The 66,351-nt window shown below is 63.2% G+C and overlaps 4 protein-coding genes across 15 annotated transcripts in view; 2 read left to right on the top strand and 2 right to left on the bottom strand.

The window, feature by feature from the left end:
- Window positions 1–93, top strand: part of CDCA4 (cell division cycle associated 4) — an 8,455-nt gene extending 8,362 nt beyond the window's left edge. Inside the window, exon 2 of the mRNA XM_024982246.2 lies at window positions 1–93. This exon is cut by the window's left edge and continues 1,863 nt beyond it. The gene's annotated coding sequence lies outside the window, so the exon portion shown is untranslated.
- Window positions 94–3,863: 3,770 nt separating this feature from the next.
- Window positions 3,864–9,552, bottom strand: CLBA1 (clathrin binding box of aftiphilin containing 1). Of its 2 annotated transcripts, NM_001075573.1 has the most exon segments (6): window positions 3,867–4,582; window positions 5,408–5,512; window positions 5,875–6,004; window positions 7,141–7,286; window positions 8,453–9,094; window positions 9,532–9,541. In NM_001075573.1, coding segments are annotated over 5 exon segments (1,062 nt in total). In that variant the 5' UTR covers window positions 8,969–9,094; window positions 9,532–9,541; the 3' UTR covers window positions 3,867–4,417.
- A 14,198-nt stretch (window positions 9,553–23,750) lies between these two features.
- AHNAK2 (AHNAK nucleoprotein 2) lies at window positions 23,751–55,344 on the top strand. Of its 2 annotated transcripts, none has more exons than XM_024982212.2 (7): window positions 23,751–23,769; window positions 33,178–33,236; window positions 33,366–33,464; window positions 34,029–34,112; window positions 36,931–37,081; window positions 37,719–37,879; window positions 38,001–55,344. In XM_024982212.2, the coding sequence occupies exons 4-7, from the start codon at window positions 34,098–34,100 to the stop codon at window positions 54,765–54,767; spliced, it is 17,094 nt and encodes a 5,697-aa protein (XP_024837980.1). In that variant the 5' UTR covers window positions 23,751–23,769; window positions 33,178–33,236; window positions 33,366–33,464; window positions 34,029–34,097; the 3' UTR covers window positions 54,768–55,344. The 2 variants fall into 2 exon arrangements, with proteins under 2 accessions (XP_024837980.1, XP_059735381.1); XM_059879398.1 differs by lacking the exon at window positions 23,751–23,769 and adding an exon at window positions 30,589–30,807.
- A 2,149-nt stretch (window positions 55,345–57,493) lies between these two features.
- Window positions 57,494–64,542, bottom strand: PLD4 (phospholipase D family member 4). Of its 10 annotated transcripts, none has more exons than XM_024982216.1 (10): window positions 64,354–64,542; window positions 61,964–62,169; window positions 61,161–61,344; window positions 60,857–60,977; window positions 60,527–60,654; window positions 59,502–59,702; window positions 58,723–58,862; window positions 58,447–58,612; window positions 58,276–58,372; window positions 57,494–57,963 (listed from the first exon to the last, which is right to left on the bottom strand). In XM_024982216.1, exons 1-10 carry the CDS (start codon window positions 64,525–64,527, stop codon window positions 57,761–57,763), a joined length of 1,620 nt encoding a protein of 539 aa, XP_024837984.1. In that variant the 5' UTR covers window positions 64,528–64,542; the 3' UTR covers window positions 57,494–57,760. The 10 variants fall into 10 exon arrangements, with proteins under 10 accessions (XP_024837984.1, XP_024837985.1, XP_024837981.1 ...); XM_024982217.1 differs by having other exon boundaries at window positions 60,857–60,956; XM_024982213.1 differs by lacking the exon at window positions 58,723–58,862.
- Window positions 64,543–66,351: the final 1,809 nt, after the last annotated feature.

The raw sequence follows: 66,351 nt of genomic DNA, 5'->3' as shown, positions 1-66,351 counted from the left end.
TCCTGCTTTTTCTTCTCCAGCCTTTAGCCAAGAAGAGTTGTTTTCTTAGTGTCAGCGGTTACACCTCATTTTATTAAAAAGTTCTCTAACGGAGTGGAGAGTGTTGTCAGTTACCTGCCGGACGGTGTCCTTGGGCAGACGTTCTGCCTCGCTGAGCTTGGTCCGCTGATCCAGCGGGGCCTGTGGGTCGGGCGCGGGCATCACTTGGGTGTGCTTGCGGGTGGGCAGTGGGCCGTCTCCTTTCCAGGCCCATGGGCTCGGAGGCAGCTCTCCCGTCCCGCCTTCTGCGGCGGGTGGGGACGGCACCCAGGGGTTCGGGTTGGGAAGCTGCGGGTGAGAGGTGGGCTGTGGCTCTCGCTGTCCGAGGGGTGCTCCCTCCGGATTTTCAAAGTGTTCCCTGTGGAAAGGAGCTGAAGTGGGTGTGTGTGAGCAGCACACCCCACGCGGGGCTCTGCGTCTTCGTGGTGTTCTGTCTTCAGAGCACCGGCTCCGTGTGGGGGCGGCCGCAGTGTTTGTCCGGCAGCCTCTGCGGTGACTTGGGCTTTGGCTCTAGGTGCCTGTCTGCAGATGCAGCCGAGCCCCCAGTCTCCTCCTGCTCCTGCCAGTGGCCCACTTGCGTTTCGGGAGCCTGCTGATGGCCCAGTCGTCCTGGGCAGGGTGAGATGGGGCCCGTCTGGACACCGACTCCCCTGGCAGTGTCAGGCTCCCCAGGGAGGAACAGTGGTCAGTTGCTGGTGATGGATTTGAATGGAGGTGCAGGACTAGGGAGGAGAAGGTGACGGCACCCCACTCCAGTGCTCTTGTCTGGAAAATCCCATGGATGGAGGAGCCTGGTAGGCTGCAGGCCATGGGGTCGCTAAGAGTCAGACACAACTGAGCGACTTCACTTTCACTTTTCACTTTCATGCATTGGAGAAGGAAATGGCAACCCACTCCAGTGTTTTTGCCTGGAGAATCCCAGGGACGGGGGAGCCTGGTGGGCTGCCGTCTATGGGGTCGCACAGAGTCAGACACGACTGAAGCGACTTGGCAGCAGCAGCAACACTAGGGAGGGGGAGGGGGAAGCTTTAAGTTCCCACGTGCACGCGGTCACCTGTTTGTAAACTCTGTGAAAAAGGCGTGTTGGCTGCAGTCCTAAGGCTTCTGCCTTCACCCCACCATCTCGGGACCCACTCCCCCCAGGCCAGGCTGGCTCTGGGCTCCAGATAAGGAAACTGGGTTTTCAGGGAGAGGTTTCCAGTGCGTGTTTGCAGCTGCATCTGATCACAGCTGAGCTCTGCCAGCTCCTCGACAGGAAGGACGTGGAATTCACCTGCTTTTGCCCAGGTGCCCAAGGTCCAGAGAGTACATGCGAGGGGCAGTGGGGTTCTGTGGATGGAGTGCGGATGCGGTGGCCAGCTGTGGAGGGGAGATTCTGGAGGGGCCCAGCCCTGAGGGTGGTTCACACGTCTTGACCAATGGCTAGTCTAACGTTGAAAGAAGCTTCTGAACCGTCCATTGTAAGCACACACTGTCCTCTTTAAGGACAGTAAGTGGTACGAGACTGTCATCACATGAGAAGGTGACTCAGAACTTCACAGGGAACGCAGGGTGAAGCGTTGAGGCGTGTCAGGCAGTGATTAGTCTCAGCTCCTTCCCTTTTCTTGTGTGTGAATTTCACAGCAAGCGCTGATTTCCTTACCTCCCTCAGCTTTTGATGCTGTGTTTCATTGTCATCTGGTTTTGGAATAAACGTTCTCGCGTTGCATCCTGGCTGCTGCTGCCCCACAACCTGGCTGGCCCCCAGGCTGGCAGACTCCAGCGCTGGGTCCTCGGGCAGCTCTCGGCCTCTGTCTGTGGGGTCACTGCGCACTGCACACTGTCTCCAGCATCAAGGAAGCCAGGCTCCTCACGCCAGCCGAGGTCTCTGCAGGGCTGTGTGCGAACCCAGCTCCGTGAGGCTGATGGAGACTTGGCAGAAACCCCAGAGTGCTGGTCAGAGCAGTCTTCTCAATTTTACAGTCTTCCCGCCTGGGCTGGAGGCGGCGTCCAGGCCTGCCCCCACTGGGGCTGCTTGGCCCTGGGCTCGCTGGTCCCGCGTGGAGCTGGAAGTCCCTTCACTTGCCGCTGGGGTGACGAGAGTGGCTGTGGGCCTCTTCCGCTGCCTAGGTATTCTTTATAACCTCAACCCTTTTTATTTCTATTTTCAAATTTGGGGAAAGAAATGGCAACCTGATCCAGTATTCTTGCCTGGAAAATTCCATGGACGGAGGAGTCTGGTGGGCTACATACAGTCCATGGGGTCACAAAGAGTCAGACGCGACTGAGTGAGTAACACTTCCCCTTTCGTTTTTAAAGTCTTTATAGCGGCTTTATTTAAGCCCTGGTTTGGTAGCTGGTTGGGCTTGTTCTGGTCCAGGTGAGGGTGCTGGCCGCCCACACCCTGACCTCCGAGTCGGGTGGCCAGGCGGCACTTCCCCGTGAGCCTGCCAGTCTCTCCCAGCTCAGGAAGCCCCCTCCTGACGCGGCGGACATGAGGGTGCAGAATCAGGGCCGGACTGGACGTCCGATTAGACGGCGAGTGAGGGGGGCCCAGGCTCTGGTGAAGGAGCAGAGCGGGGTGGGGGTGGGGGAAAGTTCAGAGTCGGGACACGGGTGAGGAGCTGCCCGAGCCCTGGCTGGACCCTGGGCCAGTGGGGCAGGGAGGGCCGCTGTTGGAACGGGAACGCGGCAGTATCTGAGTTTCAGTCTGGGTGGGAGGCAGGAGGCAGATGGGCCCCTTAGGATGAAGTGATCGGACATATGCCCTGCGGGTGGGAACACCAAGAGGAGGCGGGGCCCCACCCCGACCACATGCTGCTTATGCTCTCGTCCAGGAGACCTCCCCAACCATGGGCAGAAAAGGCTCCTTGGAGGCCAAAGGGGAGTCAGGTCAAGGATGTTCTACCCAGACGCCCTTTCGGTAAAATCCACCTTGGCTGAGATGTGTGCGCGCACACGGGAGGATCCCGAGATACAGGGGAAGTGGGCTGGGAGCCAGGCACGCCAAGGTGACTGGCCGAAGGAAGAAACGCCCGCAGGAGTGACGAGCTGCCACAGGGCGACCCAGGGGCCGTCCCTCTGAGCTGCCTGCGCCTGCCTGTGCACGTCCGGCACTCTGGCCTCTCAGTAGGTGCTGCACTGCTTCCATCTTCGTGGGAACTCTCTCCTGTAGAGCCGGGGGCTGGGCCCCTCGTTACTGACCGCCGTCTAGTGACCTGTGCTCTCACCAGCGGGACCCAGCCTCCGTCTCTGGGAGCCCAGGCCACGGACACCAAGATTAGAGGGGGGGCGCAGGATGGCGGCACATGTTAGGTCGTCAAGTCTTTAACCAAAGGTCGGGATGAGATGGTACAGCCCAGGCCATCTCTGCTGGCGGGGCCCTGGGAGACCCCACGGAGACAGTCCTCTCCCTGTGATGGAAGCAGCATGGCAGAAAGCTGTTTCCAGATTCCCACCTTCCGGCTAGAAAAGAGAGGCAGATTTCTCAAACACACCGAATCAGTCACCCCTAAATAAGGCAGATGGTCTGTGGAGTGGCTGAGGGCGCTGGGGTGCGGGTGACCCCCCCCATCTCCCGTGTGATATGTGACAAGTGACAGCTGCTGGTCACTGTGTCCCCGCGGGGCCTCTGTTGGGGTCTGACACCCACGTCCATGGAGCTGGCGTCTGAGGCCGTCCCAGCTATGGTCTCCCCGCCTCGAGAGTGACCGTGGGGGAACACCGACGCGGGGGTCCCTGTGCCTGTGGGCCCCACTGGCCTTTGCTCCCCAAGGGCAGGCAGGGCTGCCGCTCAGGGTCCAGCATGGGTCCTCACAGAGCTGGCGATTTAGCAAGAACACAGCTTGTCCGGGCTGTTTGATTTAATAAAATTTTACAAAGGTCAGTGCCGCCTGCTGGGCTCTTTCGTCGGAGGGATCTCTTCCTTAGCTGATGACAGGCCGCCCGCCCACTGGCAGGCAGGTGTGGCTGCTGCAGGGAGCACGCTTGGTCCGGGTAAGTGGCACCCCCACCCCCGCCGCGCGCCCAGCCGCGTGGACACCCGGGCCGGGGGCCAGTGCAGGACCTTCCGAGGGCCCTGACGGCTGCTCCCAGTGACAGTCCCAGCCGCATGCCAGGCCAGCCTGGGGTCCCAGGCAGCGTGGTTCAGGCACAGGGCCTGGGGTCTCACAGGTGCCCCCGGAGCCACCTTCTTTTTCCCCCACCAGGCTGGGGGTGGTGCTCCTGGGGACCCGGGCGCACTCTTCCTGGCGGCTGGCCCTGCTGAGGGACGCACCTCCTCATCAGAGTGTCCGCCCTGATGTGGACCGCCTCCACAAAACAGTTCTGGTTTCCAGTACCAAAGCAGACTGGGAGGAAATGGTAGAATCCCGCATCAAGACACAAAAGCTCTCCCACTTTAGTAAATGTCACTATTAAACAATGTCAGTTTTAGGTTACGAGGACCGAAAGTCTTCTTTTTCCTTGGAGTTGTGATGTACTGCCCATTTCCATGTATGGGGGTCTTCAGGAAGAGGCTGTAGGTGATCAGGCTGCCCTGTCCACCAGTCGGCGTCCCCGAGAGCTGCCAAGAGAGGAGGCACCAGTCAGGGCGAGCACGCGTGCCCCCCGGGACACCCCGGCCACTGGCGCCTGGCCAGCTCGTCTTGTGGCTCTCCCACGCACTGTCAACACGAAGGAGCTCTGGACGAAGCCACAGCCTCTCCCCGAGGGGACGGGCCGGGACGGCGCCCGAGGGCAGCTCTGGCCTGGCCAGGTTGGCCTCCTGGTCTTCCTCCTGCCCAGCCGCGGCCTCTGGACATTCCTGTCAGGCCACCGCTGTGCTCCGATCCCCACTGGGGCTGCCACGGGAGAGGGGCTGCTGGGGACACTTAGGTCTTGCTGCTCTAAGACAGCCCAGCCACGTGCCTCTGGAAGGTTCCACCTCCTGCCCTGTGATGGTTCTGCAGAGCAGAGGGCTGGCCCATGGGCTGGACTGCCCCGCCCTGCTCTGCCTGTGGGCTCACTCCATGCCCTCCTCCCCAGCTCCACTCAGGCCCCTCCCCACATGACCCCCTCTCACCCACTATGTGTCAGGCCTTGTCCTTGGGGGTGGGATGCCCAGCACGCGGTGGGGGTCGGGGGGTGGACAGGCCCTTCCGGGTGGAGCTCAGGGCTCTGGAGGAGATCAGCTGGCTGGTCAGGGCATCCCCTGTCCCAACGCCTGCTCCAAGGGTGGTGGGCAGAAACCCCGTTCCTGGATAGGCTTTTCTGTGCGAGGGGCTGCGGGATGGAGCCCCTTCTTCCGCCTGGGCCCCACCGTGCTGTGGGGAGGACCTGCCGCCCTGACCCCGCAGCGCCCCCGGACTCTCAGAGCCACAGGTGAAGCAGTGAAGTGACTCACGCTCACCTTGGTCTGGATCAGGGCTCTGCAGCGCTGCAGGTGGAAGCCAAGCTCTTCGGGCTCATGGAGGCCGGGCTCCCCCAGAGTGCGGCCAGGGCTCCCCGAGAGGCTCTGAGAAAGCAAACCAGAGTCAGCCAGAGGGACAGAAGGTTAGAGGGTCTTCTCCCGGCTTCCCTTTCCACCTGGGCCTCGGGCACATCTCCCTGTAAAATGGCAACGTGGCTTCGATCTGGGCTCTGTGGGGGTCCGCCCTTTGTGAACCCCGGCCCAGCGGTCCCCCGCCCCCAAGCCCCACAGGCTCCTCCCAAGGAGCCACACTGGCCAGGCGGCCCGAGGAGGCTGTGCCCAGCCGCCGGTGCTCCCACCCCCTCCCCAGCCCCACACGGGCCCTGTGGTGCGCTGCATAGCATGGCTGGCAAAGACGTGTGGTGCTGCCGGCCTCCGGGAGCCCCTCTCTACCCAGGTCAGCCCACCTTCTGAGCGGCATCTACTCCGAGAACAGGAAGGAAGTTTTCCCGGCTGCGGGACTCGCTCCAGGTGCATCGGGAGATCGTCATGGTCCCGGTGTTGTGAAGAGCCCTCCAGAGTTTCCTAGATTCAGAACTGCAAAAGAGCTGCCTTAATTACAGGGCAGCCTGCAAGGCCTTCGGCAGGGAGGCACAGAGGCATCTGGCCCTCCAGCCTTCTGAAAGCATAGCCCCGGCTGCTGTTTCTTTGTTCATTTGCTCAAGCGTCTACTCGCCCAACACCGCTCCCTCCTGCTGGCTTTGTCTCCACAGAGCTCAGCCCTGGCCTGAATGACTGATTTCACCACCGTGTGTCTCCTCCTAGGGCAGAAGCTCCAGGGTGCTAGATATACTCTGCCGTCTTGCTCCCTGACGATCTCAGGTGCCTGGAACCATGCCAGGTGCCAGAGAGATGCCCACAGACTGAGAAGCAGATGCCAGAGTGTGTGCTGGAGCCCCACCTGGTGGACTGGCCCGGCCTCCAGAAGCGAGGGCCTCTGGGAGCTAGGGCCTCCGGGAGCGAGGGTGTGGCTGGTCCCCAAACAGCTCCAGGGTGACAGACATGCCCAGTGCTGAAGTGTGCCCTGGGCGCACTTCAGCCCTCGTCCCCGGGACCTCTGCTGGTGGGGGAGAGTGCCCGGCGCAGGCTGGCTCAGACCTCTGCCAGGGCCCAGGAGGGCCTGCCCGCCACCCTGTCTGCAGTGCCAGCCTGTGAGGCAGGCTTAGGTCCCAGAGGAGCCGGCTCCCAGACACCTCTACTGCCCTCTGGGGCCTGGGCCCACCTCACCGTTCACTTGAGCTAGTATGGGTTTCCACTACAGCCGTCTGACGAAATGGCCGTCGGCAGACAAGTGCCTCTGTGACCTGTGTTCCCAGGGACTTGGCCCTGGGGGTGGCAGCCCTGTGGTGGACTGAGCACCTCTCTAGGACCTGGGGGGTCACTTGCTCCCGTCCCCCAGGAACCCCTGAGCCCGCCACACTGGCCCGCTGGGCCCTCCGGAACCCGCAGCGCTCCCACCCAGACCCACTCTGCTCCGGACTGGCTGGAGGGGCCCTGAGGCGGGGCTGGACAGGGCTCTTTAGAGGAGGCCGCCCTGCGACCCTGTGACCTCAGGCGGCAGGAACTCGGGAGGGTCAGTGCTCTCCACAGAGGCAGAAGCAGAAGACCCGACGACCCCAGGACCACCAGCTCAGCCGCCGGACGACACGCGAGCGCCGGTTTAAGTTCATTACCACAGTTTCTGCGCGGATTCAAGGCCAGAGCTTTCTTCATTCCTTGCTTCTAAGAAGTGGTCTAAGGTGGAGATACCCTCGGTGGCCTGTGGGACTGGTACTTCTTGAAAAGCAGACCTGAAAACATCCTCACAGCTAACAACAAGCTGAAAAAGAAGAAAAACACAACAAAGTTAGGAGACATATACACATGTCACCTCATTCTAAATATATAATTGTGGCACAAGTGAAATTTGTAAATGATCATGTATCGTTGCCGCTACTGAAACATGACATGTTTGTTCCTAAAAGTCGCTGCACTGAGTCGTGCTGCGGAGACTGGGGTGTGTGGGAGAGTGTGATCACGGCACAACAGTCATAAACTTCATCAGTGACACATGGGAAGAAGACAGGCACCCAGTGGAAATGTGAGTGCTGTTCCACACGTGTGAATTGGTTGAGAAATCCGTCCCAACTGCAGTAAAAATGGCACTTCCCGGAAGAGAGGTTTGTGGGTTGTGACAAGTGTGAAGTCCTGGAAGGTGAGTTGTCTGAGGTCAGGGGGGTTGGGTGGGGGAGCCCCCAGGGGCGGGGGATGGGTGTGGCAGACCGAGGTGGCTGGGAGAGGTGGGCATGTGTGTGGTGTGTATTCACGTGGGCCTCGGTTCAGCACGTGTGGTTTTCTGCATTTACCCTGTGTTTCCGGCAAAGTTCACATTACGCTCAAATTGTTCCCCAATACAGTAACTGCATTGGAAGACAGTCCTGTCTTCAAAACAAGCGTTGGAGCAGAGCTAACTGAATGTGGAGTTGATCTCATCAGAGGTCCAGGGAAACAGTGCCGGGCTTAGAAAGCAAATGGTCCACCCTAGAACCAGCGGACCTTTTCCTCTCCTCCCTTCTCTGTTTCGCTTTTGGTGTTAGGGGCAGACCACGAGGGACGAGAAGGCAGAGAGAGAGGAGGGTGAGAGGCAGTCACAGTGAAGGGAAACGCTGGTGGTCAGGGCAGGACGGGAGGGACGAGGGGCGCGTGCTGGGCTGTCCAGGCCGCCTCCAGCGCCCCATCACTAACACACACTGACATGTGATCTGGCAAGGTTTTCTAAGTAAGGAGATTACGGACTCAAACAAAATGCTCTTCCCCCACATGCCCAGAACTGGGCCCAGGAAAACATAGCCCAGCTGATGGAGAGTGGGCAGACAGGAAGGTGGAGGGGACAGAGAGCAGGAGGGGCCAGGATGAAGGCCCAGAGACAAGCGGACCCCTCCCTGACCAGCCCACCACAGGGTAGGAGACACTTCCTGTGCAACATGGCCAAGACTTTAGAAATACCTCAGAAGCGGCGATGGCGCCGGTTCCTGTCACTCCACCCTGGTGAGGCTGGCTAGAACCATGCTGCTTTTGGGCAGAAGCGGTTCTCCATGGCTGAGAGGCTGCGGGCCTCTCCTGGAGCTCAAAAGACTGACAGAATTGTTCAGAGCTGGCTGAGGATTCTTGAAAGACTTCAAACTCCCCCCAGGCGCCGCTGTGTTCCCCTGGGTCTGGACCCCTGGCGGTGCTGGTAGACAAGCCCTCGCAGCTGCCCCCAGAGGTCCTGGCTTCCCCGTCCGGCGGGGGAAGGGCGCAGCGGAGCCTCGCCCACTCCACAGCGTCACCACTCTGCCTCCCAGGGGCACCGCTGTCTTTAGAAACCTGGCGGAGGGAAACCCCGCCTCCTTGCTCTGGGAGGTCACTCAGAAAGGCGCAGAGAGGGAGCCCCTGGCCAGCTGCGCCCCCCAGCTCCCGCTGGTCTTGCATGTTGGTGCCCCGGGCCCGCACAGACGCGATGGGAAGACGCTCAGGAGACATCCATACTGCTGCGCGGGAGCAGCCGCGAGTGGACAGCGCCGGAGGGGGTCACCTGCTCGCCCACGGCCCAGCAGCTGCCCACGGCTTCTTCAGGAGTACAGATGGCCTGGTGTGAGTCCACTGTCGCTGTGGAAGGGACACAGACTGCCTGGTCACCCAGGAGAAGTGACCGGAGCCGCTGCCCGCTTTCTTCCTCCGCGCGCCTGGGCGACCGGCCCAGCACAGGGGCGTGTTCTAGAGACCAGACAGGTCCTGGGGGTCAGCACAGCCTTGCAGGGTGGGCGAACTGCGGGGTCCTGCCTCTGTCGCCGTGGGCAAGGGTCTCCGAGGCCCAGTCCGGCAGAGGAGGGGAGAGTCGGGGCGCCCGCGGGAGGGCAGTGCCGAGGAAGCCCCGAGAGTTGGGCCGGGGGCTCGGGTAGTTCCCTCTCCGGGGCCGGGGGAGAGGGGGGCGGAGATCCGAGGCGGCCGCTGAGGACCCCGATCGGGCCTGGCCTAGGGCTTCTGAGGGTCGGGCTCAGGGCGCGCTGGGGCCCCGGCGGCTATCGGCCCCGGCCTGCACCCACCTCGGCTGCCTAGCCGTCTCCTCCAGCCGGCGCAGCAGGAATGCCGGGTGTCCCTAGGCGGGCGCCGGCCCGTTGCCCGGCAACGACGCGCGCCAGTCCCACTTCCGGCGTCTGTCGCCCTGACGTCAGCGCGCCGGCGCCGCGCGGGGCGTGGCAACTCCAGGCTCAGCCCCCTGTGTCGGCCGAGCCTCTTGGGCGGTGGAGCGGGCCCGGCCTGGGTGGGCGCTGTCACCTTGCGCCCCTAGGCCGCCGCGTGAAGGGGCTCTCCTTTCGTTAGATGCGCCCTTCGCTCAACCGCCCCCTTGCAGCGCGCCCTGCGCGGCCGGGAGGAGCAGGCTCCCGCTGCCCTCACCAGCAGTCCTCCCAAGCAGGCTGCCCGCTGCTGCCCCTCGCTCTGCGGCCCCGCCGCAACGGGCGTGTCTAGCTGTGTGATGCCCAATCCGAACCCCAGGGTCCCATGGAGTGCCCTGATTCTCAGCGTGGTCACCAGCCGGCCCCAAGGCAGAGCAGGGCCAGCCTGGGCCATGGGCCATCAGACCCTCCTGCAGCCGCCGGCCCAAGAGCAAGGTGGGCATTGACGGCCAGCCTCACCCTCCTGCCAACTCCCCTCCCAGTCATTCTGGGCCTTTCTCCATCTTACCCAGTCTCATGAAGTCAGCCTTCCGCAGACTCGACCATCATGCCCCCGCGGAAGCCCTGATCCACGCCGGGTCTCCCGGTCTACTAACATGCTCGGATTTCTCCACCCTGTGACCTAGGGATCTGCCTGGGCCCTGTCCAGTTTGCATCAATCACTCGTTCTCTCCCTGGTCCTCAGCCACGCTACAGAAAATTTCAATTTTAAAAGTGACTAGACGAGATCATTTTCTGAACCCTGGACCTTGACAGTCTGCCCCTCCCCTGCCTCCTGTGGGGCACGGTGGCCAGAGATGCAGTATTGGAGCGATGCAGGCAGACTGCCCAGTGCTGGGCAGTCACCGGGGTGACCTGCAGGAAGGTGACCAGACACCAGCCCTCTCCTGCCCCGACAGCACCCAGGGCTAACTGTCCCCTGTAGTCCACCCACTGCTTGGACCCCCTCATCCACTGTCCATGCCATCTGCACAGTCCAGGAGCTGGAAAGGGGTAGGAGAAATGTCCCCCCATCAGGTAAGGAAGCTGATGCTCAGGCACAAAAGCCCGAGTAGGAAGTTTTGTTGGAGTGGAACCAGCTCTTCTGACCCTCAGCAATTCCCCATGTGAAGAGTGAGGATGACCCTGTGACCCTCAGGGGACAGAAGGGGATGACCCAGGCATGACACAGAGCCAAGGGTAGGTTGTCCTACATTATGTGGTGTGGTAGGTGAATAATGCCTCCAGGATGAGCCCCTCCTGATCCCCAGAACCTGTGAATATGACCCCTTACAAAGCAGAAGGAACTTTTGTTCTTTAGTTGCTAAGTCGTGTCTGACTCTTTGCAACCCCGTGGACTGTTGCCCGCCAGGCTCCTCTGCCTATGGGATTTCCCCAGGCAAGAACACTGGGGTGGGTTGCCATTTCCTTCTCCAGTGGATCTTCCCGACCCAGGGATTGAACCCAAGTCTCCTGCATTGGCAGGTAGGTTCCTGACCATTGAGTCACCAGGGAAGCCCCAGAAGGAATTTTACAGACATGATTATGTTAGACCTCTTGTGATGGGGAGATGGTCCTAGGTTACAGCGTTGTAATGGACAAGGGTCCTTACAAGAGGGAGGGAGGAGGGTCAGAGTCTGAAAGAGAAGGTGGCAAGATGGAAGCAAAGATCAGAGTGATGCAGGGCTATGAACCAAGGAATGCAGATGGCCTTTGGAGCTGAAAAAAGCCAGGACATGGATCTGCCCCAGAACAGACCTCTAGAAGGAATACAAGTCTGCTGACACTTGGAACTGTAAGCAATAAATGAGAGTTGGTGTAAGCCACTAGAATTGATGCTTTTGAACTGTGGTGTTGGAGAAGACTCTTGAGAGTTCCTTGGACTGCAAGGAGATCCAACCAGTCCATCCTAAAGGAGATCAGTCCTGGGTGTTCATTGGAAGGACTGATGTTGAAGCTGAAACTCCAGTACTTTGGCCAGCTCTTTGGCGAAGAGCTGACTCATTTGAAAAGACCCTGATGCTGCGAGGGCAGGAGGAGAAGGGGACAACAGAGGATGAGATGGCTGGATGGCATCACTGACTCGATGGACATGGGTTTGGGTGAACTCCAGGAGTTGGTGATGGACAGGGAGGCCTGGTGTGCTGCGGTTCATGGGGTCGCAAAGAGTCGGACACGACTGAGCAACTGACCTGAACTGAACTAAACTGCATGTGTGTGTATTTGTTACAGCAGCCATAGGAAGCTAATACACCTGGCTGACCCCTGGCTACCCTGCTCAGGAGGTGCTGTGTTGGGGGAGCCAAAACTCAGAGAGGCAGCAGGCGTGACCTTGACATTGGTGCCTGGCGCTGGATGCAGGAATGGGTGGGGGAAGCCCAAGTAGCTGACAGGTGGCCCCCGACTCCTCAGGCCAGCATCTGGGGCTCTGGGCACGACCTGGGACAGGAGCTGAGGGCCAGCCCTCCAGGTGAGCAGACAGGGCAGGGCAGGCAGCTGTTGAAGTTTAAATGGCTTCATATGGAGGAAACTGGTCAGAGGGGCCAGGTCCCCACGAAAGTGGGAGTAATGGGGACACAAGCCAGGACGCCCCACGGTGCTGTGGAGGCCGGGTGCAGCGTGCAGGAGAAAGCCCACATGGGCTCCTGGGTCTGTCCCTGAGCCCCAGCCCTGTTGAATGGTGCAGACTAGGGTGGGGGGAGCTTCTCTTCTCCCATTGCCCAGCCAAGCCTCCCCTGACCCAGCCCCAGGAAGAAGGGCCTCTACTCTGCCTGGAGCCCCAGAGGATCCTAGCATCTCTGAGCATCACCTGATGAGCCATGGGGAAGGGTCTCTTGCTTCAGGAAGCACCCTGAGTCGTTGGGGTGAGTCGAGGAGGACACCCCTCCCCAGGCCTGGAGCAGGCACTCAGCCTGCAGTGAGAGGCCTGGAGCCCTCCCCAGCCTCCTCTGTGCGAGGACTGGGTGGGAGGGCAGACGGCAGTGGAGGAAGTCCCAGGGCTCACACCATGCAGTTATGCCCCTCCAGTTGGGCTAGGGCAGGGACACCAGCCAAGCTATTTTTGATTATGCTGCTGCAGTGGCTGCAAGGAGGCATCAATCATTGATGCTCTGGACATCAATGCCTGCCTGCCTGGAGAGGCACGAAAGCAGCCAGCCAGGCGGGTGGGGCAGGCTGCGGGCTCTGCTGAGGGCCTGGGACCTAGGGGGCTCTAGCCCTGGCTCCTCACCCTTGGCCCCCACATGCACTGTCTCGCCAGCCCCAGTGCCTTGAGACCCAGTCTGAGACCCCTGACCGGTGGCCCAAGGCTGGGGTGTGGCCCCAGCTCTCCAGTGTGGTGGTCCTAGGGAGGAGGTGAGCCTGTGAGTGCCGCATGACAGCCACTGCTGGCCCCCGTAGGGTGACCCTCAGAAGTGGTATGGGGCCCTTTGAGTGCCAGCACAGCTGTGGGTCAGCCCGTATCTCCATGCTCTGGGGGCTGGTGCAGGGGCAGCTATTCCTGAGCCATGCCTAGCTGCTGTGCCCTTCCCTGGCGGGGCGTCTGTGCCCAGAGGGGCACCGCAGGACGGGGCTGGAGTGGAGCCTGACGGCTGGAGCTCCTGGCTGCCAGGGCTCCACAGCAGGGGCCTGGCCAAGCTGTGGCTGGGCTGTAGGGAGGGCGGGAGTGGGGCTCGCGTAGGCCTCGTAGACCCCACCTGTCTGGCTCTGTAGCCCAGGGGCGAGGCTGGGGCATCCAAGGCCTCCACAGGTGGGAGGAGGGATGGATGTGGGGAGGCAGGGCTCAGCCTCCCTGCCCCGGGGCCGACTTGGGGGCCATCTCCCTCTATGCAGCTGCAGGCTGCCACCTGTGGGGTCCACTGCCCAAGGGGCCACACCCTTCCAGAAATGAAATGGGCGTGCAGGGACCGTGGTGGTACATGGGGATGAGCGCAGCAGGTGATGCCAGCCCTCTGCCTCAGAGCAGGCGGCAGAGCTGGGGCAGCCCCTCAGGCTGGGGGCCCTGCCTACCCTCATCCTGAATCCGGGGACTGAGCCAGTGCTCAGCCACGTCCCTGGCTGCAGCGCCAGCCAGGCACCAGCAGGACAATATAAGCTGGCTCAGCCCTCACCAAGGCCAAGGGCAGAAGTGGTCCCAGGGAGGGTCCCTGCTCCAGCTTCCCCCAGGCCCTGGCCAGCCAGGATTCCCAGTCAGTTCAGTCGCTCAGTTGTGTCCGACTCTTTGCGACCCCATGGGCTGCAGCACACCAGGCTTACCTGTCCATCACCAACTCCCAGAGCTTGCTCAAACTCGTGTCCATCAAATCGGTGATGCCATCCAACCACCTCATCCTCTGTCATCCCCTTCTCCTGCCTTCACTCTTTCCCAGCATCAGGGGCTTTTCCAATGAGTCAGTTCTTCACATCAGGTGGCCAAAGTATTGGAGTTTCAGCTTCAGCATCAGTCCTTCCAATGAATATTCAGGATTCCCAGGGGGCACCCAATTGCACAGGGGCTGTCCTGGCAGGGGCCAGCGGTGCCCACCTCCGCTCTCCTTCAGTGGCCACATGAGACCCCCTCCTGGCCTCTGCTGACGTGGGGAACCCCCTGGCACCCTACCCAAGGCTCCAACCTCCCCCTCCCACAGCTCTGTGTGCAGCATGCTGGACCACCAGGATGTGTCACACGGGGTGAGGCCACTGCAGCTGGACAGGGTCCCAGGATCATGACTTATCCGAGGGGCAGGGGGACAGAGAGCTCGCGCTGATTGCAGATGGCTGCTTGTTCCCAGGGCCCCGAGGCCAGAGTCAAACACACAGAGGATAGGCAGGCTGAGCCCCCCAGCAGGCCCAAGCAGGTGCCAAGCACACCCAGGAACACAGACAGCTCTCTCCCTGTGCCCACGAGTGACTGATTCCCATCTGGACACAGCAGGGCAGGGTCTCTGGCCCCTGGGGAGTGCTGCTGGCCCAAGAGAAGACATCAGGGCAGGAGGGGTGAGGCCCAAGCCTCAGTGTCCCCACCTGAAGGACACGGCAGTGCCCCATCGTGCCACAGGCTCGAGAGGCTGGAAGCTGCCAAGGCCTGTTCCCGGCAATGATGAGCTCGTCCATCTGACCCACCGCTGGAAGGCTGCCCAGCTGCAGCCTGGCTAACGGGAACACCAGGCATGAGTCATCCCATGAGGCATCTCACCTGGGCCTCGTGGGCTGTGTGCCCCCCGAGTGAGCCCAGGAGTGCATCGTGCGGTCTGTGTGTGCATGCCCCTGTGTGTGTCTGTTCCTGTTGTGCTCATCTGGGCAGGGGGTCCCGAGTGCGTGCATGCCTTTGAGCGCACTCTCAAGCATCTGTGTGTGTGCGGGGTGGGGTGGGCGGGTGGTGCCTGTCTTGGAGTGCATGAGGACAGATCCCAGTGGACCTGTGTCTGGGTGCTGCTGTGAGTACGTGTTGTCTCACCTACGAGGGTCTGTGTGTGTGGCATGTGTGCGTCTGTGTGTTTGTGTGTCTGCGTCAAGTCTGCATGTTTGTGCGGTTGGGTCTCCTGTTTCGGCCTCTTTCTGCCCCAGGAAAAGTTGCTGTGTGTCTCACCTGTCCCAGCCCCGCTGGCCCCAGGCCAGGGCAGCCCCTGGGAAGGTGGCCAGTGCTCTCCTGGGTCTGCTCAGGCCCAGGCTCCCCACCCCCACCCCAGGAGACCCGCATGCCCCAAGGGGCCTTTCCTCAGTCTGCACAAGGCTGAGCCTCAGCTAATCCCTACTTCCACAGAAACACACACTTCAGGGTCGCTTCTGTCCAGAACCCTCCGCCCTGCTCCTGAAGTCCGAGCTTAGGCTGTCCACGCAGAGCCTTCCAGGCCCGCTCCCCGCCCACTTCCACCGTTGCACCATGCTGCCTCTGGCAGCGCACACCTCCAGATCGGGAGCCCCCAGGGCAGGGCTAGTGGCGTCAGGTCGCAGGCCATGGCCTCCCTGGACCCCCACTACTCCTAGGCCCTCGTCCAGGATGCCCCGCTCCCCAGTGTGTGACTGCAATGTCAGTCCCCAGACTGGGAGACAAGACTGAGGCGAGCAGGTCAAGTCCAGGAGTCTGGCGCAGCGTCCCGGGACCCCTCGCTGGCAGAGGCCCAAAGTCAACATCTGAAAGGTCCTTTGAGGGCTCGGGGCGGGGCCAGGCTAAGGGCGGGGCTAGGCCGTAGCGTGGCTGGCGCGGGGTGTCTGCCTGGAGGTGGGAAACCCGCAAGGCTGGACTGTGGGGCGGGGCGGGGCGGGACCTTAGGGGGGCGGGGCCTGGCTCGGACTGGTTCCCCGCTGGACGGGGGCGGGGCGTGGCCGCCAGGAGGGCGGGGCCTTGAGGGCCGCAGCCAATGGGCTGAATGAGGACGGCGGCCCCACCCGCGCTTGCTCCGCAGCCGCTCCGCGCGGGCTGGGCGGGCCGGGGCGGGGTCCGGGCGGTGGCGGGGCTTGGGGAGCCTGCACAGCCCGCAGTCTGCTGCCGGCCGCCAGCTGCAGCGCAGGGCTGCGGAGGCAGAGTGCGGCCCTCGCCCGGCCTCCGGGCCGCCCGCGCGCCGGAGCCGGGACCTGCGACTGGACGCGACGGGCCGCCGCGGGCCCGCACCGCCCGGCCGCCAAGATGTGCGACTGCTTCCACGTGATGCTGCCCACCTGGCCCGGAGCCCCCGGCAGCGGTGCGCCTCCTCCCCGCCTGCAGCCCGCTCCCCTCGGGGCGGGTGGGCTCCCCGCTGGGCGCGCGCCGGGCGGGTCCTGGGGCGCGCAGTGCGGGCGGGCTGAGGCGCCGGTCGGGGTGGGGGCGCGTCTGGGACCCGCCCGCGGTCTCGAACGCGTCTCTGCGCCTCGGGGGCTGCTCGGACCTCTGCTTTCTGCTCCCGCGCTTCCCCTCTTACCTGTCCCTGTCCGTCGGCCTCCCCTCTCTGTCCCTGCTGCTCACTTTGTTCCCCGGGTCGCCGACTCTTCCCTACTCTTCTGTCGTTCCTCGCCTCTCGGAACCTCACTGTCCTGTTCGCACCTCCCTCTCTGCCACTGTGCCCCTACTGCAGCCCTCTGGGACTTCGTGCTGTCCCTGGAGGCAGCCGCCTGGGGAGGGCTGCACGTGTGCGTGGAGTGAGACTACCATGAATCACCAGACGGTGGGGAACGGCCTCCAGGACTGCCCTGTGATTTGGCGGTTTGGGGGCGACCAGCCTAGGTTGACCAGGAGTTAAGGTTCCTGGCTTCGGTCCAGAACTGTGGGGACAGGCTGGGCTGGGTCCACCGTGTGGCTCTGGTGTGCTGGGTCCTAGGTGGTGGCTGAGGTCTGGGACTTGGTGAGGGGCCTGAGTGAGATCAGAGCTCAGGCACAGGGTCCCCCAGTCTGCGCAAGGGAAGGGGCCGCCGTCTGTGCCTCTGGCCACAGAGGGAGAACCGGGTGTTCAGTCTGTCTGTCATCTGTCTGTCCCTGCACTGGGCCTAGTTTCAGGGCCTGGGTGTCTCAGCAGCATGGAGGGCAGGGTGGGGTGGGGCAGGGACAGTCCTTCCAGCTCAGGGTCAGTCATGCTGCAGCCTGGCCACACCCAGGACACCTGGCCAACCGCGGCAAGGGGGGCTGGGGCCGCACTGCATCGGCACAGGCGAAACCCACTCCCTGGGGAAGCCGGCTCGATGGTGATGATGATGGCAGTGCCAGAGCGGCGAGGGTGGGGTACCCCTCCAGCTGCAACAGGAGCCGCCGTGGTCCCTCCTAATGTCCATTGTCTGGCTGGCACCGAAGCCCAGCTCACCTCCTGTGTGGGCTTCCCTTGCCCAGGTGAGAATCCCACCCCAGTTCTCCCTGGACGGCCAGAGGGAGGATGACAGGCCCCAGCCCCCTCCTCCTGACTGCAGTGGGCCTGGCCCACACCTCTGGGACTCCGCTGCATCACAGGGACAGAAGGGCCCAAAGGTCATGGGACCATTGCTCTGCCTCCCACCTGGCCTCCTCCTCGCTCAAGACACCTAAGCTGCAGGGTCTCCGGCCATCTCATCCACCCTCCTGTCTCACAGAGCCCTGTGCTGAGAGCCCCTCCCCAGCTGAGGCCCCCATTCTCACTTTGACCTGTGCCTCTTTGGCCTCTGGGGAAGTTCCTCCTTGTGTCCAGCCAGAAAAACCAACCCCTCTTAGGGAACAAGACTTGCTGGGTCAGAGGCCCTGCAGGTCGTGTCCAACATGCGGATTCTCAACCCTCTCCATCCTTCGGAGGAGGCCAGAGAACATGCATGCTTAGGGCTTCAGTGCAGGCATCGTCCTGCTGCAGTTCCCTCCTAGCAGGCCAGCGGCGGGCAGACCCTCCCGGTCCCTTGGCTTTCTGCCCAGCCCAAAGCTTCCCTCCTGGACCATCTGCTCCAGGTTCTCTGAAGGCCTGTCTCAGAGCCTGTGCCCCAGCCAGGGGATGGGAGCTGTGTCAGGTCTAACCTGCACGCGGAGGCTGCCCTCTGGTGGCTGTGTTGGGAACACACCAGCGCAGGGATCCGCCCAGCTTTACTGTGGGCATGGCCAGTCTGAGTAGCACTCACCCACTCCAGTATCCTTGCCTGGCGAAGTCCATGGACAGGGGAGCCTGGCGGGCTACAGTCCATGGGGTGGCAAAGCGTTGGACATGGCTGAGCGACTGTCACTCACTCACACGCCCCTACCCCACTACTGTCTTCCTGGGGACTCCCCCTGCTCCCGGGGTGCTCCCCCCACCTCCCCGCCTTCCTCTTCCAGGGACAGCTGGTTCCTTCCTGAGGCAGAGCTGGGTCCTGGGCAGCTAGACCACTGACATGCATGCATGCTCAGTCGCTCAGTTGTGTCCCACTCTTTACCACCCCGTGGACTGTAGCCCACCAGGCTCCTCTGTCCATGGGATTCTCCAGGCCAGAATACTGGAGTGGATTGCCATTTCCTCCTCCAGGGAATCTTCCTGACCCAGGGATCGAACCTAGGTCTCCTACAGCTCCTGCGTTGTCGGGTGGACTCTTTACCAATGAGCCACCTGGGAAGCCCCAGCTCCCAGTCTGGGCCTCTGCCCTTCAACCCCTGGCTTGTTTGTGGCCCCTCCCCCAACCCCCCAGAAGCCCCCACAGGGCCAGAGAGCCCCAGATGCTGGTGACACCATGAGGGGTCTGGGTGGTCCCTCCCTGGCAGGGGCCACGGCAACCCCAGGGCCTTTGGGAGTGCCATGCGGTGTCAGGCGTCCCCTCTGATGGCCCCTGCACAGCCCTGGGCTCTGGGCTCCAGGCTGGGTCTCAGATCTGTGAATGGGAGTGACCACGGCTGCTCAGGCCCAGGTGGGGCAGAGAGGTGTGGCCAGGAAGGCCCAGGGCTGCCCCCATGAGTGGTCCAAATGGGCAGCTTTGCCTGGTTCTCTGTACTGGTGGAGACAGGGCCACAGAGTCTCAGAGCAGCAAGGCAGAGCCTGGAGCCAACGGGGAGCCTCTGTGGCCTCTAAGGGTCCAGAGCAGCTGTGCCCCAGGCTCTGGCGCTGCCCTGCGCTCCCAGGCAGGGGCACACAAGGGCAGGCACCGAGGAGACAGGGCGGTCATCCTGGGTGGGGGTCTGGACCCTCCTGGCACTTTAATGAGATTCTGAAAGCCACCCCTCGTGATGGCATGTGTGTGTGCCCCTGACGACACCCCCACTTCTTGTGGGGAGACAAGCTGGACAGCCTGGCTCCTGCCCCAAGGCCCCTTAGGAAGTGGGGCAGAGCCCAGGCGTGGAGGGTCCAGTGCCCCCAAACCACCTGCCTCCCACTATGCACCCGCTCCACCTGGGGCTCACCGTGGCTGGGCCTGTGGCAGGAATGTCGTGATGCCCTTCTTCCCTCTGGCTAAATGCTTCTATTCGGGCCCAGCCAGGAGCTGCCTCTTCCAGGAAGCCCCCTGGATTGTTCTCCTTCAGACTGGACTGTCTGTATCCTCTGTGACTGCCTTTGCAGATGGGCTCTGTTTCAGGTCCAGCCTGGGGCTGGTTTGCCTGGGGATGGGGAAGTGGAGGTGCCAGGGAGGAGAACCCCAGACAGGGGAGTGGGGCCTGGGCCATCTGGGGCCCCCACCGCCCACTTCAGGGGTGAAAAGCCCAGATATCCCTAGCTTGGTCCTCTGCCTGGACGGTAGCAGGAGGTGGTGATTTAGTCACTAAATCTTGTCCGGCTTTTGCAACTTCGTGGACTGTGGCCCCCCAGCCTCCTCTATCCATGAGATTCTCCAGGCAAGCCTACTGGAGTGGGTTGCCGTTTCCTCCTCCAGGGGATCTTCCCGACCCAGGGATGGAACCTGGGTCTCCTGCACTGCAGAGGGCAGGAGGAAGCAGACCCTATTCTTAGGACTGCTGTGAAGAGGGGTTTCCTGTCTGTCCGTCCGTCCGTCCATCTGTGCGTCCCAGGGGCCCTGGGCCTCAGGTGTGCACAGGTTGGGAAGCAGGGGCGTTTACTGAGCAAAGATGAGACAGGCAGGACTTCTGCAACCAGTGCACCCTCAGCCCACAGGGAAGTCAGGGAGGGCTTCCAGAAGGGCCGCCTGATGGGGAGAGCCTGGAGAGCATGTTGATGGGGAGCAGCGAGCAGCGTTACGGGGTGGGTCTGGGGTGGGGCAGGGATTAAGGCTGTTAGGAGGAAGGGCTGTGTTCCCAGGGCCGCTGGGAGCCCCAGAGTGTTTCAGGGCCGGTCCCATGGGAAGGGATGAGGCCCAGCAGGGTGCAGGAGGGGCGACGGGGGAGCTGAGGCAGAGGAGAGGCTGTGCACAGGAGCCCTCGCAGAGCCAGCCGCCCTCCCCGAGCCCCTCCCCACTCTTGGCCGGGCCGGTCACTCCAGGGCCTCAGGGGCATCGCCAGGCTCCCCTCCCTCCAGGCTTCCCTGGTGTTTCTTTTTTGGGGCACAGGCTGCCGGAGCTGAAGGTCCACCTCACTGGGGTAAATATTTAATAGTCAGAAGCACTTTCTAAAATGGAAAGATGGAGCTGGGCCCAGGAGGCCTGAGGGCCCGGGGCGGGGTGGGCAGTGGCACGCCGGAGCCCACTGCTTGCCTGGGGGGCTGGAGGGGCCCCCGTGTGTACACAGGACAGTGAGGGGCCGCGCTGGGCCCCCTCCCCCGAGAGCCCTGTGGGAGGGACTTGGCCGGTACATCACGCCCAGGGCAGGCCCCCCGCTGCCGCCGGCAGAGGCTGGCTCCCCACTGCCTTAGCTGGTGAACCACCAGGAGCCCTGGGAAGGATCCCAGTTGGGCTCCTGCCTGGACACAGCACCGGATGTGGGTGCCCACCGCCGAGAGGACGGCCAGGGTGCAGAGCGGGGAGGGCCAGGGCCGGACGCCTGCAGCGGGTATCTGCGTCTGGGCCCCTTCACGGCGGCTCAGCCCACCCTCCGTTCTCAGTGCGGGTGGGCGGCCTTGCAGGTCGGGCCCCGCTGGGCCAGGGCAAGACTTCTGTGTTTGCGGCTCTAGCCGAGTGGCCTCCCACCCCATGCTGATGGTGGGCCGCCTGCACTGGCTCCGGGTGGCCTCCTCCACACCGCCCTTGACCCTGGCTGATGCCCTTGTCCCCAGGAGCCACCAACCTTGCCGGGCCCAGCTCAGGTGGGAAGGAGATGGCCTCCCACTGGGTGCTTGGCTGCAGGACCCCATGGGGCGGCTCCCCCCAGGGCAGTCCTTGCTCCTGGGAGGCAGGCGCACCCGCGGGCTTCTCTGTGACACACCACCCGGAAGGGCACGCTCGACCCCAGCCTCCTTACCAGCTGACTAGCTCTCAGCTGACCCCGGGCCTGCCCCACCCCTTCCCACGAAGCCTCCGAGGAAAACCTAGGAGTCTGGGTGGCAGGGGTCGGCGGGCACATGCCTGGCAGCCTGCATGCCGGCCTGGAGATGCCCACAGGCCCTCCTGCTGGCCCTGCACCTGCCTGGCCACCTGGAGCCAGGGGACCGGCAGGCGGGGTCCCTGAGTGCTGGGGCGATGGCAGGTCCTCACTCAGCGTGCTTGTCTTCTGGGGGGGCCAGGCACACCCCTCAGAACGGATGCCAGCCCAGAGGTGGAGTGCGGGGCAGCCCCCGGACCCTCGCCCCAACTGGGTCACAGCAGTGCTGACCCAGGGCCTTGCCCCTTCAGCTGGCTCCCTCCCTTCTCTCCCAGCACTCCAGCCAGCGCCCACCTCCCAGGGGCGGTTGGTGCTGGCCTCTAGGGGACAGACCAGGCTCTGCGCCAGCAGGGGGCTGGGGCTGGGGCTGGGGCTGAGCAAGCAGCAAGTGTCCACGCTGGAGTCTGGGGAGGGCCTGTCGTGGGGTGGGGAGTGAGGCTGGAGGAGGTCCAGTCTGCAGATAGCACCGCACTGGGGTTCAGGCTGCTCGGGTGGGGAGGCTGGCCACACCTTTGCGAAGGTCCAGGGCAGGGCAGGTGGTGGGGCCAGCTTGACTGGCGCGGGGCACCCCGGCTCTGGCAGGGAGGCAGCGGGGTGCGCTGCTCTGCGCCAGCACCCGGCCCTCCTTCCAGCTGAGTCAGCCCGCCCGGAGGCGGCAGCCTGGTGGGGCGCCAGGCAGGAAAGAAAGAGCCCACAGGTGAGAGCCGTGTGGGCCGGCGGATGAGGCGTGCTCGCGGGCCAGCAGGCCGAGCTGCTTTTCGCACAGCCAGAGTCGTTTACGACCGTGAGGTTTTTGCGGGGTGGGTGGGGGGTGGCCAGGAGCGGCCTACATGCCAGCCTCCCTTGCGGCCTCTCACCCTTGTCCCGGGCAGTGCCAGCCTCCTCAAGCTGGCTGGAGCCTTCTGAGCGGCCGGGGCCGTCCCTGCCATCCCCCGCTCTTAAGGCTGCTCTCGGCTCCCCTGTTCTGGGGCAGCCTAGCCCTCCAGTGGCTTCTTCCGGTGACTGCTGCCCTCGGTTCCCCGAGGCCGCCCCAGCCCTGTGGCCACTGACACTGGTGGGTGTGTCTGGTGGGGGCGCGGGTGCAGGCTGACCCTTCCTAGGGCTGGGCCTGACCCCTCACTGCCCTTGCACCCCCACTGGGCCCCTCAGCGGTGCCGGCCTGCTCCAGCCTGCTTGTGGGGTGCAGGTGCCCGCAGCCAGTGGGCCCCGCCCCCGGGACTGTGGGGCGCAGGGCGGGGCGGCCCTGGGACCCAGCAGATAGTACAGTCTGCGGGCCTGCCGGGGCCTGCTGGGCCTGCCCCGGCTCAGGGCAGGGCCTGGCAGCCAGAGCCCCCGTCCTCCCGCCCCCTCAGGGGTCCCCGGGGGCAGGGAGTCCTGGGGGGCGGAAGGTGAGGCGACAGGAGCTGGCAGGCCGGGCAGGCGGGCTCCGGGGAGCAGGGGGCTTCCGCAGGTGCTGCTCAGCCTCTTATGTCCAACAACTGCGGGAGGCTGGGAACGATCGCTGGTTCCAGGGACCCCCACGCCCAGCTAGCTCATCAGGTGCCCTGGAACTTTGGGTGCCGGGTTTTGGCTGAAGGGGCTAGAGGGTGGCCGGGGTCAGGCTGCCCTCGAGGGGCTTGGCCGGGGGGCAGTGGCCAGGGCCACCGTCCCCAAGGTCACTGGCCCAGGCCATGGACGGGCTCCGTCTGCCCTGCTCTGGCCTTTGTGGCCCTGGCCGTGGAAGAGGCTGGCTGTGCCCTGGGCGGGGGTCTCAGCAGAGCCTGAGGGGCCGTGAGGCGCTGCCCTCCCAGAGGGAGCCATCCTAGTCTGTCCCGGAAGGGCCTCCGTCTCTCCCCGGCACCCCGGCCTGCCAGCCCCCCAGCCTCTGGCCCAGGCCGGTGCCCAGCCTGCCTGGATGGTCCTGTGTGACAGCGAGTCTTTCCACACAGCAGGAATGGACTGGGCCGGGCCAGGCCAGGGCAGGGCGGTGGCAATGACTCACTGCATCCCTGAGCGTGCTGGTGTTTCCTCCCCCAGTCAGCTGCTCTGACTGGGGGGGCACTCTGGGGGAGGGCGCGGGCCCCCCTGCTCCTGAAACTGAGCGGGAGGGGCCTGGCCCAGCTGTGGGGGCCTGTGAGGGGGCCCGCCCAGTCCCTCTGGGCGGGGAGAGGTGTTGGCTGACTCTGGGCTGGCTGGGAAGGGGGCATGAGGGCGGGGCCTGAGGGCGCTGTGTGGAGGGGAGGAGCCTGGAGGACAGACCCAGGGAGCTGGGAGTCTGGATCTTCACTTCGGGGCAAGTTGGGAGGACGTCTGCCTCGGTAAGCGGCTGAGCGGTCTTTGGTACCCACCCTCTGCCCCCTGCCCCCTGCCCCCTTCTGAGCTCAGCCCTGGCGGGCCCAGGCACCCCTGCAGGGTGGAGGGGGTGACTCTGGGAGGAGGGTGGCAGAGCTGGGCTGGGCATCTCCATCGCCATCTCCTTGAGTCTGCCTTCCTCCAGCCCAGCTGATGCTGGAGGGGCAGGCTGGTCAGGTCCTGGTGGCCAAGGGTCACCATGGTCAGCATGGCCGTTTCAGTCCCAGAAAAGGCAGACCCCCAGCTGGGCTGTGTGGCTGAGGGTGGGTCCTTCAGGTGATGCTTTGGTGCGCTGAGGGCCTGGGGAAGGGGAGGGGGCTTCAGCCAAACTTATCTGCAGGTGCCGGGCAGGCCGTGGGGGCCTGCGGCAGCATCCCAGGGTCACATGGCACTGGGCACCTGGGTGCTGGCCTTTCAGCCTGGATACAGTCAGACTTGGCCTGCTGGGCCTGCTGGGCTGGGTGGGAGGGTCCAGACACTGCTTTCTGCTGCCAGGCCCGTGCAGCTGCTGGTCCAGGAGCCGCCTTCAGGCCTCCGAGCGTCCAGGTGCAGAAGGAGATGCGCTGAGCTCACCTGCTGCCCCTCCTAGCCCTTGAGACCCCGCTGCACCCTCAGGCTGGGCGGGACTCGCCGTCCCTTCCTCTACCCACCTACTCCCGGCTCTAGCATTTAGTATGCACCTACTGCATGCCAGTGTTGGTGACAATGTTCCAGGAACCAGGGACTGGGCAGTGGCCAGAGATGATGACAAGGTGGCCAAGCTGGCCAGTGAGATGACAGTGAGATGGCAGAGGAAGCTGCATATGAGAAGGACAGAGGTCGGGAGAGAGGGCTGGTCTGGAGCCCAGCTCCAAAGGTCCAGGGAGGGCACCGGTGTTGGTGGGCCAGGCAGACAGCCAGGCTGGAGAGGGTGACCTGGAAGCTGGTGGCAGCCGGGGCTGCAGTGGAGGTGGCTGTGGGCCGGGGGGACCGAGGGCTTCCTGCAAGCAGAGCCGAAGCCCAGGCTGCCATCCCGGGCAGCAGACCTCTCTTGAGAAATTCCGGGGAGGCAGGGCGGGCCCTCAACTGCCTGTGGGCTTTGCTTCAGAAAGTCTGGCGGTCTCATGACAAGTCAGCTGCGCTCAGCCCTTTCCTCCTGACATTCCAGGGTGGGGTGAGGTGGGGTGTCCCAGGCACCCCTGTGGGCACTGGGCTCCCAGCCTGAGGGCAGCGTCCCCTGTGGAGGGAGCCTGGGCCAGCCAGGGGCTCCCCTGGGGCTGTGCATGTTGTCCACACACACACACCCGACATGGGCATGAAGACCCCATGAACACACGCCCTCAGGCTTGTGAACACACACACACGCACCCCAGGGGTGGACACTCAGCCCACTATCAAAGGCCCTGCTGCTGCCTCCCTCCTTCCCCTTGCACTGGCAGTCCCCGGCCCTACCGCTGTCCGAGTAAACTCGCCCCACACCTGGCCCACCTGGAGGCTGGAGCTGGGCTCCCGGGGCGGTCAGTCAGGGTTCTGTTTATGAAACCTGCTGCGCCCATGAATGGTCCTACGCTGGGCCCCCTAAGAACTGCCCCCTGGCTGGGGCTGGTGGGAGAGTCCCCAGGTCAGTCCGGGGCCCCAGGGACAAGGTGAGTGTGGGGAAGTCATCCAGGTGAACGCCCCCTTTCTGCAGCTGTCCCCCAGCCAGCATCGGGCTGCTCCTTGGCTCTGCCCACTCCACAGATGCTTCCTGGAGGCCCCACCCCAGAGGATTACCATTCTTGGAAGTGAAGCTTTTCTGATGATGTGTTGCCCACCCCCTACCCCCCAAGTCCCCCAGCAGGTAGCGTTTGAGGCCGTGGACTAGTTAGGGTGTGTATGTAGCCCAACCCGGGTGCCGGGGCCACGGCCGGGCCTGAGCCCTGGGGAGGAGGGGACAGGCATTGGGCGAGGCAGCAGGTGCCAGCAGCCAGACCGGCTGGGCCTGGCTCAGCGAGTCACCTCCACATCCTCCTCTGCAAAGTGGGCTTTGGTGACCTTATGTTATCAGTCTTTATTCCAGGCGAGTGCTGGGTCTGGGCTCTCCGCCGGGTCAGGCCGGCTGCCGGGACTCCTCGCGTGCACTCAGGGTGCAGGGGGCCACAGGACACAGGGACTGGCAGGACAGAGCTCGGGGCTACAAGGAGGCCTCCTCTCCCCTCCGTGGGGGCAGGTCCGAGGCTGGCAGGGCTGCTGGCCACTTGGCCCTGGGGCAGGCAGGATTTCCTCCTTCCTGTTTGTGCGTCTCTGGGTTGGGCTCCAGCCAGCCTGGGGTTCTGCCTTAAGGGGTGCACAGGGACCCAGAACTTACAGCCCTGCACCTTCCCACCCGCCTGACCTTGGGCTTGGCCTGTGCTTGCCTCCCTGAGCCTCCCTGAGCCCCCACTTTTGGTTCCTACCTCAGGTACAGGGCTCTTGCACCCGGGGTCGGGGCGGGGGGACGGATGGGGGCGGGGGTTATTGTGGGGGGTGGGGGTGGGGGTGGGGGCGGGGGGGCGGATGGGGGCGGGGTTACTGTGGGGGCGGGACTAGGCCAGCTGGGACCTCAACAGCAGGAGCAGCGCGGGTCCAGCCCAAGCTGGGCAGGCTGAGCCTGCCTGCCCCCAGGTTCCCGGACCCTCAGGTTCTCCCCCCGCCCCGCTCCGGCCTTTCCCTTCAGCCTCCAGCCTCCCCGGGAGCAGGTCCGGGGGTACAAATTCTCGGGGCCTGGGGGATCCCCACCTGACTTTGGGGCCGTGCACCGCAGCGCCCAGCCCAAGGCCCGGCTGCACACCGCCTGGGGTCCCCCGCCTCCCGTAGCCGTAGCCGCGATCCGGCTCTGGGCGGGCCGCCGCCCGCGCCCCCAGGGACACGCCTGCCAGCCCGGCGCGGAGGGCGGTCCCGGCCTTGTTTTGCTGTGACTCAGAGAAGGTTGCGGGCTGGGGGCGGCCTGGCTGCCTTCCTGGGCGGGTCCGCGCAGCTCCCCGCCCCTCTGCCGGCGCCCTAGCCCGGAGCGCGGGGCACAGGGAGCGGGAGGCCACCCAGAACGGGCCAGGCCAGGGACCCCGGGCCGGGGCGCGGCCACCCTTGGCCTTCCCCCGCCGCATCCGGTCCCGGAGCAGACCCAGCGCGCCCACTTTGGGAATGGGCAGGACGGGAAGGGAGACTACGGCTGGACGGTGCGGGGTCCGCTGCCCTCGCCCTTGGCTTCCGCAGGGCAGCGGGCTCGGCGGGGAGCAGACCTGGGTCTCCTCTTCCCGCGGGCGGCCTGGAATCCGCCGGGACCGGCTCCCACCTCCCCGCCGCGCCCCGACCTCTGCATCCCTCTGGTTCTCCGTGGGCATAGTAGCTCTCTAACATCCGGGGAAGTCAAGGCTCAGAGTGGGACGGGCTTGCTCGGGTGACACGGGCAAGTTGGCCAGAGAGGAAACGCCAGAGCTGCACTCCCCCCAGGCCTGGGCGTCCCCCGCGGGCTCCATGGGGACAGGGACGCGCTGGGGACCAACCCGTGGGACAGGGGTCCCCGCCTGCTCCAAGCCCTGCTGGCGGGGGTTGGTGGGAACTCCGCGGTTGGCAGGTGTCGCCTCCTCGCCAGCAGTGCGTGCTCACCCAGGGAGGGTTCTCTGAGCCCGGCTGGAGTCTGTAAGATCCAGAGCGCTTCTCCTGGAATCTTGAGTACAATTCAGGGAGTGCTGGGCCTGCAGGCGCTGGTAGACCGGTTTTAAGGAGGGGTTTTGATCGCTGAATCATCACAGGACTATTTGCATAGCCGGTTTCTCCTGAGCGATGCTGGCCCCGGTGTCTCTAGGAGTGTGTCCAATTCCTCTGCATTTTCAAGGTTGCTGCTGCTGCTACCGCCAGTAGCATTTCCAAGTTTATTGGCATACAGTTTATAATTTCCTCATTTCAATGTTATGTAGAATTGAAACATTTTTTGGGAAAAGGTACAAGTCATCGGTGTGTCAGTAGCTAAATGCCTTCTCCCAAGGGGGACGCGCTGGTGTACACCGCAACCCCCTCCTGAGGCCTCTCCCCAGCTGGTCTGCCCCCTCCCAGAGGAATCCATCCCTAGTGCCTGGCAGTTGTAAGTTTTACATTTAGCTCTGTGATTCATTTTGACTTAATTTTTCCACATGCTACGAAGTAAGCGTCCAGGTATTCCCCCCCCGCAAATGCATATCCACTTGTCCCAGCACTGCTGTTGAAAAGACTATTAATTTTCTATTGGAATATTTTGGCTGCTTTGTCAAAAATCAATTGATCTTACAAAGCATGGGACTATTGTAGACTTTCTATTCTTTTCCTTTGATATTTGTGTTTATATCCTACTGACTTGGTTCTGTTGGGGGTCAGAGTAAATACCTAGCTGACTGTAAATGGTTTAAATTATTTTTAATTTATTGAGATATTTAAACGGGCCGGCGCTTGGTCCATCTCAGTGAAGAGGAATGCGTGCCCTGCTCCCGCCAGGTGGCGTGATCTCCAGGGGTCAGTGTGGCCTGTGGGGTGACGGGTGGGCCAGTTCTCTTCTTCCCTATTTTGTTTCAGAAGGTTTTCGGGCACTGAGCGGAGTGTTAGAGTCTCTGTCTTCAATGTGAATTTGTTTATTTCTCCTTTCAGTTTTTCCAGTTTTCAGTGTTTTTTGCCCCTGTTATTAGGTGTATACAGACGTAGATTTTTTTTTTTGATGAATTGTGCCCTTTATTATTATTATGAAATGATTAGTTTTAAAATGATTATTATTTTGAAATGATGAGATATTTTTTTTCTTGCCTTGTGGCACTAGTGGTAAAGAGCCTGCCTGCCAATGCAGGAGACACGTGTTCGATCCCTGGGTTTGGAAGATCCCCTGGAGAAGGAAATGGTAACTCACTCCAGTGTTCTTGGCTGGAGGATCCCCATGGATAGAGACGCCTGGCGGGCTACAGTCCACGGGGTCTCAAAGAGCCAGAAACAACTGCGTGACTGAGCCTGCGTGCTGCACACCCCATGTTGTCTTGTCTTCTCCATTTAAGGGCTTCCCTGGTGGCTCAGCTGGTAAAGAATCCACCTGCGATGCGGGAGACCCCGGGTTGATTCCTGGTTGGAAAGATCAGCTGGAGAAGGGATAGGCTACCCACTCCAGTATAGCTGGCTTCCCTCATGGCCCAGCTGGTAAAGAATTAGCCTGCAATGCGGGAAACCTGGGTTGAATCCCTGGGTTTGGAAGATCCCCTGGAGAAGGGAAAGGCTACCCACTCCAGTGTTCTGGCCTGGAGAATTCCACGGACTGTACAGTCCATGGGGTGGCAAAGGGTCAGGCGCGACTGAGCGACTTTCACCTCACTTCTTCTTATTTATAGCCCATTTTGCCTAGATGGCATGTAATCAGGGTTGGTTTTTAAATTTCATCTGACAATCTCTACCTTTTTGATTGGAACTTTGAGTCCTTTTATATTTAATATATTGTCAATACGGGCGGCTTAAATCCTACCATCTTGCTAGTTGCTTCCTAATTTTACTCAGTCCATCCTTTGCTCCTCTTCCCCTCATCCCTTACCATGTTTTAGAGTTACTGAAGTATGTATACATAGCTTCCCAGGTGGCACTAGTGGTAAAGAGCCCCCCTGTCAGTGCAGGCTAGACCTAAGAGACGTGGGTTTCATCCCTGTGTCAGGAAGATCCCCTGGAGGAGGGCACAGCAATCCACTCTAGCATTCTTGCCTGGAGAATCTCATGGACAGAGGAGCCTGGTAGGCTGCGGTCCATAGGGTTTCACAGAGTCAGACAGGACTGAAGCAACTTGGCGTCACACACACACACATGTATATAATTGCTTAATAACATATATTGCATATATAAGTATAAAGTTCATATTTATAAGTTGATATGTATTATACATTAAATGTATATAATTATGTATTAGACAAATATTAATGTAAATTATACACATACGTGTATAATTATATTAATGTAATTAATGTAAATTATATACATTACACATATAATTATACATATAATTTGTATATATCCAAACTATATACATTCTTGTATATACAAATCATTCTATATGTATATATACAATGATACGCTCATAAGCATTGTATATGTGCATGTATGCATATTTTATTATTTTGCCATTTATATTAATGTATATTTTACAAACACACATTTTTAGTATTGTATTTTATTTCCGCCGTTGGCCTGTTAGCTACACATCTTCTTCATCTTGACGGCTGCTTCGTGGTTTACACCACGTATTTCTTATTATCTCAGTGTGTCTTCCAGTCACGTGACACTCGCTCGCGTGTGATGTGAGAGCTTTACAGAAGGAGCATCCGTCCCGCAGCCCCTCCCTTCATGGTGTAGTTGTCGTGAGCGTTACTCCTACAGACGCTGGATTCTCTGTTTTACTTTGTTTATGCAGTCACTTGCCTTTTCCTTTTACAGGTCTGCTCAGGTGTGATCTGCACACCGTGAGCCTCACCCCCTGTAAATGCGCGACTCAGTCGTTTCAGTAACTCTACAGAGCTGTGCAGCCAGCACCCTGTCCGGTTCTAGAACATTCCCAGCACCCCCAGTTCTCAGGAGCCCGTTTGTAGCCCGAGCCTACTCCCACTGGTAGTCCCTAGCAGTTACTTAATTCTGCTAAAATATAGAAACTGATCCAACATATATCCTTCTCCTTCTTTTTTGCTGTTATTGCCGCATATATTACATCTGTATGTATTATAATCCCAACAATATGACTGTATGATTACCACCTTTTATGGGATGTTGCCACATTATGGCCCGTGCACCGAATCCGTCACGCTGCTTGTTTTGAAGGTGGAGTTTTGTTGGGTCACAGTCGTGCTCGTTCATTTGCATGTTGTCTGCAACCGCTGCTGAGCGACAACCGTGGACCTGCGAGGAAGACCACACGGCCTGCAAAGCCTGAAATGCGTGCTGTCTGACCTGTCACGAGAGAAGTCTGCAAACCCCTGCTTTATACGGTCATATCTTTTAAAGCAGTTAAAAGATGGAATGAGGTATATTTATAGATATCTCATTGGAAAGATGTGTTTGCTGCGTCTTTTATATTTGCCCACATAGTGACCCTTTTCTGCATTCTTCGTTTCTTTCTGTGGAAACGGGCTAGTACCTAATACCGGTTCCTTTAGCATTTCTTCTAGGAAGACTGGCAGTGAATTCTCTGTCTTTGTTCTTTTGCAGATGTCTTTGTTTTGCCTTTATGTTTGAAGGGTACTTTACTAGATGTGCAATTCGTGTTTGACAACATTTCTCTCTCACGATTTGAGTCTGTCGTTCCACTTTTTCCCAGCTTCCATGGTCTTGGGTAGTAATTGCACTGTGCCACCGTCAAATATGACGGGCCACGTTTCCTTGTTGCTTTCAAAATTGTCTCTTTCTTGTGAACGTTCTGATGTGATTCTCTAGGTCTGGGTCCCTTTGTGTTTATCCTGCTCGGCTTTGTTGAGCTTCTGAGATCTGTAGATTGTTTTCAGCCATTATTCTCTCAAAAATTTTTTTCTGCCTCTCTCTTTTTCCTTCTGAGACTTCAGCTACACATAATTGGCATTCTTAATGTCATCCCATGGGTCTCCGAGGCTCTGTTCATTTTCCTTCAATCCTTTCCCCCTTGTTATTCACACTGGTTTTTGTTGCTCAGTTGCTATGTCCAGCACCTTGTGACCCCACGGGCAGCAGCGCCCCAGCTTTGCAGGCCATGTGATCCTCCTCGCAGCTCCGTGGCTGCAGCACAGCAGTGGTTGTGAACAACATGTAAATGGATGAGCAAATTGTGACCCAACAGAACTTCACCTTCAAAACAAGCAACAGGACAGATTTAGTGCACAGGCCATAATCCGTCCTCCACTATTTCTCAGTTTGTTCAAAATCATGTCCACTGAATCATTGATACTATCTAACCATCTTATCCTCTGTCGTCCCCTTATCCTTTTTGTCTTCAGTCTTTCGCAGCACCAGAGTCTTTTCCAATGAGTTGGCTCTTCGCATCAGGTGGCCAAAGTATTGGAGCTTCAGCCTTGGCATTAATCCTTCCAATGAATATTCAGGGTTGATTTTCTTTAGGGTGGTCTGGTTTGATCTCTTTGCTGTCCAAGGGACTCTTAACAGCCTTCTCCTGCATCACAATTCGAAAGCATCAATCCCTTGTACTCAGCCTTCTTTATGGTCCAACTCTCACATCTGTAAATGACTACTGGAAAAACCATAACTTTGACTGTACGGACCTTTGTCAGCAAAGTGATGTCTCTGCTTTTCAATACACTATTTAGGGTTGTCATAGTTCTTCTTTCAAGGAGCAAGCATCTTTTATTTCATGGATGTGCTCACCGTCTCCAGTGATTTTGAAGCCCAAGAAAATAAAATTTGTCACTGCTTACACTTTTTTCCCTTTTATTCGCCAGGCCATGGTACCAGATGCCATGACCTTAGTCTTTTTAACGTTGAGTTTTAAGCCAGTTTGACTCTCTGCTTTCACTCATATCACGAGCTTCTTTAGTTCTTCTTCGCTTTCTGCCATTAGAGCGGTTAAATTGACTAGTTTCTATTAATATACAAGTGTTTTTGTTGTGGTTTTTTTTTCTGACTGCACCACAGAGCTTGCAGGATCTAGTTCCCTGACCAGGGATTGAACCTGGGCCCTAGCAGTGGAAGTGCTGAGTCCTGATCACTGGGCCACCAGGGGATCCCCCTGATCTACCAGGTTTTCACTTCCTCTATCATCTCAGCTCTGCTGTGGAGTCTCTCCAGTAAACTTTCAACTCCAGAATTTCCAATTAAAAAAAAAAATTCTGTTTCTTTATGACTTTCTTCATCAAGCCATGGTCATCATGTTTTTCGTTAATTCTGCAAACATGTCCTGCTTTACTTTTTTGAACAAATGCGTGACTCTTGCTCTGGAGTCTGTGCCAAATGCAACTTCTGTGGACATTCAAAGACAGGCTCCATGAGCCGTTTTTCTTCCTCACTAAAGATCATGCTTTCTCGTTTCCCTGCACGGTATGTACTTTTGTGTTGGATACTGGACGTCATACTTTCCATATTATAGTAACTCTGGATTCTGATTCCTTGTCAGGACCGTAATTACTGTTTTCTTTGTGTGTTTGTTTAGTAACTTGCTTTGACCAAATCTGCGAAGTTTACCTCCTCGATCCGTGCACCTCCATCCCGGCTCACTGCTTTCAGACCCGGTCTCGATGCCTCCCCAGCTCAGTGACTGTGGGTCCTCCCCTGACCTTTGCTTGTGCTCCCAGACCCAGTGTCCAGGGCTACCCCACCTGTGTGTCCACAGCCTCTCCTGGGCCCCTGCCCCCAGCTCCACCATCCGCTCCACCTGCCGGCAAGGCTCCACTGACTCAGCCCTCCCTTTGCAGTGTCCGGTCGGCAGCTGCAGCCTGGAGAGCCAGATGCAGAATCCGAGGAGGAGCGCTCGGTAAGTGAGGTCCGGGAGGGTGTGTGCGCACTCCTGCCCACTCCCCCCACCCCCCCACCCCCGGTCCCTTCCTGGAATTGAGCAGAGCCGAGTGGCTGAGGGTAGCCTGAGCTTCTCTCCTCCTGCCAGGTGACTGCAGAGCCGGGGCCCGAGCTCATCCGTCCCCGGCCACAGGGCTCCTCGCCTGTCTACGAGTGCGTGACTGAGGGCGACGGCTTCAGACTCCCGGTAAGCCCCCTAGACGGACCCACACAGGCCGAGGGAGGGCTCAGCTGGGAGAGGCACAGGCGGCCACACCGCCTCTGGATCGCGCCACGTGGACAGCTGTGTCTGCTCAGCCATCTCCTCTGCCCTTTCCCTGGGGCCCTCCCTTCAGCCAGCCAAGACATGGTAGAGATGGCACACACGTGTGCAGGTGGGGAAGAGATCTCATGCCCCCGTGTGCGATGGGGCACAGGACATGTGCACACACGGCTCTCTGGCGAGGAGACACAGAGAGGGTCTTTGCAGCCACCTCTGGAGGTGACTGCGTTAAGCCAGCAATGGTGGGCTCCCTAAAAGGACTCACTCTGGCGCTGCTTCGTCTCTGTCCCCTCTACCTGTGGACGTGGGGGCTGGGCCCCCTGGGAAGCGTCAAGGCCCAGAGCTTCCTTCCCCCGGAGGAGCCTGGCTCCGCTTGCACACGGCTGCACCCTGCAGGTTCTGGGCAGGTTCGGGCATCTGGGCCCTCCGCACGCCTCCTGTCCCCTGGGCTGGGGCAGGTCGGTCACCTGCTGTTTGTTGCTGCTGCAGGAAGACGCGCCGAGGAGGCGGAGGTCCTGGTGGAAGCGGGACTCAGGGGACTCGCGGACGCTTTCCAGGATGAGCCGCCTGGAGGTGGGCATGTGGCGAGTGGACGTTGGGGTGGGCACTGGCCAGCACCTGACAGGGGCTCCAGCCAAGGAATCCAGGGCCAGAGTGAGGTGTCGAGAAGCAGGAAGCTGGCACGGTGCCCTAGTGCTTTGGGGAAGGGTGTGCCACCTCCTTCATCAGGCCAGGGGGCGGGGCTCCGGAACGCTGGTCCAGGCCTCCCAAGACTCAGAAGGAAAGGTCCAGACCACTGACCAGGTGGACCCAGGTGCCCAGACCTCAGTGTTCCCACCTGTGCGGTGGGTCTGGCCACTGCCTGTTACATCCAAGACCACAGGAGGAGCTGGGTTCTCTGGGCTCCTGGGGAGCCAGGCAAACCACTGCCTGGCAGCCTGTTCTGTCACTGACAGTGTCTTCCCCAAGGCCAGCAACTCCAGGGCTCTCCCAGACCCCGAGGATCCGTCATGTCTGAGCTCAGGCCCGTCATGCCGTTCTTGGCATTCTCCCAGGCATTGTACAGGAGGTGGTGATCAAAACCATCCCCAAAAAAGAAATGCAAAAAGGCAAAATGGTTGTCTGAGGAGGTCTTACAAATAGCTGAGAAAAGAAGAGAAGCTAAAGGCAAAGGAGAAAAGGAAAGATATACCCATCCGAATGCAGAGTTCTAAGAATAGCAAGGAGAGATAAGAAAGCCTTTTTAAGCGAACAATGCAAAAAAATAGATGAAAGCAATAGAATGGGAAAGACTAGAGATCTCTTCAAGAAAATTAGAGATACCAAGGGAACATTTCATGCCAAGATAGGCACAATGAAGGACAAAAACGGTATGGACCTAACAGAAGCAGAGGATATTAAGAGGAGGTGGCAAGAATACACAGAAGAACTGTACAAAAAAGATCTTAAAGACCCAGATAATGACTGTGGTGTGATCACTCACCTAGAGCCAGACATCCTGGAGTGTGAAGTCAAGTGGACCTTAGGAAGCATCACTATGAGCAAACTAGTGGAGGTGATGGTATTCCAGTTGAGTTATTTCAAATCCTGAAAGATGATGCTGCACTCAGTATGCCAGCAAATTCGGAAAACTCGGCACTGGCCACAGGAGTGGAAAAGGTCAGTTTTCATTCCAGTCCCAAACAAGGGCAATGCCAAAGAATGCTCAAACTACCGCACAATTGCACTCATCTCACACGCTAGCAAAGTAATGCTCAAAGTTCTCCAAGCCAAGCTTCAACAATATGTGAACTGAGAAATTCCAGATGTTCAAGCTGGATTTAGAAAAGGCAGAGGAACCAGAGTTCAAATTGTCAACATCCGCTGGATCATCGAAAAAGCAAGAGAGTTCCAGAAAACTATCTCCTTCTGCTTTATTGACTATGCCAAAACCTTTGACCATGTGGCACAACAAACTGTGGAAAATTTTTAAAGAGATGGGAATACCAGACCATCTTATGTGCCTCCTGAGAAACCTGTATGCAGGTCAAGAAGCAACAGTTAGAACCAGGCATGGAATTATGAACTGGTTTCAAATTGGGAAAGGAGTACATCAAGGCTGTATATTGTCGCCCTGCTTATTTAACTTATATGCAGAGTACATCATGCGAAATGCCGGGCTGGATGAAGCACAAGTTGGAATCTAGATTATAGGGAGAAATATCGATAACCTCAGATATGAAAATGATATGGCAGATTCTGCCCTAACGGCAGAAAGCGAAGAAGAACTGAAGAGCCTCTTGATGAAAGTGAAAGAGGAGAGTGAAAAAGCTGGCTTAAAACCCAACGTTCTAAAAACAAAGATCATGACATCCAGTCCCATCACTTCATGACAAATAGATGGGGAAATAATGGAAACTGAGAAATTTTATTTTGGGGGGCTCTAAAATCACTGCAGATGGTGACTGCAGCTGTGAAATTAAAAGACGCTTGCTCCTTGGAAGAAAAGCTATGACCAACCTAGACAGCATATTAAAAAGCAGAGACATTACTTTGCCGACAAAGTCTGTCTAGTCAAAGCTATGGTTTTTCCAATAGTTGTGTATGGGTGTGTGAGCTGGACAGTGAAAAAGGCTGACCACTGAAGAATTGATGCCTTTGAACTGTGGTGTTGGAGAATACTCTTGAGAGTCCCTTGGACTTCGAGGAGATCAAACCAGTCCATCCTAAAGGAAATCAGTCCTGAATATTCACTGGAAGGACTGATGCTGAAGCTGAAACTCTAATAATTTGGCCAGCTGATGCGAAGAATTGACTCATTAGAAAAGACCTGATGCTGGAAGCGATAAAAGGCAGGAGAAGAAAGGGATGACAGAGGATGATCTGGCTGGCTGGCATCACCGACTCGATGGACATGGGTTTGAGCAAGCTCTGGGAAATGGTGAAGGACAGGGAGGCCTGGCATGCTGCAGTCCATGGAGTCGCAGAGTCGAACATGACTGAGTGATTAAACAGCAACAACAAACGGCCCTCCTTGGTCTGAGCGCCACATGAGTATCACCTTGTAAGTGATCAGCACTGGCAATGAGGTGATGATGAACGGGGAGCCCCTGCAGGAAGCCTTGGCCAAGTGCGGGCAAAGACTCTTCCTCTGCTCAGCAAGCCCTGCTGGGCCTGGACGGTGGGGCAGGGTGCTCCTGAGCCCTGGCAAGCAGGGACACGGACCAGGGGAGGCTGCTGTCAGCAGAGGTGGCAGCCGCCGGCCTCCCCCAGAGCCGGACACAGTGGCCCAGGTGTGCTCTGGGGTCGCAGAGGGCTCTGGGGTCCCCGGGCTTCAGAGGAGGCAGCCCCCAGCACCTACCCCCGTGGTGGGGAGAGGCCCATGCTCACCAAGGCCCTGCTGTGCTTTCAGTCCACGCAGGATGGGACAGAAGTGACACTGAAGACGGATGTGGAGGCTGGAGCCAGCGGCTACAGTGTCACGGGCGGTGGGGACCAGGGCATCTTTGTCAAGCAAGTGCTGAAGGACTCGTCAGCTGCCAAGCTCTTCAGCCTGAGAGAAGGTGCCACGGGCCCATCCCCAGTTCCCCACGGTCCCATCGGGGGAGGGGGATGGGCCCCAGTGGACACAGGGTGGCCCCTGGGAGTGTCCCTTTGGTCCCATCGGGGGAGGCGGATGGGCCCCAGTGGACACAGGGTGACCCCGGAGAGTGTCCCCACGGCCCCATCAGGAGACAGGAACTGGCCCCAGTGGACGCAGGGTGGTCCCTGGGAGTGTCCCCACGGTCCCATCGGGGGACAGGCCCCAGTGGACACAGGGTGACCCCTGGGGGTGTCCCCATGGTCCCATTGGGGGAGGGGCCCCACTGGACGCAGGGTGGCCCCTGGGAGTGCCCCATGGTCCCATTGGGGGACGGGCCCCAGTGGATGCAGGGTGACCCCTGGGGGTGTCCCCATGGTCCCATTGGGGGAGGGGCCCCAGTGGACGCAGGGTGGCCCCTGGAGACCTCTCAGCCATGTCAAGGCTGGGGCCAGTCTCTGTGCTGAGCTCTCTGCCTGAAAATGAGGGGCTCCTATCCACTGGGGGCTTAGTAAACGGGAGGGGCGGGCAGCCTTCCACTCACACCCCCTGTGGGCCCCTCCTGTGAGGCCCTGGAGGGCGGGGGCACTAAAGCGCCAGGCCACTCTGTCTTTGTCCAGGGGATCAACTACTCAGCACAACAATATTCTTCGACAACATTAAATATGAAGATGCTCTCAAAATCCTTCAGTACTCAGAGCCCTACAAGGTTCAGTTCAAAATCAGACGGAAGCTTCCTGCCGGAGTGGCCGAGCCTGGCCCGAAGGTCGGCGAGGAGCAGGTGAGCGCCCCGGCCCTCAGGGCTTGGCCCCTGCTGGCTCCTCCCCACCCCTTCCAGTCCCCGGAGCCCAGGGCCTCCGCCTCCCTGTTTGGGGCCAACAGGTTCGCTCTCCCTGTTCCAGGACCAGGATGTCGCTGACGGGTGCACGGAGACCCCCACGAAGACGCTGCAGGGTGACGGAGACCAGCAGAGGCTCCTCCCCACACCCAGGGAGGGCAGGGGCCGGCGAGCCCAGCGGGAGCGGCTTTCCTGGCCCAAGTTCCAAGCACTGAAGGGCAAACGAGGGCCCCGGAGGTCGCACAGCTCCTCGGAGGCCTACGAGCGGGGGCAGGGGCCCGACCTGTCGCCCACAAGCACCGACACAGAGGCCCGGCTCCCTGCGGAGGAGCAGGCCCAGGAGGAGGAGCCGGGCAGCCAGCGGAGGAGACGGTTCCCCAGCCTGAGGCTCAGGGTGGGCTCAGGGAAGGGCCCGTCGGGCAGGGGCGACCAGGGCGGAGCAGGCCCAGCTGAGCTGCTGGAGGAGGCAGGGCCCTCGGAGGCCGAACAAGAGGCCATCGGGGTGGCTGAGGAGGCTGAGGGGCCCAAGGAGCCTGCACTGCCTGGCCAGGGACCCACAGGCGAAGGGGCGGGCCCCGCACCCAGACTGCGAAGGAAGAAAACACAGGCCAGGGGCCCGCAGGAGACTCTTGCGGAGGAACAAACAGAGGCGGGGACAGCCCCAGGCGAGACCAGGGAGGGAGCCGCGGAGGACACTCAGGGGCCACAGCTGGGCACTGCCAGGCTGTCTCTGAAGGGCTCCGCAGACCAGGGCACCTACCAGAACGGCCAGCCAGAATTCCGCATCCGCATAACCAGCTTAAAGACACCCAAGTTCAAGGTGGCCAGAGAAGGAGTACCGGAGGAGGCAGAGGGCACAGCCCCGGTGCGCTGGGGAAGCTGGTGGACACGGGTCTCTACCGACGACTCCAGGGCCGCGGGCGACGACGAAGGGGACACAGAGTCACAGACGATGACAAGACCACAAGAAACACAGCGGACAAAACGAGAGGGAGGAGGAGAGGAGGACGCGGAGCAGAAGCAGGGAGATGACAGCAGGGAAGGGGAACAGAAAACGGAGGAGACGGAAGGAAGGACAAGAATCCTGAAGTTCAAGCTGCCGTCATTCGGGTGGTCACCAGCCAAGGAGGGAAAAGGAGAAAAAACGACACAAATTCAGGAAACAGATAAACAAAAACAAACCAGCGTCACAGGAGGGACTATAGACGTCGAGGAAAAGGGTAAAGACGGTCACGGCAGAGACAGCAGGTTCAAGTTCAAGATGCCGTCCTTTGGCGTGTCGGCGCCCAGCAAGGCCGTCGAGGCCGCCGTGGACGTGTCCCTGCCCAAGGCCCAGGCCGAGGCGACCCTGCCCTCGGTGCAGGCCGACGTCAAGCCCAGTGAGGTCCGCGTGGAGCTGCCCGCGGCCGAGCTGGAGGTCAAGGCCGCCGAGGTGGGCGTCAAGCTGCCGGAGGGCCACCTGCCCGAAGCCGAGCTCAAGGAAGGGGCGGCGGGAGTCGGAATCAAGGCCCACCTGCCCAAGGTGCAGATGCCCAGCGTCAAGCTGCCCAAGGTGGACATCAAGGCCCCGCAGGTGGACATCAAGGGGCCCAAGCTGGACCTGAAGGGCGCCAAGGCCGAGGTGGCCGCCCCCGACGTGGAGGTGTCGCTGCCCAGCGTGGAGGTGGACACCCTGGCCCCCGGCGCCAAGCTGGAGGGCGACCTGTCCCTGGGGGACAAGGAGGTGGCCGCCAGAGACAGCAAGTTCAAAATGCCCAAGTTCAAGATGCCGTCCTTCGGCGTGTCGGCGCCCAGCAAGGCCGTCGAGGCCGCCGTGGACGTGTCCCTGCCCAAGGCCCAGGCCGAGGCGACCCTGCCCTCGGTGCAGGCCGACGTCAAGCCCAGTGAGGTCCGCGTGGAGCTGCCCGCGGCCGAGCTGGAGGTCAAGGCCGCCGAGGTGGGCGTCAAGCTGCCGGAGGGCCACCTGCCCGAAGCCGAGCTCAAGGAAGGGGCGGCGGGAGTCGGAATCAAGGCCCACCTGCCCAAGGTGCAGATGCCCAGCGTCAAGCTGCCCAAGGTGGACATCAAGGCCCCGCAGGTGGACATCAAGGGGCCCAAGCTGGACCTGAAGGGCGCCAAGGCCGAGGTGGCCGCCCCCGACGTGGAGGTGTCGCTGCCCAGCGTGGAGGTGGACACCCTGGCCCCCGGCGCCAAGCTGGAGGGCGACCTGTCCCTGGGGGACAAGGAGGTGGCCGCCAGAGACAGCAAGTTCAAAATGCCCAAGTTCAAGATGCCGTCCTTCGGCGTGTCGGCGCCCAGCAAGGCCGTCGAGGCCGCCGTGGACGTGTCCCTGCCCAAGGCCCAGGCCGAGGCGACCCTGCCCTCGGTGCAGGCCGACGTCAAGCCCAGTGAGGTCCGCGTGGAGCTGCCCGCGGCCCAGCTGGAGGTCAAGGCCGCCGAGGTGGGCGTCAAGCTGCCGGAGGGCCACCTGCCCGAAGCCGAGCTCAAGGAAGGGGCGGCGGGAGTCGGAATCAAGGCCCACCTGCCCAAGGTGCAGATGCCCAGCGTCAAGCTGCCCAAGGTGGACATCAAGGCCCCGCAGGTGGACATCAAGGGGCCCAAGCTGGACCTGAAGGGCGCCAAGGCCGAGGTGGCCGCCCCCGACGTGGAGGTGTCGCTGCCCAGCGTGGAGGTGGACACCCAGGCCCCCGGCGCCAAGCTGGAGGGCGACCTGTCCCTGGGGGACAAGGAGGTGGCCGCCAGAGACAGCAAGTTCAAAATGCCCAAGTTCAAGATGCCGTCCTTCGGCGTGTCGGCGCCCAGCAAGGCCGTCGAGGCCGCCGTGGACGTGTCCCTGCCCAAGGCCCAGGCCGAGGCGACCCTGCCCTCGGTGCAGGCCGACGTCAAGCCCAGTGAGGTCCGCGTGGAGCTGCCCGCGGCCGAGCTGGAGGTCAAGGCCGCCGAGGTGGGCGTCAAGCTGCCGGAGGGCCACCTGCCCGAAGCCGAGCTCAAGGAAGGGGCGGCGGGAGTCGGAATCAAGGCCCACCTGCCCAAGGTGCAGATGCCCAGCGTCAAGCTGCCCAAGGTGGACATCAAGGCCCCGCAGGTGGACATCAAGGGGCCCAAGCTGGACCTGAAGGGCGCCAAGGCCGAGGTGGCCGCCCCCGACGTGGAGGTGTCGCTGCCCAGCGTGGAGGTGGACACCCAGGCCCCGGGCGCCAAGCTGGAGGGCGACCTGTCCCTGGGGGACAAGGAGGTGGCCGCCAGAGACAGCAAGTTCAAAATGCCCAAGTTCAAGATGCCGTCCTTCGGTGTGTCGGCGCCCAGCAAGGCCGTCGAGGCCGCCGTGGACGTGTCCCTGCCCAAGGCCCAGGCCGAGGCGACCCTGCCCTCGGTGCAGGCCGACGTCAAGCCCAGTGAGGTCCGCGTGGAGCTGCCCGCGGCCCAGCTGGAGGTCAAGGCCGCCGAGGTGGGCGTCAAGCTGCCGGAGGGCCACCTGCCCGAAGCCGAGCTCAAGGAAGGGGCGGCGGGAGTCGGAATCAAGGCCCACCTGCCCAAGGTGCAGATGCCCAGCGTCAAGCTGCCCAAGGTGGACATCAAGGCCCCGCAGGTGGACATCAAGGGGCCCAAGCTGGACCTGAAGGGCGCCAAGGCCGAGGTGGCCGCCCCCGACGTGGAGGTGTCGCTGCCCAGCGTGGAGGTGGACACCCAGGCCCCGGGCGCCAAGCTGGAGGGCGACCTGTCCCTGGGGGACAAGGAGGTGGCCGCCAGAGACAGCAAGTTCAAAATGCCCAAGTTCAAGATGCCGTCCTTCGGCGTGTCGGCGCCCAGCAAGGCCGTCGAGGCCGCCGTGGACGTGTCCCTGCCCAAGGCCCAGGCCGAGGCGACCCTGCCCTCGGTGCAGGCCGACGTCAAGCCCAGTGAGGTCCGCGTGGAGCTGCCCGCGGCCGAGCTGGAGGTCAAGGCCGCCGAGGTGGGCGTCAAGCTGCCGGAGGGCCACCTGCCCGAAGCCGAGCTCAAGGAAGGGGCGGCGGGAGTCGGAATCAAGGCCCACCTGCCCAAGGTGCAGATGCCCAGCGTCAAGCTGCCCAAGGTGGACATCAAGGCCCCGCAGGTGGACATCAAGGGGCCCAAGCTGGACCTGAAGGGCGCCAAGGCCGAGGTGGCCGCCCCCGACGTGGAGGTGTCGCTGCCCAGCGTGGAGGTGGACACCCAGGCCCCGGGCGCCAAGCTGGAGGGCGACCTGTCCCTGGGGGACAAGGAGGTGGCCGCCAGAGACAGCAAGTTCAAAATGCCCAAGTTCAAGATGCCGTCCTTCGGCGTGTCGGCGCCCAGCAAGGCCGTCGAGGCCGCCGTGGACGTGTCCCTGCCCAAGGCCCAGGCCGAGGCGACCCTGCCCTCGGTGCAGGCCGACGTCAAGCCCAGTGAGGTCCGCGTGGAGCTGCCCGCGGCCCAGCTGGAGGTCAAGGCCGCCGAGGTGGGCGTCAAGCTGCCGGAGGGCCACCTGCCCGAAGCCGAGCTCAAGGAAGGGGCGGCGGGAGTCGGAATCAAGGCCCACCTGCCCAAGGTGCAGATGCCCAGCGTCAAGCTGCCCAAGGTGGACATCAAGGCCCCGCAGGTGGACATCAAGGGGCCCAAGCTGGACCTGAAGGGCGCCAAGGCCGAGGTGGCCGCCCCCGACGTGGAGGTGTCGCTGCCCAGCGTGGAGGTGGACACCCTGGCCCCCGGCGCCAAGCTGGAGGGCGACCTGTCCCTGGGGGACAAGGAGGTGGCCGCCAGAGACAGCAAGTTCAAAATGCCCAAGTTCAAGATGCCGTCCTTCGGCGTGTCGGCGCCCAGCAAGGCCGTCGAGGCCGCCGTGGACGTGTCCCTGCCCAAGGCCCAGGCCGAGGCGACCCTGCCCTCGGTGCAGGCCGACGTCAAGCCCAGTGAGGTCCGCGTGGAGCTGCCCGCGGCCCAGCTGGAGGTCAAGGCCGCCGAGGTGGGCGTCAAGCTGCCGGAGGGCCACCTGCCCGAAGCCGAGCTCAAGGAAGGGGCGGCGGGAGTCAGAATCAAGGCCCACCTGCCCAAGGTGCAGATGCCCAGCGTCAAGCTGCCCAAGGTGGACATCAAGGCCCCGCAGGTGGACATCAAGGGGCCCAAGCTGGACCTGAAGGGCGCCAAGGCCGAGGTGGCCGCCCCCGACGTGGAGGTGTCGCTGCCCAGCGTGGAGGTGGACACCCAGGCCCCCGGCGCCAAGCTGGAGGGCGACCTGTCCCTGGGGGACAAGGAGGTGGCCGCCAGAGACAGCAAGTTCAAAATGCCCAAGTTCAAGATGCCGTCCTTCGGCGTGTCGGCGCCCAGCAAGGCCGTCGAGGCCGCCGTGGACGTGTCCCTGCCCAAGGCCCAGGCCGAGGCGACCCTGCCCTCGGTGCAGGCCGACGTCAAGCCCAGTGAGGTCCGCGTGGAGCTGCCCGCGGCCGAGCTGGAGGTCAAGGCCGCCGAGGTGGGCGTCAAGCTGCCGGAGGGCCACCTGCCCGAAGCCGAGCTCAAGGAAGGGGCGGCGGGAGTCGGAATCAAGGCCCACCTGCCCAAGGTGCAGATGCCCAGCGTCAAGCTGCCCAAGGTGGACATCAAGGCCCCGCAGGTGGACATCAAGGGGCCCAAGCTGGACCTGAAGGGCGCCAAGGCCGAGGTGGCCGCCCCCGACGTGGAGGTGTCGCTGCCCAGCGTGGAGGTGGACACCCAGGCCCCGGGCGCCAAGCTGGAGGGCGACCTGTCCCTGGGGGACAAGGAGGTGGCCGCCAGAGACAGCAAGTTCAAAATGCCCAAGTTCAAGATGCCGTCCTTCGGTGTGTCGGCGCCCAGCAAGGCCGTCGAGGCCGCCGTGGACGTGTCCCTGCCCAAGGCCCAGGCCGAGGCGACCCTGCCCTCGGTGCAGGCCGACGTCAAGCCCAGTGAGGTCCGCGTGGAGCTGCCCGCGGCCCAGCTGGAGGTCAAGGCCGCCGAGGTGGGCGTCAAGCTGCCGGAGGGCCACCTGCCCGAAGCCGAGCTCAAGGAAGGGGCGGCGGGAGTCGGAATCAAGGCCCACCTGCCCAAGGTGCAGATGCCCAGCGTCAAGCTGCCCAAGGTGGACATCAAGGCCCCGCAGGTGGACATCAAGGGGCCCAAGCTGGACCTGAAGGGCGCCAAGGCCGAGGTGGCCGCCCCCGACGTGGAGGTGTCGCTGCCCAGCGTGGAGGTGGACACCCAGGCCCCGGGCGCCAAGCTGGAGGGCGACCTGTCCCTGGGGGACAAGGAGGTGGCCGCCAGAGACAGCAAGTTCAAAATGCCCAAGTTCAAGATGCCGTCCTTCGGCGTGTCGGCGCCCAGCAAGGCCGTCGAGGCCGCCGTGGACGTGTCCCTGCCCAAGGCCCAGGCCGAGGCGACCCTGCCCTCGGTGCAGGCCGACGTCAAGCCCAGTGAGGTCCGCGTGGAGCTGCCCGCGGCCGAGCTGGAGGTCAAGGCCGCCGAGGTGGGCGTCAAGCTGCCGGAGGGCCACCTGCCCGAAGCCGAGCTCAAGGAAGGGGCGGCGGGAGTCGGAATCAAGGCCCACCTGCCCAAGGTGCAGATGCCCAGCGTCAAGCTGCCCAAGGTGGACATCAAGGCCCCGCAGGTGGACATCAAGGGGCCCAAGCTGGACCTGAAGGGCGCCAAGGCCGAGGTGGCCGCCCCCGACGTGGAGGTGTCGCTGCCCAGCGTGGAGGTGGACACCCAGGCCCCGGGCGCCAAGCTGGAGGGCGACCTGTCCCTGGGGGACAAGGAGGTGGCCGCCAGAGACAGCAAGTTCAAAATGCCCAAGTTCAAGATGCCGTCCTTCGGCGTGTCGGCGCCCAGCAAGGCCGTCGAGGCCGCCGTGGACGTGTCCCTGCCCAAGGCCCAGGCCGAGGCGACCCTGCCCTCGGTGCAGGCCGACGTCAAGCCCAGTGAGGTCCGCGTGGAGCTGCCCGCGGCCCAGCTGGAGGTCAAGGCCGCCGAGGTGGGCGTCAAGCTGCCGGAGGGCCACCTGCCCGAAGCCGAGCTCAAGGAAGGGGCGGCGGGAGTCGGAATCAAGGCCCACCTGCCCAAGGTGCAGATGCCCAGCGTCAAGCTGCCCAAGGTGGACATCAAGGCCCCGCAGGTGGACATCAAGGGGCCCAAGCTGGACCTGAAGGGCGCCAAGGCCGAGGTGGCCGCCCCCGACGTGGAGGTGTCGCTGCCCAGCGTGGAGGTGGACACCCAGGCCCCGGGCGCCAAGCTGGAGGGCGACCTGTCCCTGGGGGACAAGGAGGTGGCCGCCAGAGACAGCAAGTTCAAAATGCCCAAGTTCAAGATGCCGTCCTTCGGCGTGTCGGCGCCCAGCAAGGCCGTCGAGGCCGCCGTGGACGTGTCCCTGCCCAAGGCCCAGGCCGAGGCGACCCTGCCCTCGGTGCAGGCCGACGTCAAGCCCAGTGAGGTCCGCGTGGAGCTGCCCGCGGCCCAGCTGGAGGTCAAGGCCGCCGAGGTGGGCGTCAAGCTGCCGGAGGGCCACCTGCCCGAAGCCGAGCTCAAGGAAGGGGCGGCGGGAGTCGGAATCAAGGCCCACCTGCCCAAGGTGCAGATGCCCAGCGTCAAGCTGCCCAAGGTGGACATCAAGGCCCCGCAGGTGGACATCAAGGGGCCCAAGCTGGACCTGAAGGGCGCCAAGGCCGAGGTGGCCGCCCCCGACGTGGAGGTGTCGCTGCCCAGCGTGGAGGTGGACACCCAGGCCCCGGGCGCCAAGCTGGAGGGCGACCTGTCCCTGGGGGACAAGGAGGTGGCCGCCAGAGACAGCAAGTTCAAAATGCCCAAGTTCAAGATGCCGTCCTTCGGCGTGTCGGCGCCCAGCAAGGCCGTCGAGGCCGCCGTGGACGTGTCCCTGCCCAAGGCCCAGGCCGAGGCGACCCTGCCCTCGGTGCAGGCCGACGTCAAGCCCAGTGAGGTCCGCGTGGAGCTGCCCGCGGCCCAGCTGGAGGTCAAGGCCGCCGAGGTGGGCGTCAAGCTGCCGGAGGGCCACCTGCCCGAAGCCGAGCTCAAGGAAGGGGCGGCGGGAGTCGGAATCAAGGCCCACCTGCCCAAGGTGCAGATGCCCAGCGTCAAGCTGCCCAAGGTGGACATCAAGGCCCCGCAGGTGGACATCAAGGGGCCCAAGCTGGACCTGAAGGGCGCCAAGGCCGAGGTGGCCGCCCCCGACGTGGAGGTGTCGCTGCCCAGCGTGGAGGTGGACACCCAGGCCCCGGGCGCCAAGCTGGAGGGCGACCTGTCCCTGGGGGACAAGGAGGTGGCCGCCAGAGACAGCAAGTTCAAAATGCCCAAGTTCAAGATGCCGTCCTTCGGCGTGTCGGCGCCCAGCAAGGCCGTCGAGGCCGCCGTGGACGTGTCCCTGCCCAAGGCCCAGGCCGAGGCGACCCTGCCCTCGGTGCAGGCCGACGTCAAGCCCAGTGAGGTCCGCGTGGAGCTGCCCGCGGCCGAGCTGGAGGTCAAGGCCGCCGAGGTGGGCGTCAAGCTGCCGGAGGGCCACCTGCCCGAAGCCGAGCTCAAGGAAGGGGCGGCGGGAGTCGGAATCAAGGCCCACCTGCCCAAGGTGCAGATGCCCAGCGTCAAGCTGCCCAAGGTGGACATCAAGGCCCCGCAGGTGGACATCAAGGGGCCCAAGCTGGACCTGAAGGGCGCCAAGGCCGAGGTGGCCGCCCCCGACGTGGAGGTGTCGCTGCCCAGCGTGGAGGTGGACACCCAGGCCCCGGGCGCCAAGCTGGAGGGCGACCTGTCCCTGGGGGACAAGGAGGTGGCCGCCAGAGACAGCAAGTTCAAAATGCCCAAGTTCAAGATGCCGTCCTTCGGCGTGTCGGCGCCCAGCAAGGCCGTCGAGGCCGCCGTGGACGTGTCCCTGCCCAAGGCCCAGGCCGAGGCGACCCTGCCCTCGGTGCAGGCCGACGTCAAGCCCAGTGAGGTCCGCGTGGAGCTGCCCGCGGCCGAGCTGGAGGTCAAGGCCGCCGAGGTGGGCGTCAAGCTGCCGGAGGGCCACCTGCCCGAAGCCGAGCTCAAGGAAGGGGCGGCGGGAGTCGGAATCAAGGCCCACCTGCCCAAGGTGCAGATGCCCAGCGTCAAGCTGCCCAAGGTGGACATCAAGGCCCCGCAGGTGGACATCAAGGGGCCCAAGCTGGACCTGAAGGGCGCCAAGGCCGAGGTGGCCGCCCCCGACGTGGAGGTGTCGCTGCCCAGCGTGGAGGTGGACACCCAGGCCCCGGGCGCCAAGCTGGAGGGCGACCTGTCCCTGGGGGACAAGGAGGTGGCCGCCAGAGACAGCAAGTTCAAAATGCCCAAGTTCAAGATGCCGTCCTTCGGCGTGTCGGCGCCCAGCAAGGCCGTCGAGGCCGCCGTGGACGTGTCCCTGCCCAAGGCCCAGGCCGAGGCGACCCTGCCCTCGGTGCAGGCCGACGTCAAGCCCAGTGAGGTCCGCGTGGAGCTGCCCGCGGCCGAGCTGGAGGTCAAGGCCGCCGAGGTGGGCGTCAAGCTGCCGGAGGGCCACCTGCCCGAAGCCGAGCTCAAGGAAGGGGCGGCGGGAGTCGGAATCAAGGCCCACCTGCCCAAGGTGCAGATGCCCAGCGTCAAGCTGCCCAAGGTGGACATCAAGGCCCCGCAGGTGGACATCAAGGGGCCCAAGCTGGACCTGAAGGGCGCCAAGGCCGAGGTGGCCGCCCCCGACGTGGAGGTGTCGCTGCCCAGCGTGGAGGTGGACACCCAGGCCCCGGGCGCCAAGCTGGAGGGCGACCTGTCCCTGGGGGACAAGGAGGTGGCCGCCAGAGACAGCAAGTTCAAAATGCCCAAGTTCAAGATGCCGTCCTTCGGCGTGTCGGCGCCCAGCAAGGCCGTCGAGGCCGCCGTGGACGTGTCCCTGCCCAAGGCCCAGGCCGAGGCGACCCTGCCCTCGGTGCAGGCCGACGTCAAGCCCAGTGAGGTCCGCGTGGAGCTGCCCGCGGCCGAGCTGGAGGTCAAGGCCGCCGAGGTGGGCGTCAAGCTGCCGGAGGGCCACCTGCCCGAAGCCGAGCTCAAGGAAGGGGCGGCGGGAGTCGGAATCAAGGCCCACCTGCCCAAGGTGCAGATGCCCAGCGTCAAGCTGCCCAAGGTGGACATCAAGGCCCCGCAGGTGGACATCAAGGGGCCCAAGCTGGACCTGAAGGGCGCCAAGGCCGAGGTGGCCGCCCCCGACGTGGAGGTGTCGCTGCCCAGCGTGGAGGTGGACACCCAGGCCCCGGGCGCCAAGCTGGAGGGCGACCTGTCCCTGGGGGACAAGGAGGTGGCCGCCAGAGACAGCAAGTTCAAAATGCCCAAGTTCAAGATGCCGTCCTTCGGCGTGTCGGCGCCCAGCAAGGCCGTCGAGGCCGCCGTGGACGTGTCCCTGCCCAAGGCCCAGGCCGAGGCGACCCTGCCCTCGGTGCAGGCCGACGTCAAGCCCAGTGAGGTCCGCGTGGAGCTGCCCGCGGCCGAGCTGGAGGTCAAGGCCGCCGAGGTGGGCGTCAAGCTGCCGGAGGGCCACCTGCCCGAAGCCGAGCTCAAGGAAGGGGCGGCGGGAGTCGGAATCAAGGCCCACCTGCCCAAGGTGCAGATGCCCAGCGTCAAGCTGCCCAAGGTGGACATCAAGGCCCCGCAGGTGGACATCAAGGGGCCCAAGCTGGACCTGAAGGGCGCCAAGGCCGAGGTGGCCGCCCCCGACGTGGAGGTGTCGCTGCCCAGCGTGGAGGTGGACACCCAGGCCCCGGGCGCCAAGCTGGAGGGCGACCTGTCCCTGGGGGACAAGGAGGTGGCCGCCAGAGACAGCAAGTTCAAAATGCCCAAGTTCAAGATGCCGTCCTTCGGCGTGTCGGCGCCCAGCAAGGCCGTCGAGGCCGCCGTGGACGTGTCCCTGCCCAAGACCCAGGCCGAGGCGACCCTGCCCTCGGTGCAGGCCGACGTCAAGCCCAGTGAGGTCCGCGTGGAGCTGCCCGCGGCCGAGCTGGAGGTCAAGGCCGCCGAGGTGGGCGTCAAGCTGCCGGAGGGCCACCTGCCCGAAGCCGAGCTCAAGGAAGGGGCGGCGGGAGTCGGAATCAAGGCCCACCTGCCCAAGGTGCAGATGCCCAGCGTCAAGCTGCCCAAGGTGGACATCAAGGCCCCGCAGGTGGACATCAAGGGGCCCAAGCTGGACCTGAAGGGCGCCAAGGCCGAGGTGGCCGCCCCCGACGTGGAGGTGTCGCTGCCCAGCGTGGAGGTGGACACCCTGGCCCCCGGCGCCAAGCTGGAGGGCGACCTGTCCCTGGGGGACAAGGAGGTGGCCGCCAGAGACAGCAAGTTCAAAATGCCCAAGTTCAAGATGCCGTCCTTCGGCGTGTCGGCGCCCAGCAAGGCCGTCGAGGCCGCCGTGGACGTGTCCCTGCCCAAGGCCCAGGCCGAGGCGACCCTGCCCTCGGTGCAGGCCAACGTCAAGCCCAGTGAGGTCCGCGTGGAGCTGCCCGCGGCCCAGCTGGAGGTCAAGGCCGCCGAGGTGGGCGTCAAGCTGCCGGAGGGCCACCTGCCCGAAGCCGAGCTCAAGGAAGGGGCGGCGGGAGTCGGAATCAAGGCCCACCTGCCCAAGGTGCAGATGCCCAGCGTCAAGCTGCCCAAGGTGGACATCAAGGCCCCGCAGGTGGACATCAAGGGGCCCAAGCTGGACCTGAAGGGCGCCAAGGCCGAGGTGGCCGCCCCCGACGTGGAGGTGTCGCTGCCCAGCGTGGAGGTGGACACCCAGGCCCCGGGCGCCAAGCTGGAGGGCGACCTGTCCCTGGGGGACAAGGAGGTGGCCGCCAGAGACAGCAAGTTCAAAATGCCCAAGTTCAAGATGCCGTCCTTCGGCGTGTCGGCGCCCAGCAAGGCCGTCGAGGCCGCCGTGGACGTGTCCCTGCCCAAGGCCCAGGCCGAGGCGACCCTGCCCTCGGTGCAGGCCGACGTCAAGCCCAGTGAGGTCCGCGTGGAGCTGCCCGCGGCCGAGCTGGAGGTCAAGGCCGCCGAGGTGGGCGTCAAGCTGCCGGAGGGCCACCTGCCCGAAGCCGAGCTCAAGGAAGGGGCGGCGGGAGTCGGAATCAAGGCCCACCTGCCCAAGGTGCAGATGCCCAGCGTCAAGCTGCCCAAGGTGGACATCAAGGCCCCGCAGGTGGACATCAAGGGGCCCAAGCTGGACCTGAAGGGCGCCAAGGCCGAGGTGGCCGCCCCCGACGTGGAGGTGTCGCTGCCCAGCGTGGAGGTGGACACCCAGGCCCCGGGCGCCAAGCTGGAGGGCGACCTGTCCCTGGGGGACAAGGAGGTGGCCGCCAGAGACAGCAAGTTCAAAATGCCCAAGTTCAAGATGCCGTCCTTCGGCGTGTCGGCGCCCAGCAAGGCCGTCGAGGCCGCCGTGGACGTGTCCCTGCCCAAGGCCCAGGCCGAGGCGACCCTGCCCTCGGTGCAGGCCGACGTCAAGCCCAGTGAGGTCCGCGTGGAGCTGCCCGCGGCCCAGCTGGAGGTCAAGGCCGCCGAGGTGGGCGTCAAGCTGCCGGAGGGCCACCTGCCCGAAGCCGAGCTCAAGGAAGGGGCGGCGGGAGTCGGAATCAAGGCCCACCTGCCCAAGGTGCAGATGCCCAGCGTCAAGCTGCCCAAGGTGGACATCAAGGCCCCGCAGGTGGACATCAAGGGGCCCAAGCTGGACCTGAAGGGCGCCAAGGCCGAGGTGGCCGCCCCCGACGTGGAGGTGTCGCTGCCCAGCGTGGAGGTGGACACCCAGGCCCCGGGCGCCAAGCTGGAGGGCGACCTGTCCCTGGGGGACAAGGAGGTGGCCGCCAGAGACAGCAAGTTCAAAATGCCCAAGTTCAAGATGCCGTCCTTCGGCGTGTCGGCGCCCAGCAAGGCCGTCGAGGCCGCCGTGGACGTGTCCCTGCCCAAGGCCCAGGCCGAGGCGACCCTGCCCTCGGTGCAGGCCGACGTCAAGCCCAGTGAGGTCCGCGTGGAGCTGCCCGCGGCCGAGCTGGAGGTCAAGGCCGCCGAGGTGGGCGTCAAGCTGCCGGAGGGCCACCTGCCCGAAGCCGAGCTCAAGGAAGGGGCGGCGGGAGTCGGAATCAAGGCCCACCTGCCCAAGGTGCAGATGCCCAGCGTCAAGCTGCCCAAGGTGGACATCAAGGCCCCGCAGGTGGACATCAAGGGGCCCAAGCTGGACCTGAAGGGCGCCAAGGCCGAGGTGGCCGCCCCCGACGTGGAGGTGTCGCTGCTCAGCGTGGAGGTGGACACCCAGGCCCCGGGCGCCAAGCTGGAGGGCGACCTGTCCCTGGGGGACAAGGAGGTGGCCGCCAGAGACAGCAAGTTCAAAATGCCCAAGTTCAAGATGCCGTCCTTCAGCGTGTCGGCGCCCAGCAAGGCCGTCGAGGCCGCCGTGGACGTGTCCCTGCCCAAGGCCCAGGCCGAGGCGACCCTGCCCTCGGTGCAGGCCGACGTCAAGCCCAGTGAGGTCCGCGTGGAGCTGCCCGCGGCCGAGCTGGAGGTCAAGGCCGCCGAGGTGGGCGTCAAGCTGCCGGAGGGCCACCTGCCCGAAGCCGAGCTCAAGGAAGGGGCGGCGGGAGTCGGAATCAAGGCCCACCTGCCCAAGGTGCAGATGCCCAGCGTCAAGCTGCCCAAGGTGGACATCAAGGCCCCGCAGGTGGACATCAAGGGGCCCAAGCTGGACCTGAAGGGCGCCAAGGCCGAGGTGGCCGCCCCCGACGTGGAGGTGTCGCTGCCCAGCGTGGAGGTGGACACCCAGGCCCCGGGCGCCAAGCTGGAGGGCGACCTGTCCCTGGGGGACAAGGAGGTGGCCGCCAGAGACAGCAAGTTCAAAATGCCCAAGTTCAAGATGCCGTCCTTCGGCGTGTCGGCGCCCAGCAAGGCCGTCGAGGCCGCCGTGGACGTGTCCCTGCCCAAGACCCAGGCCGAGGCGACCCTGCCCTCGGTGCAGGCCGACGTCAAGCCCAGTGAGGTCCGCGTGGAGCTGCCCGCGGCCGAGCTGGAGGTCAAGGCCGCCGAGGTGGGCGTCAAGCTGCCGGAGGGCCACCTGCCCGAAGCCGAGCTCAAGGAAGGGGCGGCGGGAGTCGGAATCAAGGCCCACCTGCCCAAGGTGCAGATGCCCAGCGTCAAGCTGCCCAAGGTGGACATCAAGGCCCCGCAGGCGGACATCAAGGGGCCCAAGCTGGACCTGAAGGGCGCCAAGGCCGAGGTGGCCGCCCCCGACGTGGAGGTGTCGCTGCCCAGCGTGGAGGTGGACACCCAGGCCCCGGGCGCCAAGCTGGAGGGCGACCTGTCCCTGGGGGACAAGGAGGTGGCCGCAAGAGGCCGCACATTTAAAACTGAAGATGATGTTAAAATCCATGTCAGGAAACCGCATTTTAAGTTTCCAGCATTGTTTTCTTCACCAGGGAAATCTTTGAGAAGTTCTACCCTTGTTGAAGGTGATCCTCAGCTTTCTTTGCCCTCTAGTGTGTCTGATGTGGATCCCGCCTTGCCGGATGTTTCTAGCCATAAACTGTCCCTGCCGTGTCCCCGCGTGGGGTGGCCTGGTACTTCCTCAGGCAGCCTTGATGTCAGCAGTTCTCAGGCTGAGTCCTCTGCGGTCCCTCCGGAGGCAGTCACTCTCATCAAGTACCAGATGCCTGTTCCCGACGCCCCACATTTCCCTCCAGAAATCCCCTCGTGTTCCCAGGATGATAGAGAAAGTCCTGCCACTTTGCCGCCTGACGAGAGCTTTCCACGCCCACCTGGTAGTCCTGCCGGCCCTGTGGACCCCCTATTTCTTGCATCTTATGGTCGGGTGACTTTTCCTAAGTTTCATCGACCAAAGTTCGGGTTTTCTAGCCCAGAAGCAGCAGATTCTGCGGTGGATGTTCAGGCTGCCGAGCGCCCGCCTGCCCTGTGCCTCCCCAGCGATGCTCAGGGGCTGGACTCTGCTCGCGGCCTGCCCTTGGCAGATCGCAGCCAAGGGCACGGGTCTGGGGATGTCTCAGCCGGCCTGCCTCATGGTGAGGGGACGGCCCAGTCACCAGGAGACCCCCTCCAGCCGTCGTGCAGGGCTTCAGCTGTGGACGCCCCGACGGAGAGGAGCACAGCCGCGCCGGGGGGCTGGTTCAGGATGCCCGCCCTCCACTTGCCCATCATCCGGCGCCCCGCCAGGGAGAAGGGGATGCCTGGGGCACCGAGTCCCACGCCTGCTGCCCATGCACTGGGGGAAGAAGGGCCAGCTCTCATCAAGGCTCAGGGGCCTCTGGGGTCAGAGGTGGAGGCGCCGGAGCCCCTGGAGCCAGCTGAGAAGAGCACGTCCCATGCGGGCGTGCTAAAGATAAACCTAGATGGCAGAGGCTCAACACCGCACCTGCCTCCTCCAGGGGCACCCCCTGCGGGCCTGTCCACTTCCGAGGTCAGGGTCCGCCCGGGCGAAGGCTCCCTTCCACTTCAGATGCCCAGCGGGGCACTTTTGGAAACCGAAGCTCCTCCTGCTGGGCCTGCAGGCCTGGACCTCGCCAGGGGAGAGGGGAGGACGGAGAGATGGTCCTCCCAACCTGAAGGCCCCGTTAAACTGAAGGTGTCCAGCACCGACGGGCCATCCCAGGTTTCTGTGGTCAGCGTGGGTCAGCCCTGGGAGGGCTCCGTGGTAACTGTCAAACTGCCGAGGCTGAGCATGCCGAGGTTCGCCTTCCCTGACCCCGGATCGGAGGCAGACGTCTTCATCCCCGCCGTGCGGGAGGTGCAGTGCACAGGGAGCAGCCTGGATGACGCCTTGCGCACAGAAAGCGTGGGAGCTTGGGGTGCCAGCATCCTGAAGGCCGGCCCTGGGACCCCCGGGGAGCAGCCTGTGGCCTTTGACCTCTCCCCAGAAGCTTCCAGGGTCCGAGTGCACATTCACGGCGCTCGGGGAGAGGGCACCAGGGTTGGCATACATGGCGGGGTGATGGCAGAGCCAGCCGACCCCTCGGGACCCGAGGCCGATTCCACCCAGATTGTGCGGGAATCAGAGATCCCTGCGTCCGAGATCCAAACGGCTTCCTACGGATTTTCATTGCTGAAAGTGAAGATCCCTGAGCCCCCCACGCAGGGGAGGGTCCAAGACTCCCGACTGACAGGGGGCTTGCAGGAGGCTTCTGAAGACGCTGGCCCTGGAACAGACCCTGTTTCTGGAGACCTGCAGCCAGACACCGGAGAACCATTTGAAGTGATCTCGTCCGGCGTCAGCATACCCAGAGGGCCAGCACTCACCACCAACCTGTACTCTGGCCACCCGGGTACGGAGAGCTGCTCTGACGAGGAGCCCGCAGAGATCCTCGAATTTCCCCCAGAAGAGGACAGCGAGGAGGCAGCCGCGGGCCTGGCCGAAGGAGACCAGGCTCCAAAAGAGAAGCCAGAAGGTAAGAGGTCTTCCGGTCTGTTCCGGTTTTGGCTTCCCAGCATCGGTTTCTCTTCTTCCTCCGAAGAGACAGGTGCCGACTCCAAAGATGAAGCCCACGGACCAGCCCCCGCCCAGACCCCGCCTGAGGCAGAGCCTCCCAAGAAACCCGAGAAGGCCGGCTGGTTCCGATTTCCCAAATTAGGGTTCTCCTCCTCCCCCACCAAGAAAAGCAAGAGCTCGGAGGAAGAGGCGGCTCCGGCAGAGCAAAAGCTCCAGGAAGAAGCCGCCACCTTTTTTGATGCCCGCGAGAGCTTCTCCCCCGAGGACAGGGAGGAGACGGTGCCGGGCGCTGGGGCCATGGTCACATCCAGGGCCAGGACGGAGCTCATCCTGCTGGAGCCGGACCCGGGGGCCCTGGTCGAGCCTGCGCCTGGGCCCGCTGCCCAGTGAGGACGGAAGGGGAGGCTGTGCCCCGCACCCCGCATGTGGACGCGAGTCTCCGCCGTGACCCCCAGAGTGGAGGATGAAGCGGAGCTGGCTGCGAGCAGAGGGGCCCCTGCCCCCGGCCCTCCCGAAGCTGCCTCCCAAAGCTTCAGGAGGGTCCCAGGCTCCTGAGGGGCCTTATTAGACACATGTTACTCGAGACACCTGCCTACAAGCCCCTCGAAGACACGGTTGCTGCTTCCTGGTGAAGGCTGTTTCCCTGTTTCTGGCAGAGTCTGCCACAGTCCAAGAGACCCTCTCCCTGCCTGCTTAGAACCAGCCCGCTCTTCACGGGCCGTCTCGCCACGGCGAGCCTGGGATGCTTTGAGTGATGCTGCCCACGCCGGGCTTGGGGCAGCAGACCACCCAGGTGGTCTAGGCATCCGTCCACGAGCTCCCACCAGACGTCCATGGGTGCCCACTTGCCCGCCAGTGCCCTCTCCGGCATGCGTGGCCCCCAGCCCCTCAGTGTGCCTGAAGATGGGACCCACTTGGCTGCTCCCTGGACACCGATCGGGCTATAAATAAAGCGCTGCCCCCTCCCGTTTCGGCTGCGAGGTGCTTTGTTCTGGGTGGAGCCCACCTCCGCTCCCCACACACCCCTGAGGGCTGCTAGGTTGCTCTGCCAGCACAGTCAGGGCGGCTCCCCCACCCGTCTGTCTGCTCGGGCCCTTCTTCCCGCCTGCAGCTGTGAGAGACAGAGGAGGAAGGTGTGGGCCCAGGGCTCCACTGCGAGGCCAGGGACAGGCTGCCCTGAGCTGGGAGGCCGCCCCAGGCGAGGGCCATGGGCAGCACAGGGGCGGCCCAGGGGGCAGAAGGCCCCGGCCCGGAGGCTTCGCTGGGTCCTCGGCGGCCACAGCGGCCTGGCTCAGGGCTCCCTGCACCACGGTGGCCGTCCCTGCCAGCCGCCCATGGGAGCAGACTCAGAACAAGGTCAGGGAGCGTCCTACAGCCCTTCAGAGTCACAACTCCTCCCCGTGGCCTTCAGGCGCCCTTTCTGGGCCTGTGGGGGTGCCGCGCTCCATGGGGGGACCTGGAGCCTGGCCCCCTCCCTGCTGCCCGGGGAAGGTTCCTGGAGCCACCTCCTTCTGCTCGGAGAGGGGTAGCTGCTCTCAGCACTGAGGGCGGGGCAGGGACGCTGGGGGCCTCTGGGCCCAGAGGGCAGCCCCCTCCCCTCCCCCGCCCTCTCTCCCGAGGGAAGTCGCATCTCCCGTGGGGGCCGGCGGGGAAGGGGCCCCCAGTCAGGGATGTGGGGCCCTCTGGAAGCTGGAGGGGGGTGCTCAGTGGGGACTTGGTCCTGCAGTCCAGGAGGTTACAGGAGCCTCTCTTGGCCCCGGGAGAGAAAACGGGGGAGTCCAGCCCCCCGGGAACACCATAGTGGGGGGCAGCCTGGCTCGTGGGCTCCACGCCTCTCTGCACACAGAGTCACGTCTGACTTACTGGGGCCGTGGTGCTGGAGGCTCTGGGGAGCCCTCAGCCGCATCCCACGAGGCCCCTGTCTCATCCCCAGATAAAACCTGGGAAGGAGCCTCCTCCCAAACTCACGGAGCTGCCGGTGGCAGTCAGTTCCTTGCTGGCTGGGTGGCCCGGGGCCCCGTTCCTCGCCAGCTGGAGGCTGCTCTTGGGGCCCTGCCTCGGGCTTGGCTGACGGACAGCTCACAGCACCTTCCTGCGTCCTGCAGCGGGCTTGGCCCCCGGCGAGAGCTGTGCCACTAACCGCCTGTTCACCCCACCTCTCCCAAGTGAGGTGGCTGGCGCCCCCCATCCAGGCAGCGGACCCGTCCACACAAGGGCCTGGGTCCAGGGTCCTCAGGGGCAGGCTCTGTCCCCCACACCCCAGAAGGAGCCCCCAGGCCTCTCGAGCCTCATCACGCTGGGTCTCCCGGGGGGCGGAGGGATTCTGCTTTGGAGCAGGCCTCTGCGGCTGGCCACCAGACCTACCACATGTGGGGCAGGCCTTGCCCTGGCTATGGGCCCTCACCATCTCCCCATCACGGCCTGGACTGTGGCCAAGCGGCCGGGGGAGCAGAGCGGTCTGGGATTCTGCTGCTCCTGGGGCACAGCTGGGGTGGGGCGGTGGGGGGTGGGCACCAGGGGCAGCAGCTCACGCACAGACCAGCTCCTGGACCCGCTGGATGCCTGGGAGGCCCGCATGGAGCCGTGGCATCCTCTCCTGACCCCCATGGGTCTGGCGGGGTTTGGGGACCATCCTGGCAGGCAAGGATGCTCACGTCCTAGCTGTCTGACAGCTGCCCCGCTGGCTCTCTCTGAGATCGTGAGGACTCGGGGCCCAGGGGTGGTGGGTCAGGGTGGACCTGGTGTCCACTGGATGGCTCCCTCAGCTGCCAGGGTCTCTTGGACATTGAACCAGCCCACAGTTCTAGCCTCAGGCAGTCTGGGGCCCTCTGCCTGGGCAGGTGGGCTCTGAAGCCAAGGTCAGAAACCAGGAGATGGTGAACTGGGCTGAGACAGGCCTCTGAACCCCTCTCTTTGCTGAACCCATCCCCTGACCTGTCCCTGGGTTCCTGTGGGCCCAGGACTGGACACCAGTGAGAGTCAGGGGCTCCCCCAGTATGTGCCTGGCCTCGCCTCGGTGTGGCCTCATAGACACAGGCCCCTCGCAGGTATATCGAGGCTGAGCAGAAGCGGGCGCGGCCCCGCAGCCGACGTACACAGAGACACAGAGGCACACGCGTTTTCTAGAGGCCCCACTTGTGGACAGGAATGGCGGCTCCGTGGGAGTCAGGGAGGGGCATCCCGGACAGCTCCCTGGAGCAGGCGGGGGGTTCAAAGGGGCTAGATTTGGAGAGCAAGTGGTTTGTGTCCGCCCTGAAGTGGACAGTCCCGCCCCTGACCAGGGCTTGTGCGAGTGAAGCTGCTTGGAGTCCAGGCTGGGGGCCAGGCAAGGCAAGGAGGCCCCACCCCGCTGCCAGGACCCCGCTGCCAGGAAGGGCCGAACCTCAGCCCTGCCAAACACAGTCCTGGCCCTGGGCCTGTCCATCCAGGCCCACGGCGTAGCGGGAGCTCCAGTCTCGCTCGAAGAGCTGCCGCAGCTGCTCCTGCACGGTGCTCACCCCCGGCTGGGCGCCAGAGGCCCTCTGGCTGACCACCAGGCCCACACCTGAGGTGCTGCTGAAGTAATCTTCTGACCAGTTGGACGTGCCTGCGGGCAGCGGGCACAGGAGGCTGGGGATGGGGCCGCACGGGTCCCTCTGCTGCCCCACCCAGCCCAGTGGCCCCTGTGGCCACTGGAGGGGTCCAACCCCTGCCCGCCCACAAACTCAGGGCTCAGTGAGCTCCGTGCGGAGATTCCCCACCTGCCCTGTGGGGCCAGCTGACCACAGGGCTGGCTGCCTCCATGGAGAGCCCTGAGCCCTCCTGCACGCAGGCCCCCTGCCTGGGGGACACGAGCTTCGTGCAGACTGGGGTGGCCTCGCGTGGAGCCCTGGAGGACGCAGGCTGCCGCCTGGCTCACCTATGTAGGCCGCCTTCTCCGTGACCATGAACTTGCTGTGGTTCACCCTGCTGAAGGGGATGTTGGAGTGGTTCCCCACGGGCACGATGAAGACTTTCTTGGGAGAACAGAGAGTGTGTGTCGGGGAGCAGACAGGCCGCTGCCCAGCCCGGCCCAGGGACGCATTCTTACCACGTCCATGGACACGTTGGCCGCTGGGTTGCTGAGTGCCTGCAGGGACCGCAGGAAGGGGAACATCCTGGGGTCCGTGTTGAGCCAGCAGCTGACCAGCAGGCGCACGCGCACCCCCCTGCTGAAGGCCGCCACCCGCAGCGCCGTGTCCAGCACTGGCCAGTAGCTGGGGGAGGGACATGGCAGGTCAGGGTCCTCGGGCCGGCGGAGCCCTGCCAGCCTGCCTCGACGGGGTCCCTACAGGCGAGAAGACAGGACAGCCCCCAGCCGGCCCACCTGGCGGGGTGTCTGAAGCGTGTGGTGGGGAAGTACTCCATCACCGAGGCGTAGAGGAACTCCCGGGCAGCCCCCATGACCGCTAGCAGCGCATCCAGGTCGCGGGTGCGGCCGTGGGGGCAGAGAGAGGGCGGTGACGCCTGTGGGGCCGGGTGGAGGCGGGTCCCTAAGGGGTCTGGTTCTGAGCTGCTTGGTTACTGGCCCGAGACCCCACCACACACCCACCCTCCAGCCCTGGGAACTGGGAATAAGGCAGGAGGCGCAGCCCGCAGGCGTGGGGCCCTGGGCTGGCCTGACCCTCGAGGAAGCTCCCTGGGGGGCTCAGCCGGACTCCCACATCGGGACACGTGTCCCTCCTCTGAGGCCAGGTCTCCACTGCAACCGAGCACTGGGGTAGCTGCCCGTACCCCAGGGAGGTTCCTGGCTGGTGGCTGTGGCCGCCTGCCCCCCGTTCCCTCCGCTCTGCGGTGGAGGGACACCATCACTGGTGCTCTGGTCCTACCCGCCCCCGCTACCCTTCCTGCTCCCTGAGTCAGACCCCACCCAGCGATGTGCCTGGAGGTTCCCGGGGCCACAGAGCGTCCCCCGCCACCCAGGCCGCCTGTCTCCTGTGGATGATGACGGCAGGGTGCTCTGCCGGGGTCACCCCGGGGACCACAGCCGCGGACCTCGCAGGTGCTGCGGTCTGCAGGGCAGGCCCGGGTGGGCGAGACTTCTGGTGGGTGTGGCCGGGCAGAGAGCAGGGGCTCAGAAGGGCCTCAGGGCCTGTCCACCCTTACCGAGAAGTAGACCGTGGTGGGCACCCCGTCAAAGTGATCCCGGAGTGGCTGGAAGCGGTTGATGTGAGAGGAGAAGTTCTGAGGCCAGCGCTTGGGGAGGACAGCCCTGGGTGTCCCCAGCACCCAGTAGGTCTGGAAGGTCTTCTCCAGGTCCTGGGCCAGGCGGCTGCAGTTGTAGATGACAGCACCGAGCTCCTTCACCTGTGGGCATCCGGCAGTGCTGCAGGGGCGGGGGGCCCTGTGTGGGGCTGGGTGGACCCCCCCAGCCGGGCCAAGGCTGCCCGGCAGGCGCGCACCCCCACTGGGCAGCCAGTCTGCAGCAGCATCATGGAATCCACGTGTACAGGGGAGCTACAGGGAGGGGAGCCCAGTGGGTCCTTGCTCTTCTTACACATTATGATCCAAGGCCAATACGTGTTCATTGCCAGAAAACAATAGAAAGCATCAGCGCCCAGAGAAAAACAGCTCGTTCTTCACTGCTAATCGACAACCGCTGCTGATGGCTGACGGCTAAAGCGCTGCTTCTCCTGAAAGGGTTCCTGCTTTGTCCGCATGGCCCCTTGGACAAGGTGACCTGACCGTGTTTCCAGGCGGGTAAGCGACCTTCTACAGCAGTGCCTTTAGAGTCCTGTAACCCTCCAGTACTCTTGCCTGGAAAATCCCATGGATGGAGGAGCCTGGTGGGCTGCAATCCATGGGGTCTCTGAGGGTGGGATACAACTGAGCGACTTCACTTTCACTTTTCACTTTCATGCATTGGAGAAGGAAATGGCAACCCACTCCAGTGTTCTTGCCTGGAGAATCCCAGGGACGGGGGAGCCTGGTGGGCTTCCGTCTATGGGGTCGCACAGAGTCGGACACGACTGAAGCGACTTAGCAGCAGCAACCAGCCTCCGGGTGTTTCTACCACAGGGGCGTTACAGACCTGCCTCCATCCCCCGAGATGACTGCCCACACGGGGACGTCAGGGGTGCCAGGGCGGACGAACTCCAGGGGGCCTCCCCTCCTGGGGCTCGGGGACTCACCTGTGTCAGGGACCGCCAGTCCATGTTGGCACTGCCCACGTAGATGTGCCGCCCATCCACCACCCAGAACTTGGAGTGCAAAACGCCGCCAGTGAGCTTTCCCATGGGCACGTGTCTCACCTGGGCACCTGACAAGGGGGCAGAGCGGTGGGTGAGCCCGCGTCGTGCTGAGCCCAGTTCCTTCCTCCTCATGGACGGTGTCCTCACCCCCACTTTACAGGTGGGAGAAGGAGGCGTTGGTCGGCCCGGGGTTCCCCCAGGCTCCCAGCCCCTCCCCAGGCAGCCCCAGAGCTCTCGCTGGCCCCCGGGCCCAGGATGGCAGGCTCCCACCTCGGCTTTCCAGGACCTGCAGGTCAGTGGAGTTCTTGGCCGGAGTTGGGGTGCTGGTGGCCACGGCCAGGGACACGTTTCTGTCCAGCAGCTGCTGCAGCTTTTGCAGGAGGGCCTCGCCCTTTTAGAGCAGGCCAGGGTGAGAGAGAGACCACCCTATCCCACAAGGAGGGGCCCAGATCTCCCCCGAGGCGGCCCCAACTGCCCACAGCTCGGTCAGACAGACGGGCAGCCTGCTGGCCTTGCTGTGTGCCTGGCCCTGGCACAGCCCGCGGGCTCCGAGTCAGGGGCGAGGGCCACACACCGGCTGGGAAGACGAGTCGTTGACCCCGATGTCGGGCCCCGTGAGGGACCAGTAGAAGGAGGCCACGTGGACGCTCTCTCGGGCGGCGTCCAGTAGCTGCATCCAGGCCTGGGCCAGGGGCTGGGCGGCCGGGCTGCCTGCTACAGATCGCAGGTCCTGGGGGATGCTCTCCACGAGGACGAGCCTGCAGAGGGGGTGCCGGGTGTGAGCATAAGAGCAGCCGGCCAGCCTCGCATCACCTGCTCCATCCCAGTCAGCAAGCAGGAGGCAGAGCCCAGGGCGGATGGGGCAGGGCAGGCCTGACACCAGGAGTGCCCGGGGGGGCCTGCCCGAGTCAGGGGTTGGTGCCAGTCCCCACCCCCACCCAAGCCCAGCGTGCTCCCCTCAGAGCTGTTGGGTCTGGGCTCCTGTGGGTGTGGAGGCCCTTGGAGTCACCAACACTGACCCAGAAGGGCTCGGTCAGGGGGTGTGCTGTGTGGTTCTGAGGTTCCAGGACCCTGGGATGGCCGGGAGGGGCAGGGCCTGTGGCCCTACCCCAGGCGGGAGGGCTGCGACAGCCACCCAGTCCCGGGTGACAGCCTGTGTGTCCTGCCAAGAGCACTCCTCAGCCTGCCCTGACGACGCCCTGACGACCCCCTTCCTCCAGCCCACCCTCCCGGAACCTGCCTCTTCCCAGAGGACAGGAAGAAGGACAGTGCTTGTCCCTCTGGGGAGACCCAGGCTGGGAAGGCAGGGGCGTCTGGGGCAGAGCCTCCCGGGCTTGCCCGCCCGCCGCTGCCCCGCGGAGCCCACGGCTTGCTCACCGGCAGGAGTCCTTTCGCTGATGCCGCCTCCGGGCCTCCCGTCCTCGAGGATCCCAGTCCACACGGGAGCCAAGGCCCCCAGGCCTGGCGGGCCCTTCCTCAGGGCAGCCCTGGCTCCAGGCGGAAGGGGAGGACCCCAGCCCCAGGAGGCAGGTGAGGGTCACGGCGCCCAGGCACAGCAGCACGAGCATCCCCCGCACCTGCAGCTGGAGGAAGACACCACCCGGGTCCCGGGGGCCGCACTCTCCTGAGACAGACCACCCCTGCCGCCAGGAGGGACTGGCCAGGGCAGGCCTGAGGCCACGGCCTGGGGGCTGGACGTGTTCCCGGGTCCTCCAGACAGGTGCCAGCAGCCCCTGGGCGGGGAGTCCTGGCCCCCTGTGGCTCCTTCTGCCCCTGCCGCTCTGTCCCGGGGGTCCTGTGTGGCGGCTCAGCCCCTCCTGCGGGCCCCCACTCTTGCAGTGCTGACTGCCCTCTCCCGCGGGCCGCAGGGCAGTGTGGAGCCGGGCCACGCCGGGGCCACCCGTGTGCAGCAGAGGCCTCAGCCCCTGGGCGGGGTGACCAGCATCACCCGCAGCTCTGGGCCTGGGCGTGGTGACCCCACACTCCCGGGCAGCTGGGCAGTGGGGAGGCCACCTCGTGGGGACCCTGCAGACCCTGTTCCTGGCCCAGGTGACCCTCACCCTGGCCTGGCCTGAGGGGTTGAGTCCATCACCCAGCACTGGCGCGTGTGTGCGTGTGCGTGTGCATCCTGTGTGCATGTGCATCCGTGTGTGTGTCTGTGTGTGCGTGTGCGTGTCTGTGTGCCCGTGCGTCCTGTGTGTGCCCGGGGCGTGTATGGCCTGCTGGTTTCCCTCTCGGCGCCCCCCAGTGCGGTGTGGGCGTCTGAATCTCAGTTCCTCGTTTCAACCGCAGCAAGTCTGCCGCCATTTCTGCTTTCAGGCTGGGTCCTCTCGATGCTGGTTCATAAATAGCTGCTTCCCTTCCTGGGCTGGGCCCCCCATCCTGGCCCTGTGCTGGCCCCTCCTGGGAGCCAGGCAGTGACCCTGGTCCTGGCTGGGGGCCTGGCACAGAGAGAGGGTTGTTCTTCTGGGGGCTGGGGGCTGGGGGCTGAGTCAGGACCCCTTGATGCTGGCGGGGGTTTCTCTCTGCCCCAGAACTCTGCAGCCAGCTGGGGACGGAGGTCTTATCCCCTCAGAGTGGTCCCTCTCACAAGGAGCTGGAAGCCAGGCAGACTGGATCCGGTTGGAGTTGTTCCCCTCCCCAGAGCAGTCTCAAATGCCACCCCAAGCGGGATGCTCCCCAGCTCTGAGCTGAGGCTGCCCTCCTTCGAGTGCGGGGCGGGGTCCATGCACAGAGATGTGGTCCCCCCAACCCCACTCCCCGGCGCCCACCACCAACCAACTTCTGAGGCTTCTGTGAGGGGCAGGTGCAGCCCTCCCTCCTGGCCTTGATGGCGAGTGGCCAGTGCCACCTGGGGCCTGGGGCTGGGGTCACGCTGCCCGCCTGTGAGCACAGCTCAGCTGGGCACTGGGGCCCAGGGAGCCAGGCTGTCGCACAGGCCCCGGGTTCTGGGGGTGTCCTCCTGCAGGGCCCCCAGCCAGCCTCCATGGGGGAGGGGCAGCCATGGGAGCTGGGCCTGGGGGCGGGGGGCCCTGGAATTAGAGAAGGGGCTCAGAGCCCGAGTCCTGGCACCCCTCCCCACCAGGAGCCCCTACACCCTGAAGAAGGGAGCTTGGGGGTCTGCCACTCCCCTCCCTGCCCCAGGGGGGCTTCCCAGACCCTTCACTGATGCTCAGGAGAGGCGATCAGGGTGCAGCCCTGTGCGGGTTCCCGGGCCAGGCTCACAAGAAGGTGGGAGTGCCCTGCCCCCGCAGCCCCACCCAGGGGCCACCCAGCGGAGATGACTGCCAGGCCACCTACCCCCTTGTGAACTACAAGGGCCTGGGGAGGCCCCCCATCCAGGGGGCTCTGGGCAGCTCGACCCTGAGGACCCCATGTGTCCAGGGGTGGGACTGGCTGTTGGGAGAGGGTAACCCACCAGCACTGGCATCTCAAGGCTGTGTTGGGCTGGGAGACCCCTGGGGGGCAGCTCCGTGCTACCCCTGCCCTGTGCTGGGCAGATCCCAGCTGAAAGGGTGGGACTTGCCACCCTGCAGGGCCTGGGGTGCAGCTGCCCACCCCAGGCTGAGCTCGCCGGGAGAGCCCAGGCCCTGTGGTCCTGGCTGCACACACCACTGGAGGGATGGATGATGACCCGCAGGCCGCACTGGAGCTTCGTGACCCTCTGGGCCCAGGGCTGCTGGCAGCACCGGTCAGGGGCGGGGGACTAAAGCCCCCTTCTCAGGGCCCTCGGTCCGGTCCTCCCATCTGACCTCGCTGGCTCTTACCTCCAAGGGTCCCGCCTTGGCGTTCATCTTGGCTTCGCCACAGACGCAGGCCGTCAGCTTGCAGGCCGTTACCGCGATCACCTCCCACCTGCCTCCTCTCTGCAGCCTGCTGCTTCCCCTTCTGGCCACTTCCTCTTCATCCTCCGTACTTCCCTCTGCGCCCTTGACAGACATCTGGAGCCGGGTGAGCCAGCTAGAGGGTGGGGCTGAGAACTTTCACAGCCAGAGAAGATCCCTCCCCAACCCCTACCCCCAAGTCACAGGCCTGTGCATCCGAGCTAGGTTTGGTGCAGACCTTGTGGTGCTAGTGTTTCGCCTGCTAATGCCAGAGACTTAAGAGACGTGGGTTCGATCCCTGGGTCGGGAAGATCTCCTGGAGAAGGGAATGGCAGCTCACTCCAGTATTCTTGCCTGGAGAATGCTATGGACAGAGGAGTCTGGCAGGCTACAGCCCATGGGTTGCACAGATTTGGGCATGACTGAAGTGACTTAGCATGCACGTGTGCATCGAGACTCAAAGAACCAGGTCTTGAGCAACATTGTTTATTTCCCCATAATACTGGCAGCCTAGGGATGGTATTGGCTCTGCAGCCATTGGGAACCAGGCCCCTCCAACTCTCAGTTCCCAATCCCTAGGCTTACCTGGCAGCCTCATGGCCACACAATGACTGCTGGAGCTCAGTCACTGCCTCCTGTTCCTAGCAGAGCAGGATATAAGGGCAGACATCCGGGAAGACGTCCTGAAAATCTCACAGGGCACTTCCACTCACGTCTCATGATTCAGAACTTAGTCACATGGCTGCATGTAGCTGCAAGGGAGTCTGGGAAATGGAGGCAGCTAGGACCTCCATCCTGGAGAATGCAGGTTGGCCGCTCCCTGGGCTGTCTGAAAGGCAGGCTGGCTATAGTTTGCTCAGCCCGGGTTCCCAGCGCGGGCCTCTGCCTCCCTAGCCCCACCCCTTCTCCCTCTGCCTGGGACTCTCTGAGGACAGGACCCTTTCCCATTCCTTCATTCAAAGTCCTCTTTGGATGAGGTCTGGGTGTGTGCCCAGGCCCTGCCTGCGAGACCCCAGCAGGACAGGGCTGCAGGGGCCCTGTCCAGGGTGCTGACCTTTGGGTGACCATGGACAGGGTATCGGTTCCCGGGCAGAGTCCTGGGGCCGGCCTGAGTGTGCTGAGAGGTGAAAGGGGAAGATGCCACTGGCTACCCCCAGACCCCTGTGCTTTCTTCTAGACACCCTGTCAGTTCAGCCTGGGGGTCTGCCCTCCTCTCCAGACCACAGCCGAGGTGGCCTCTGCTCCTGGGTAGAGTCACTGGACACCTGAGTCTACTAGCCCGTTTTCCTTCATTAACATCTTCACTTTCCAAGACGGTGCTGGGCGTTTTCAGAAGAGTTTCCCAGCGTGCTCCATGGGTTTTGCATCTGGAGACACAGAGCAGCGTCAAGCGTGGCTGCAGCTTGCAGGCCCCTGACTACGGAGCGTGCTTGCCCGTCACGGGGTCTCCTCCTCTGTGAAGCCCTGTTTGTGTTTTTGCTGTTTTTAGTGAAGATTTGCTGATTTTTTCTCATAGGTTTGAAGGGCTTGCTGTATTTTCCAAGTCATCAGTTTTATGAGTGTAGCAGCATCTTCTCTTACTCTGCTGCTCCATTAGACTTGTTCTCTGCAGAAAGTCTCAGACACGCTGACTGGATGGGAGAGCGTAACGAGCAGCCATTACGTGCAGCTTAGACTCCACAACTGTCGACACGCACCGCTTCTGCTTCAAGAAGGAGTCTTCATTTTATTTACTTATTTGTTTTATTTTTTACTTGAGGCTGTGCAGGGTCTTTCTCCAGCTGCTGCAAGTGGGCCCCTCTCGTTGCAGCGCATGGCTCCTCCTCACGGTGGCCTGTCTTCTTCTGGACCAGGGGCTCTAAGGCGCGCGGCTTCGGCAGTTGCAGCTCCAGGCTCTGGAGCACAGTCTCAGGAGTTGTGGCACACAGGTGAGTTGCTCCA

The sequence above is a fragment of the Bos taurus genome, chromosome 21 (assembly GCF_002263795.3).
Source record: "Bos taurus isolate L1 Dominette 01449 registration number 42190680 breed Hereford chromosome 21, ARS-UCD2.0, whole genome shotgun sequence".
NCBI lineage: Eukaryota > Metazoa > Chordata > Mammalia > Artiodactyla > Bovidae > Bos > Bos taurus.
This window is presented reverse-complemented; position numbering and strand designations above follow the sequence as displayed.

Coding starts and splice junctions, on each gene's coding strand:
- CLBA1 (XM_059879026.1), bottom strand. CDS start 8,968: ATGTCTCCTGAGCGTCTTCCCATCGCGTCTGTGCGGGCCCGGGGCACC. Junction 7,287..8,452: donor GCGCCATCGCCGCTTCTGAG/GTATTTCTAAAG, acceptor CTTCTTTTTCAG/CTTGTTGTTAGCTGTGAGGA. Junction 6,005..7,140: donor GAATCCGCGCAGAAACTGTG/GTAATGAACTTA, acceptor GCTCTTTTGCAG/TTCTGAATCTAGGAAACTCT.
- AHNAK2 (XM_024982212.2), top strand. Junction 37,082..37,718: donor GCTCTTCAGCCTGAGAGAAG/GTGCCACGGGCC, acceptor GTCTTTGTCCAG/GGGATCAACTACTCAGCACA. Junction 37,880..38,000: donor CGAAGGTCGGCGAGGAGCAG/GTGAGCGCCCCG, acceptor TCCCTGTTCCAG/GACCAGGATGTCGCTGACGG.
- PLD4 (XM_059879400.1), bottom strand. CDS start 62,730: ATGCACATGCACACAGGATGCACACGCACACGCACACACGCGCCAGTG. Junction 59,703..60,526: donor ACTGGCGGTCCCTGACACAG/GTGAGTCCCCGA, acceptor GGATGCCCACAG/GTGAAGGAGCTCGGTGCTGT. Junction 58,373..58,446: donor CCAACGTGTCCATGGACGTG/GTAAGAATGCGT, acceptor TGTTCTCCCAAG/AAAGTCTTCATCGTGCCCGT.